Source organism: Ziziphus jujuba, chromosome 6 (assembly GCF_031755915.1).
Source record: "Ziziphus jujuba cultivar Dongzao chromosome 6, ASM3175591v1".
Taxonomy (NCBI): Eukaryota; Viridiplantae; Streptophyta; class Magnoliopsida; order Rosales; family Rhamnaceae; genus Ziziphus; species Ziziphus jujuba.
This window is the reverse complement of record NC_083384.1, coordinates 30291016-30348183: the sequence shown is the minus strand read 5'-3', so window position 1 is coordinate 30348183 and position 57168 is coordinate 30291016. Positions and strand designations below refer to the sequence as shown.

The 57168-nt window shown below is 35.0% G+C and overlaps 3 protein-coding genes across 3 annotated transcripts; 2 read left to right on the top strand and 1 right to left on the bottom strand.

Annotated features, from left to right (window-relative positions):
- The first annotated feature begins 6172 nt into the window (after positions 1-6172).
- LOC132804072 (disease resistance protein Roq1-like) lies at positions 6173-12893 on the top strand. The gene is made up of 7 exons (XM_060817976.1): positions 6173-6723; positions 7322-7811; positions 9097-9104; positions 10887-11490; positions 11659-11755; positions 11860-11969; positions 12096-12893. The coding sequence occupies exons 1-7, from the start codon at positions 6230-6232 to the stop codon at positions 12891-12893; spliced, it is 2601 nt and encodes an 866-aa protein (XP_060673959.1). The 5' UTR covers positions 6173-6229.
- Positions 12894-13536: 643 nt separating this feature from the next.
- LOC132804071 (secreted RxLR effector protein 161-like) lies at positions 13537-14292 on the bottom strand. Its single transcript, XM_060817975.1, has one exon. The coding sequence runs from the start codon at positions 14290-14292 to the stop codon at positions 13537-13539; it is 756 nt and encodes a 251-aa protein (XP_060673958.1).
- A 4511-nt stretch (positions 14293-18803) lies between these two features.
- LOC132804070 (disease resistance protein RPV1-like) lies at positions 18804-42542 on the top strand. Its single transcript, XM_060817974.1, has 9 exons — positions 18804-19327; positions 32573-33662; positions 33829-33983; positions 36983-37019; positions 37110-37232; positions 37381-38106; positions 38189-38464; positions 38658-38794; positions 42404-42542. The coding sequence occupies exons 1-9, from the start codon at positions 18804-18806 to the stop codon at positions 42540-42542; spliced, it is 3207 nt and encodes a 1068-aa protein (XP_060673957.1).
- Positions 42543-57168: the final 14626 nt, after the last annotated feature.

Sequence of the window (57168 nt, the reverse complement as noted above, 5' to 3'; positions counted from 1 at the left end):
AAATATCTTTAACTGGATGCTCGAGCAGCGAGGCAAATGCGAAGTTCATGAATGGGACAAGCATTTGGAATAAGTGACTGGTGCTCAGAAAGGAATTCATGCGTTGTTAAATGAGAGCACAAGCCGTAAGTAGTGCAGTTCTCTTGAATAATTGAGGGCTTGTTAGCCATGTGTTTCTTTTGGGGTATTGGTCTTAAGAATTACAGAAAATACCAAAAATAGATCCATTTTGACGAAGAGTCTTGACAGCCACAAAGAGTGGGGAAGAAAGAGCAAGCCAGTGCGGCTGTGTGGCAGAGGCCACGTTTGTCCAAGAGAAAAGACAACCTTGTCGAAGTGAATGAGAAGTCAAGACGAGTGGATGCGTGGAGCACTGTAAATTTGCCAGAGGGCAAAACTGGCTCAGAGAAGGAGCCGAGATACAAAAGTGAGCAAGATCGAGGCAAAGAACTAAGGAAAGGACTTAGTTCAAGGTGACACTAGGTGTCAACAGCCGAAATAAGGAGGTCGCAGAAGAGAGGACCTCCATTCAAGATGTGGTAACTCGTCGGGAAGAGGATGCCACTTGCGCAAGGGTTGGCGTTGGAAGCCACAAGAATAAATGCACACTCGAGGGATGTTGTGCATAAATTTGCCTTTGGAGAAGGCAAAGCTAGCTTGAGAATTGCTAGCACATCACCATCGTGGAGATGGAAATTTGAGATGCACGCTCGAGGGATGTTGTGCATAAATTTGCCTTTGGAGAAGGCAAAGCTAGCTTGAGAATTGCTAGCACATCACCATCGTGGAGATGGAAATTTGAGCGCGGGAACAAGAGCTAAGAAGGGAAACTTAGCTCGTCACGGCAACAGAGTGCCGAAAAAGCATGAAGTGGAGTTCAAGAGAGAGGAGAACTACCACATGAAGAACTCTCGAGTTTGGGTACCGTTGGGATAGTTGACGTAGGGGCACCACCTGAGAGGAGACGGTGTGCTCGATGAGAGGGTCAATGTTACCATCGGATTACTTGGTAGAGTTCGGTCCACGGGAGGACCTTGAAGGCAAGAGAGTGCCTTACTTTGGAGCTCGGGAAGCTATTCGTCCAAGAGGGACAATAAGCGTTGGCTTGGGTGCCAACAAGTGAAGAGAACATTTGTCCAAGGGGGACACGAGTCTGGCTTGGGTGCCAGCGAGATATACAAAAGGCAGAATTCGTCCGAGGGGGACACCATCTGCATATGGAGCTGAAAGTGCGGGGCGAAGCACTAATTTATGCACAAGGAGGTGCATGTTTTGAGGAAAGCTTGAGTTTGGGTGAACGCATGCAATAGGTCCTTGGCCAAGTCCAAGAGTGGGCGCGCGAAGGTCATCACAGAGGGTGATTCTACAGAGGTAGAGGGACGACGTATGCAGGATCTTGAGTTTGAGCCTAAAGAGCTTATGTGGATGAAAGGTGTTGCGCGGAGTGCAGGAGTCTTGAAGATAGCAAGCGGGCACGTCGATGAGGGCATCGACGTAATGAAGTGGGGGAGGATGTAACGGTCCGCACCTTTAGAATGGCTTAGTGGCATTTTCGTAAATATTTGAAGGTCGGGATCTTCGATCCCGGGCCGTGGGAAGTTCTTAAGAATGTCACTAGGATGGTGCATATCGAATGGCAAGCCAAGATGTGAAGGTTTGCTAGAGAAAACCCCATTATGATTCCTCGCACAAAGTGATATCTATGGGTGCCAGAAAGGAAATGGCTCAATAAGCTCTTTAGGGGGGTGGTCCGTGTTGGCTCTCCACGGCCCCCGGCTCCGGCTTCGAGCTTGGGCTAAGCGAGCCTCCCATGGGCGACGGCAAGCCATGGGGCGGACATAAAGTGCCACGGAGGTGGTCTTATGTTTCCGAGGGACAGGGAGTCCCGAGGACAGTACCGGTAGGCGCTATGAGCTGGTATTGCGCGTCACTCCTGTGTCAGAGGCTAAGTGTAGCATTCGCTATGCCGTTTTCTATCGGCTATGCCAAGAACACACGTAGGCCTTTGTTACAAGGTTGTGGCAAATGTGCCAATGAGCGGGGGCTCGGGTTCTGCCTCGCTCAAGAGGGTCGGAAGCTAAATAGGCACGGACGGGGCGACACCGTGCCATCGGGTGACATTCATATGTGGGCTTCCAACCTTGTGTTGCTACCCTGAGGGCATGTTGGCATGATGCTGGTGTGCATGCTCTAGGGTCGGATGCTATTCGAGATGTGCATGGACCAAGGCCCGAGTGAAGAGATGGGTTGCTGGCTAGATCTTGGCACAAGATTGAGTAACAAGCTACCGAGTGGGCGCAAGGCCATCGGGCTAGCTTGCTGAGCGACATGAGCCATGACGACTATGGGAACCTCATGAGCATACAATTGGTATCAGATGGGTCGATATATGAACTCGGATAGTGAAAAGGCTGGCCATGACTGGAGAGTCTTGGCGCCGCACGGTCTATTCCGCTGCATAAACTGTAGGACCGTGACAGTAGGCAGTGGTGCTCGTAGCCTACCACACTCGACTGATTAAGACTGTACCTGAAGATGTTTAATTAGTTTTGTCTGTACCAGTACTTTTTGTCACTATTTGCACTCAAAAGCAACAGTGCTGGATCAATTGCTAGCTGCAGAATCATTTTCAATTCTTGTTTCTATATGTATAACCTGTTTTAGTTCTAGTTTTCTTTGTTGCTTTTTTAGTAGTACTGGACTCTGTCAAACTTTCTTGATTTGTCGTTACTTTATAATTATTCTGTCAGTATTGTGTGTCAAATATGTGAACTAGACAGTCTTGACAAGTCTTGGAGGTAAATTACAATATTGGCAATTTGGCATGCCCACTTTAAACAGTATTTATTCCCAAGCAGTTTTGAACTACGTACTGCTTGTGCTTGGCAGTGAAATTCAATTCTTTAAACTTCCATTGGTCCTTCAGATTGTGGGGTTTCTTTATCTCATGTATTCTTTCTTATGTCTTTCATATTTTTTAAGTACTCAAGCCAAAGATAAAACAGGCCCTTGAACTTTTATTTTTTTTTTAAAAAAAATGGAAACAAAAAATGGAAAAAAAGAAAAGACCAAGTTCATTACTGCGAGATCTGTAAAAAGGCCTTAGGGTATTCTTCAAAATATGTACGTCAAACAGAAATCATATGTATGACTCATTCATCATCAATAGGATCATAACTAGGAATTATTAATTCAATGCGCAAATTTTTTGTAGCTACTTCAATATTATATTGGGACTCATATGTACCCAAATAAATTGATTCTGTACCGCTTCTTTTGTTGCTTTTAGTTACTTTTTTGGTAAAAAAACAACTACATATTATTAACATAAAATATATACAAGAAAGTTATAGTAAACACATCCATAATGTACATATCTAATCATTTACATATATATATATATATATCTTTTAAAAAATAAATAGGAATCCTTCAAAAAATATGCAGATAAAAAGATTTAAACACATATCATTTAAAACATAGGCTCTTTTTATAGCAAAATTCATTATATATATATATACACACACATATATACAGTCTGTTTATAATATGTACGGTTCTCATACGGATCATAGTATTGTTGATGGTTTTTTATAGTATTGGTGACGATTTTTTAAAAAACCATCGTTAATACTATAAAAAATCGTCACTAATACTGCAGTTATCATACGAACCATCCTCACCATAGAATTTTTGCACATATATATATATATATATAGTTATGTTACAAAGCACATACACACCTGCAATATCAAAAATGCTTTTAACTCACGCCATTAAAGATGCTTTTGAAAACGACATTATGAGATATTCTTGCTGCGGTGGGCTCCACTTTTCAGTTTATTTTAATCACAATCGTGTGACCCAGTCAACGTGTAGTATATAGTTTTTTTTCTTTTTTTTTTTTTTTTAATGTTAAAAAAAAAAAAAAGGTAAAAAAGGGCTCCTGGAAATCATCTGCCAGGAGCTATTTGGGTGAGTGTATTATTGGTGTATAATGGGAGTTCAAATCCAACAATACACAATTTTTGTCCGACTATTTACAGCTTTTGTAGCCCCCAAACACTATATGACTTGGCATAATATTGTGCACACAAATCGCTCGTGAAGCTTATCAAGTGTTAAAATAGCAACTTTGGACCTGCAAAGTGATTAATTGTCCGGTTTCTTTCCATTACAACATCTCCTCTTGTGCAACGTTTGGTGTATAGTTGATCTATTTTATAGTGCAATTATATATATATATATATTGAGAATCTTTCTTTACGGGGGCGGCTCTACCAATTTGGTGGCGTAAGGCAGCAATGAAATGGCAAATAATAATAATAATAAAATAATTTAAGTACTCAAAATTTGTCTTGTTTGGTTTGGTTTTTATTTTTAAAAAATTTTTACAGGAAAATTTACTAGCTAAATGATCGAGTAACAGTTACTATCGTATTCCTAATTCATACAAAGATAACAGCTAGTGGTGGGCATGGATTGGATTGGTTTGGTTTTAGATCGAAATACAATCTAATCCATACATATCGGTTTTTCTAATTTACAATCCAAATCAAACCATTGAACCATTAAATCTAAACCAAGCCAAACTATTTATGATCGGTTTGGTTTGGATTGGTTGATTGGTTTGAAACTTACTAATTTATAAATATATAATACAAATAAAAAATTTTCCAAATATAAAATATAAATAATAAATTATAATTATCCAAACATAAAATACAATTAGAATAATACAACATAGTCTACAATGGAAGATAAAGAAGAAAATGTAGCAAATGATACACATCATGCACTTATTAAATAGTAAACATTAATGTTATCATCTCACTCCTATAAAATCAAATTAAAATCGTTAGAACAAATAATGTAAAATAATACATTCGTCAAAATTCATTCACCTAATAATCAATGCATAATTTTTTTTTTAACCTTAAAACTTTGGTAAATCATAAGTCAATCAACGTTGACAGGTTCACTAATTTTAGTTGATTCTGTAACCTTTACAAATATCAAAACAATAAAATTAGCAATAAATTATATTTAAACATATATATATATATATAAGTAACAATTGGATATAATATATGTAGATATATATATATATATATGATGGGGATGTAAAAAATATATATATATTATGGTGATGGTGATGGACTGGTGGTGGGCGGCAACAAAGGTAAATGTTTAGTTTAGGGTTACAACTTACAATTTGAGTTGGGATTTGTGATATGGGGATGTAAAAGAAATATATATATATATATATATATATTAAAAATCAATATATAAAAATGAAAAAAAAAATTAAAAATTAATATATAAAAGTGGAAAAAAATTCTAAAATTAATATATAAAAATAAAAAAAATAAAAAATATATAATTTTTTAGTCATATAATATATTATTTGGATTTGATTTATATTTTCAATCCATAACCAATCCAATCCATACAATTTATAATATTTTGAACCCAATCCAATCAAATTGATATAAAAATTCAATCCAAACCGTTAAAAATGGATTGGATTAGACGGGTTGAACGGGTTAGATTAGATTTTGCCTACCCCTAATAACAGTTATTGTTACATCTCTTAAGCCATATAAAAATTGTAAGATAATAAAAGATGGGAGAATATTTACAAGAAAGAACAATTTATGTGGAATGAAATTAGTTTATATTTACAATATTTAGAATATGAGAGAAATTAAATTAAAAAAATTAAAAGTTAAATTTTTTTTTTAAAGGAATTCATTAGAAATAATTATTTGTTTAAATAGTTGATTGATTTTAACGTAGAAGTTAAAAAAATATAAATATGTCTCTATAGTTCCAAAAAGATAAAAACAAAACTACTATATTTAACATAACAAATAATTTTTTTATGTAAAACATACATATAATTAATAAGAAAATTTTTTTTGGGGGGCCCTTTTCATCGTTGGCCCTAGGCAGAAGCCTCATTTGTCTTACCCTTAAGTCGGCACTGTTCTTTACTTTAACATAAAAAATAATAATAATAATAATAATAATAATAATAATAATAATAATGTTTCTTTACTTTACCTTTCTTTGCACAGAGAGAGAGAGAGAGAGAGAGAGAGAGAGAGAGAGAGTTTGGATCTGTCATCTCTAAAATTGTTATACATTCAAAAGCTAGCAAAGAAAACTTTAGTTTTCATCCATCAATTACGCTTTTACTCGTTGTTTTGGAGGTAATATTGTAAACATGGCTTCTTCTTCTCTTTCTTTGGTAATCCCCCTCAAAGAAAAGCATGAGTTTCAAGAAAAATACGATGTGTTCCTGAGTTTCAGAGGTGAGGACACTCGCAATATATTTGCTAGTTATCTTTATGAAGCTTTATGTGCAAACCAAATTTTGACTTTCATGGATGATCATGAACTTGATAGAGGTGATGAAATTTCACCAACACTTCGCAAAGCAATTCAGGATTCCAAGATTTCAATAATTATTTTTTTGAAAATTTATGCTTCATCCACATGGTGTTTGGATGAACTTGTGCACATACTTGAATGCAAGAAAAAATTTGGACAGACTGTTGTGCCAATCTTTTACAGCATAGATCCATCGGTTGTACGAAAACAGAATGGGAGTTATGAAGTTGCATTTGCTCAACTTGAACAACGTTTCAAGTCCAAGGATGGAATGGAGAAGGTGAAACAATGGAGGGCTGCTTTAACAGAAGCATCCAATCTATGTGGGTTGGATTAAAAGGATTTTAGGTAAGTTAATTAAGTTATAGCTAGCCTAATTATTAATCAACGCTTACGAATATAATTACATATGTGTGTGTGTATATATATATATGTATTTAATTACAAGAGACAACCGTACTGTTTATTTAAAGCCTTGCAAAAAATTTTTAAAAATTTGTGTATCATCATTTCAATAAATTATTGTCCCAAGTTATAAAATACCAATCCTATCTGTATGCTGTCCACGTTTTCTTTGCTTGCAGATTTCTGTATATCTTTAAGTTTTGAGAACAAAACTTCTGCATTAATTTTTTATTACTAAAATCCATGTTTTTGTTTTTCTTCAAGTATCCATATTCAGATGACTAATAAATCTCTAAGCTATAAATGAACTTTTTTTTTCCTTTGCTGAGCCGCACTTCTCTTAGTTATGGATCTAGGGACATCTAAATTAGATATGGAGTTCAAATAGACAAAGTGAACGCCAACTGAAATCAATAAAATAATGACATACCAACAACTTTTATTTATTTATTTATCATCACTTTATATAGATATGTTAGTTCTATTTACCTTACAACTATTTTTTCTTCCATTTATGTAGGCCTGAGGCCAAGTTAGTTCAAAGAATTGTTGAAGATATTTCATTGACACTGCCGAAACATGATCTGTCTTCAAATGATCATTTCAAGAGGCATCTTGTTGGAATAGAAAAAAATATCGAGAAAATCGAACCACTATTATGCATTGACCCAACACATGCTCGCATTATAGGTATTTGGAGCATGGGAGGCATTGGGAAAACCACCCTTGCTAGTGCTGTATTTCAAAGGTTATCAAATTCTCAGTTTGAAGGTTGCTCTTTTCTTTCCAATGTGAGGGAAGAGTACGCAAGACATGGACCAGATCATTTGAGAAAGAAGCTCCTTTCTGAATTATTAAATATTGATCATGATATTTTAAAGATGGACACTCCATTTGTAGCATCACCTTATATTCTTAGCAAACTTCGTCGGAAGAAGGTACTAATGGTTCTGGATGATGTGGATAGTTCGATCCAATTGGAAGCTTTAGTTGAAGGATACGATCAGGTTGCTCCTTGAAGTAGAATCATTGTTACTACTAGAAATGTAACACCCCATCCCGAACCATGTCGGAAATTTTTGCACGTTGACCGAGGTTGACTGTTGACCTTTGACCAAAGGGGTCAAAAGTTGACTTTTTGTTCTGGTTGGAATTCTAGGTTGACTGAGGTACCGTTATGGAGTACACGTTGGCACGAGTTCGTAGACTGGTAGCACGTTGAAAACGGAGCTACGGTTTAAAAGTTATGAGCAAAACAAGTTGAGGTCCAAACTGTCCAAGGGGTGCCGGAGTTGACTTTTTATTCATGCAAGGTTGAGCGTTGACTCATGCATGGTTGTGAAGTGTTCGTCGATACGAGTCCGTAGACTAGCGGCACGTCCGATTTGGACATGTGGTTTGAAAGTTATGGACCTGTAAAGTTTTTCAAATACTGTATTATTTTAATATTATTTTTTACACACATAACGATGTGCCACGTGTGACTTAATGAAGGTGGCCATGTGTCACCATGTTGAGAAGCCACATGTCAACCATGTGTAAAATCAAATTATTTTTATTATTATTTTAAATAATAATATTTTTTATTTAATTAATTTGAATTTATTTGTTTTATTTTCCCTTTTCTTTTTCTTTTTCTTTTTCTTTTTCTTTTCTTTTCCCCACGTGGGAAAACACCATTTCTTTCTTTTTTTCTTTTTCTTTTCTTTTTTTCCTTTTTTTCCTTCTTCTTCCCCGAGCACCAAAACATAAAACACATAGTTTTTTTCTCCCACCGGCCGTCCCTCTCTCTCTCCTTGCTGCACTTTTTCTGGCCACCTATACAGTACACGCGCCGACCACCAAGGAAGCCCAGCCCGCCGCGACCTCAGCCACCAAATTTCCCGGCCAGCCGCCGCCGGACGCGCCCAGATCGGGCCGGCGAAGTCGCGGCGGCGAGGTGAAATATTTCCGGCGATTCTCGCCGTTTCCGACCAACCCAGCCCGTCCCATACCTCTATCCCACTATTTTCGACCCCTCTGAGTCCATTTCCGGGGTTAGTTTGCCCAAAATCCCCACCGTTTGAAAGATCCCTCAAGATCAAAACCGGCCGAAGCTTCCCGACCAAATTCCGGCCACCTCCGGCGGAATTGGGGTCGATGGAGACCGGATTTGTGATCCTCGTTCCACGAGCTTCGATTCGGTATATTATTCGCCTATTTTGGTTAAAATTTGTGTTTGACCCCCCGGGTACCTGGTATTATTTACCCGAATAAAATATTAATTTATTTGACTGTCTGTGAATTTTGTTCTAGGAGCACCGGTGAGTCGTAAAATTGATCCTGTAGTGGATCGTGGTTTAATTGCGTGCTCCAGGTGAGTGACCCACCTTTAAAAATATTTTTGGGGTAATTAATTGTATTTATGTGGTATTAATTTGATATCTGTAATTTGTGCTCATGTGGTGTATTTTAAGTACAATCGGGAAAAATATTATTTTATATATATATATATATATTTACCCATTGGTGCTGAATGAAATTTTGGGGTCATTAAGAAATTCCCGATTATTATTTTATTGTGATTAAACGATATTTATTACACGTGAGTAAGTATTTTCAGTAATTAATTGCGTCTGGATTTTATATCATTTTTGGGCAATTAATTATATTTAATTGGTATTTAAATTATGCTCATGTGGTGTGATTTAATTATGGTTTTATTGTGGTTTAATTAATTTATTATGCATGAGCAAAGTGTATTTCGGTGGTATTTGTACGTGGTTTTCAGTATTGATTTTTCGGACATAATTGGGTTAAATATTTTACGAAAATATTTGTTTAAATTTTATAAATTATGCCCGCGGTATTTTTATGGTTGCATCTCGTACTTCGAGAAAATTGTGGGTTGTTGGTTATCAATGTTTCGTACCGGGTTATTAAATAAAAATATGTGGGATGGTGTTTTGTGAAAATTTGGTATACTTCCCACGGTAATTTTGGAAAACGGTACGGTTGGTTATTTATGTTTATTTTTAGATGCACTCATACAGTATTGGTGTTCTGGTGTATGGTGTATGGACACGTGGTAGTGCGCGGTTATTATGTGGTTTAGCGCACGGTTATTACTTCACCCGTGAGTTGCCATTGGACTGTGGGCAGGCAAGGTTATTGTTGTGCACAGCCGCCCCCCTCCTTGGCCGGGTGATGGTTTCAGCAGCGGTACTGTTGGGACGCCGAAGTGACCGTTGCAGGTTTCTCTCTTTAACCCCTCCGCCAGTCGGTGCTCAGGACGCTGGGTATCGGAGGGCATCATCGGTATATGGTGTGGTGCGTCGGTGTAAATTGCAAATAATGTTTTAAACCCCAAAGGTGTTCTAAAATTATTTATTATAATTTATTGCAGTTTATTTATATTTGGGGTATTTATTTATTTAATTTGTTGTTTATTAATTTGTTTGGTTCCTTGGTTTTTGGGAAGTACGTACAAGGGTTTTGTGAAAATGTTTTAAAAGGGGAACTTTTCCAACTGAGAGAATTGTAAGGGTTTTGAGAGAAATTATTATTTTCCAATTAATTATTATCTATCTACTGTATTACCATGGTATTATTTTGTATAGTAGATAGGGTCACTCACTGAGATGATTAGCATCTCACACTCTTAAATTCCGTTCCCCTAGGTCCAGGTTGGAGACGTTGATTGTCCGGGGCGAGCCCAACGTCTCAGTTCGTTGCCGAAGGTTCAAGAAGTTTTTCTTCCCTTTTTCCTCTTCACTTGTATTGTTTCCGTATTTGTCATTTATAAATTCCACATTTGTTGTATAATGCTCTGTATACTGTATTGGACGTGTAGTTGTTTTATTTATGCACTGGGTTGCTGCTGTTGTTTTATTTTGAAGTGCTGCAATTTGTGGAACAATTTGTAGTTTGAGGGAGGAATAAGGGGATGAGTATAGAAGTGTGTTTTCAGTGCAGGTAATTTGTGGTAAGTAAATCCCTTAGGGGAGGCTCTGTCGGATTTTCTGTTGGAGGGTCCGGTAGGGTTTCCCTGGGATCAGGGCTTGTCTAGGGTTCCGGGGAAGGAATTCTGGACGGGTCCTGACAAGAAATGTGCAAGTGCTCAATAAAGTTGCTGATAATATTTACAAGGTTGAGGGATTGAGGCATATTGAATCTCTTGAGCTCTTCCATTTGCATGCTTTTGGAAGAAATTCTCCTTCAATAGATGACGAAATACTATTACGAAAGGTGGTAAGTTATGCAGATGGAAATCCATTGGCTCTTAAGGTCTGGGGTTCTTTCCTTAATTCCAAAAGCAAAGAAGAGTGGGAAAGTGCATTAAATAAACTGCAAATGTTTCCAAACAAGGACATTACAAATGCTCTAAGGATCAGTTATGAGGGATTAGAAGATAAAGTGATCCAAAGTATATTTCTTGACATTGCATGTCTATTTAATCAGTCTTTCTCTAGAGATCATGCAGAAAGCATGTTAGATGTTGGTGATTCCTTTGTGAAAATACGAATAAGTGTTCTCATTGATAAGTGTTTAATTGAAAATAATGAAACTCGAAGAGACAATGAGCTGCGGATGCATGATTTATTGCGCCAAATGGGTCAGACCATTGTTCGTGATGAACATAAAGACCTTGGTAACCGTAGTAGGTTGTGGGATGCTAAAGATATTTGTGATATACTGGAAAGAAATATGGTAAGTGATATTGCACTCAATATTTCTTCTAAAAACCATGTAAATCTTGTAACAAACCAAAAACTTTACATACAAAATCATTTCCAACAAGAAAAATTAGATATGTATACACCATTTTTTTTTTAAATTGAATTTCCTTATATATATCAATTTTTATGTGATTGTTAGGGAACTGAAACAGTTGAAGGGATATCATTCAATATGTCTAAAATCATCAGAGATGTAAATGTTTGTCGTGCAGCCTTCTCAAATATGTGCAATCTACGTATCCTCAAAATTTATTGTGATAATATTCATGACAGCAAGTTCAAACTATACCTTCCACAAGGTCTTGATTCTTATCTTTGGGAGAGGTTAACATATTTTCAGTGGGATTTGTACCTTTGAAAACGTTGCCATCAAATTTTAATCTCAGAAATCTTGTTGAACTGATACTATGTGACAGCAATATTCAAAAACTTTGGAATCGTGAAGCTCAGGTATGCTTGGATTTTTAACTTTCTGGTAATAAGCTTAAAGTTTCACTTAGTTTTTATTGTATCAAATGTCAAAGTACATGAATATATACTAAATAATTGTAGCCATTTTTCTACATCCCGTCACAGGGTCTTCCGGTGTTAAGAAGGATGGATCTTAGTTATTCCAAGCTCCTCACAAAAATACCAGATCTGTCTCAGCTGGCTCCGAATCTGGAAAGTATAAATCTTGAATGCTGTTCAAGTTTGGTTCAGGTTCTTCCATTCGTTCAAAGTTTTCACAAGCTTACTAATCTAAATTTGAACGGTTGCTCCAAACTTAGAGAATTTAAAGAGATATCAAGGAGCAGATGGTATTTGGATCTTGTAAATTGTGGAGGCATTAAGAATTTTCTGAGCAACAATTGTCAGCAGAAGTTGACATTTCTCAAAAGTTTTACAAACAATATTTCGTCTCTCTCCTCATGTGGATCCTACAGTTGCCAAAAGTTTCCAGTGAATTTAATAGTTTTACATTTGCGAAGTTTACCAATAGAAGCAGTGCCCTTATCAATTGTGAGTCTCTCTGGTCTTGTTGAATTAGATTTCGGTGAATGCAAAAGACTTAAAAGTCTTCCAACCAGCATTTGCAAGCTGGAATCTCTTGAATCACTAGATCTACGTTATTGTAGCAAACTTGAAAAGTTTCCTGAAATCTTAGAGCCTATGGAACACTTAACAAATCTTACCATATCCAGAGCAGGAATTAAAGAGTTGTCGAAGTCCATTGATAATCTAATTTCCCTTAAAGCATTGACTGCACAATCTTGCAAGGAAATTGAGTTTCTCCCAAACAAGTTGTGTGATTTAAGGAAACTTACATCTTTGTACCTCGAAGGTTGTTCAAAACTTCAAAAATTGCCTCCCCTTCTATTGGATATTATATGAAAATGAAAGCTTAAATTTGAGGAGATTGAAAAAATACTTGTTTGGTAAAAGAAAAGAGGGTGACTGAGACTAATTAAAATTGAAGAGAAGACAAGAGCTAAAAAATACAGAAGGAATGCTCATTATTATTTCTTTATTTTTTAAAATTAATACAAAACAAGAGTACAAGCCTATATATAAGCTAAAAGAGGCGGTTCCAAAGTAACTACCGCCATATGCATGCTTTGTTGTTTTCTTCTCTATACAAGTAAAAATACAACTCATGAGGACACATGTCAATCTATCAATTATCTAATCAATACATATAAAGCTAGCTTACATGTGGCAACTTGCTATGGCTTTAGTAAACAATTTTGACTCCCTTTCATTAATTGCTATCATCAATTGCAACTTTAATTGCAACATAAGTGTAATTTCTTGAATCTTCACCACTCAACCAACTTTGCCAAATTACAAATTATTATTATTATTATTATTATTATTTTAACACCCCCTCTTAATTTGTACTTTTGGCAAAGCTTTTAAAGTCTTCTAGCTTCTCTGTTGTTGGCTGCTTTGTAAAAATGTTTGCAAGTTGCTCAGATGTGTCGACAAATTCAAGTTTAATTTCTTTTTCTTCGATCAAATATCTGATGAAGTGATGTCAAATTTCTATGTGCTTTGTCTTGCTGTGGAACACTGGATTTTTTGTCATTGCTATTGCTGACATATTATCGCATCTGATAATTGTTGGAGCAGTTTCTTTATGTTGCATATCTGATAAAAGTCTTCTAAGCCATACTGCTTCACTTGATCCATCTGTAGCGGATATATATTCTGCTTCTGCCGAAGATAATGCCACGGTCCTTTGCTTCTTTGATGACCAAGAAATTAGTTTTGTACTTAAGCAAAATAAATATCCTGAGGTGCTTTTGCAGTCATCTATGGAGCCTGCCCAATCATTGTCTGTATATCCAATGAGCTTGTTATCTGCTTCTTTGGCATACTTAATTCCAAGCTTTCTGGTACCCTGTAGATAGCAAAGGATTCTCTTTACCGCAGTGTGGTGATTTTTACTTGGCTCATGCATGAATCTGGAAACATAACTAACAGCAAAGACAATATCTAGCCTGGTATTTGTTAGATAAATGAGGCATCCAACTAAGCTTCTGTAATTTGTTGCATCAGCTTTTTCTGCACCATCATCCTTACGCAACTTCTCATTTAATGCCATTGGTGTAGACATGGGTTTACAGTTGTCCATGTGAAACCATTTGAGAAGATCATTTAAGTATTTTTCTTGAGAAATAAATATTTCTCCTTTTGCTTGTTGAACTTGGATGCCAAGAAAATATTTCATTAGGCCAAGATCTGTCATTTCATATTCTTTCATCATTGCTCTTTTGAATTCTTCTACCATTTTTAGGTTAGTACCAGTATAAATCAAATCATCAAACATGTAAGCAGGCAATGAGAATATCTTGCATAGCTTCTTTTTTGACATATAAAAAGGGCTCACTTGGACTCTATCGAAATCCATTTTGTTTGAAGTATGAATCAATTTTGCTATTCCAAGCTCGTGGTGCTTGCTTTAATCCATATAATGCCTTCTTTAATCGTAAGACTTTGTTTTCTTTTCCTTTGATGGTGTAACCCAAAGGTTGTTCCACATATACTTGCTCTTTAAGTTCCCCATTAAAGAATGTTGATTTGATGTCCAGTTGATAAACAGGTACCTTCATTTGAGAAGCTAATGCAAGAACTGTTCTAACAGTTTCCATTTGAGCAACTGGTGAGAATGCCTCATTGAAGTCGATTCTTGGTTGTTGTGAATAGCCTTTGGCGACTAGCCGTGCTTTATACTTTTGAAATGTTCCATCTTCTTTGTACTTGGTTTTGTAGACCCATTTAAGTCCAATAACATCTTTACCTTCAGGTAGATCCACAAGTTCCCATGTATTATTGTGCTTTCTTCTCCATAAAAAATTACAGAATAATTTTTTCAAAGTAACTGGCCAACACTTAAGAGATTTGATGTTAAGCTAGGAACATAAAGCACATCATGGATGTGTTTAGAGTTATCTCCTTTAGAGTTTACTGCTATTACTTCTTTTCCTTTGACTTCATGGGACTTTCCATCTCCAAGCTTTACTTCAGATAAAAAGTTTTTATCCATCTTCATAAAGAGTTGTGGATCACCTGTCATATGACTATTGCATCCACTATCCAAAAACCATGTATGTTTTGATTCTTGTTTAACAGACATACATGAATAAAATACTTGACTATCTTCAACCTTTTCAGAATAATTAACTTCATTCCTTTCTTGCATGTCTTTATACCAACAATCTCTTTGTGAATGATTAGAAATTTTACACTTTGTGCATTTAACACGACAATCTTTTGACTAATGCCCAGGTTTTTGAAAAATAATGCAATAAGGTTTAGAATTACCCAGGAAATTTCTTTGCTCATAATTGTTTCTTCCTCCTTTGCCTCGGCCTTGATTACCATGTCTTCTTCTGAAGGAACCTCCTCTTCTTGTTGAGTTGCTTGTTGAGGTTACTGAATTCCTTTCTGTGATGTTGCAATTTGATTTGAATGCTTGCTCCACAGGTTGGTTAGAAAACTTGCTCAATCTTTTTTCATGTGCTTCAAGAGAGCCAAATAGTTTATCCAAAGAGTATGTTTTCAAAGTTTTGGATCTGCAACAATATGCTCAAATTTTGCTGGCAAACATCTTAATATTTTTTCTACAATTTTTTGATCGGCAATAGTATCTCCATAACTTCTAATTTGGTTAATAATTCCATAAACTCTAGAAGAAAATTCTTAGATATTTTCGTTTTCTTTCATTGCTAAATTATCGAATTCTCTCCAAAGAGTTTGAAGTTTAATGGAGATTACCTTTTCATAACCTCCAAATTGTTGTTTCAGAATTTCCCATGCAGCTCTAGATTTTGTTGCATTTGATATTCAAGGGAAGATACTTTTGCTTACCCCTTGTTGAATGAAAGGAAGTGCTCTTGCATCTCTTTGGATGTTTTGCTTGTACTCCTTCTTTGCTACTTCTGTCCACGACTGCAGCTGCTTTGGACTTGCAGGCTCATCATAGCCTTTTTCAATTATATCCCACAAATCTTGTGAGATAAAAAGAGTTTTCATTTGAATGCACCAAAAATCATAATTCTCACCAGTAAAGATGGGAATTAATTTTTGGGCATAACTAAAGGTTGATTGGTTATTGGCTTCCATGAGTATTTTATAAAGGGGGCAAGAACAAGGCTCTGATACCAAATTTGTTGGATATTATACGAAAATGAATGCTTAAATTTGAGGAGATTGAAAAAATACTTGTTTGGTAAAAGAAAAGAGGATGGCCGAGACTAATTAAAATTGAAGGAAGAGAACAGGAGAGCTAAAAAATACAAAAGAAATGCTCGTTATAATTTCTCTATTTTTTAAAATTAATACAAAACAAGAGTGCAAGCCTATATATAAGCTGAAAGAGGCAGTTCCAAAATACTACCGCCATATGCATGCTTTGCTGTTTTCTTCTCTATACAAGTAAAAATACAACTCATGAGGACACATGTCAATCTATCAATTATCTAATCAATACATATTAAGGTAGCTTACATGTGGCAACTTGCTATGGCTTCAGTAAACAATTTTGACTCCCTTTCATCAATTGCTATCATCAATTGTAACATTAATTGCAACATAAGTGTAATTTCTTGAATCTTCACCACTTAACCGAATTTGCCAAATTACAAATTATTAGTATTATTATGATTATTATTTTTTTTAACACCTTCCACATGCTTTGTCAGTTTTGGAGGTCAAACAATGTGAGAGCTTGAAATTACTACCAGATCTTCCATTATTTTGTATAGTCGTGGATGCAAGACATTGTACATCACTGGAGAGAATATCAGATTGGAGGACTGCAATCCAAAACATCACTAGAAAATATACTTCATTACTTGACTTTTTTGGTTGTGGAATGTTGGATCAGAATACATGCAATACCATCATCCCTCACGATGGAATTTATAAAATACTTCAATCTGTATGTTGATGTCTCTCCTTAACTAGTTTCTATTTAACAGGTTTTGTTATCAAGGTTCTTAGTTTCCAATTCATATATGGTACAGGTCAATTTAACTTCAGAAGTCGAACTTGGTTATCCTAGTGACCAAATTCCAAAGTGGTTCAAGAATCAAAATTCGGGGACTTCGCTGAAAATTACACTTCCTCCATTTTTGAATAATGATAACTTCTTGGGTTTGGCTTTTTGCATTGTTCTAGCAGTGAATAAAGAGATACCTTGTGCAGGTGTTAGTATTAATTTTAAACTTGATTTCAAAACCATTGATGATGACTGTCCTAGTGAATTTCAGTCAAGTATGTTCGTTTCGGCAAACAAATTTTTAGATCACATGTTCATTATGTATGTCTCAAAATGGTCATTGACGTTGTCGTTGCGACTTAATAGTTGTTGCAGCGTCTTTGCATGTTTGGCATTCGTTCTATGACTATAGCGTTAAGGAAAATTTCAACTTGGGGAGTGAATATTGCGAGATAAAGAAGTGCGGGGTTTGGTTCGTAGACAAGGAAGATGTAGAGAGGTTTAATGCAGGAACTATTCAAAGTAAGAAAAAGAGTCAACGCTTTGATCATGAATATTGTTCTGAACCAAGTGGAAGCGGAAGTGATCAATTTGGTCCCTCTGGCTTTCATGATGAATCACATCCTACCATTTATTCATAGAAATTCAGGGTTATGTGATGTCCCTACTCCAGTGGATTACGATTGCAAACAAACATGTGGAGTTTAGTTGGTGTGAATGGTGAAGATGCATAGCAACTGGATGCTAAAGACACTAACATAATATCCTAAAGATTACTTTGCAGAAAATCAATCATATTCTATGACTGCTAAGGTAAATCAATTTAAAATCAAAAATTTATTTTTACAAGTTAGTATTCTTCATTTTTGAGGTATTATAATTTTATGAATTTGTATGCTAAGTTTGCAAATTATAGGATAATTTCAAAATAAAAGCTCATTTTATTTCATTTGAAATGATACTGGAAAAAGATAATGTTTATTTGTATTTTCTTTTGGCCTGAATGAATGGTGTGGTATTCTCTCTTTCTCTTGTCTTTTTCCTGATCCTGGCATTGGAATACCTATTTGGGCGATATCACAGATTCGCTGTGCTTATTAATATCATTATCATCAACAAGCACCCAAGAATGACATGTGGGTCAGCTTGGAGCTATTTTCTTTCTAATTTTGTTCCTTCAACAGGGTTGTGCAACTAATCTCCTATTTGGAACCTTATGGGAAGTTAATTAGCCAAAGTTAAAATATTATGAAAAATAATTAGATGAGAGGAAATTTAAGTCTCAGTTTTTTTTTTTTTTTTTTGGTTTTTCTTTTTCCCCCCTCTCTGCCAGCTTGTGGAGCCCTTCATAGCTGGACAATGTTAGCCAATATAATAAAAGCCCAAATAAGAATACCAATAAGTAGATGAGAGGCAAAGCCCAATAGAAGAGCACATGCGCCTCAACCTAATACTAACTCCAGGAATTATCCAGAAGAACCCATGTGATAATTACTTATGTGTAATTCTTATCTATATCTCCCTATGCAACTTCCAGGAAGCTTCTTTTTATATGTTTTATGGTAAGATTGCTAGGGCTGTAATATAAATATAATAAATAGTGAGGATAGGAATTCTCTTTTTCAAGGTTTAGACAAGTACTTTGATATTCACATACACACGCAAATGGGCATTGACTGTTGACTTATTGTTATAAGTTAGTCCTGGTCAATATTTTTTGGATCTACTTTATAAAATTTTCACCATATTTAGCTCTGTATCTACACTATTCTTCACTAAGTAAACTTTAATTTGTAAACATGGCTTCTTCTTCTTCTTCTTCTCCTCTTTTTCTGCCAATTTCTCCTCAACAAAAGCATGAGGTTCAAAAAAAATATAATGTGTTTCTCAGTTTCAGAGGTGAAGACACCCGCAATAAATTTTTCAGCCATCTTGATTCTGCTTTATCTGCAAAGTACATCTCAACTTTCATGGATGATCATGAACTTCAGGTCGGTGATGAAATTTCACCCACACTTGGCCAAGCTATCCAGAATTCCAAAATCTTGGTTATCATTTTCTCTGAAAATTATGCTTCATCGACATGGTGTTTGAATGAGCTGGTGGAAATTCTTGAATGCAAGAAAAGAAATGAGCAGAGTGTTGTCATTCCAATCTTTTATGAGATAGACCCATCGGACGTGCGAAAACAGAAGGGGAGTTATAAACTTGCAATTGTTGAACTTGAAGAACGTTTTAAAGATGGAATGGAGAAGGTGCATCAATGGAGGGTTGCACTGACAGAAGCGTCTAATCTAAGTGGATTGAATTCGACGACTTTCAGGTAATTAATTTATTATTATCAATAAGTAGTGCAAAATGGGATCCGCCTGATAATAAGGCACAACATATATATATATATATACAGTCCATCTATGGTGCGGACGGTCCTCATGCGGATCACAGTATTGGTGACGGTTTTTCATAGTATTGGTGACGATTTTCTAAAAAACTGTCATTAATACTATGAAAAACCGTTACTAATACTGCGATTCTCATGCGGACTGTCCTCACCGTAGAATTTCCATATATATATATGTCCTTTGTCTATACTATACATGGGGAGCGTCGATGAGTTTTGGTCTTTTTCACCATTCAACGTGGTTAAAAACGACTGCACCTTGTGCGTTTTGCATTTTGTTTTGTTTTGGATTTTTTTTAAATTTATTCACTTTGAGAATGTTGTCGTTTATAATTGAAATACCTAAATCTATCCTTTTTTGTCATTTTCCTTTTAAGATAGTTTGCCAAGGATATAATGATAATTTGCTAAATCAGATACAGATTCCTAATATGGTTTTGATTGTCATTGGTACTTTAACTGTGCGATAACTTCCTTTTTTACCGTTGACTTGTGATGCTAGATATGACCTCTCAGTAGCATCTATTACACGAACAACAACTAAAAAGTTTTTTTTTTTTTAAATAGGAACTAATAAGTTATAATTTTTTTTAATCTAAATTTTGATATTATAATATATTTTCATTACTTTCTAATAAAATTAATATTTCAATATCATTATTCCTAATTTTGATTTTATTCCTCTATAGTATTAGCAATTGATTTTAAAAATTAATTGGAATGCAATGTGGGTCAATAAATAAATATTTTAAAATCAAAATTTTGATTAATAACTCAATATAAAATTTTTAAAGTAATTATTTTTATTAGATGTATATGTGTTAATGGAAGTTTTAAAAGAATTATGATATATTATTTTATATTATTTGTTGAAAATTATATTGATTAATTAACACTAATAAATAAAATGTATGTGGCTTTAATTTTTTTTTTTTAAGATTACAAATAATATCAAACCCTTTTAACTTGTGGATCAAATGTTTTAATATCTATATAAAGTAACTGTTTTTGGAGATGTATAGATAGACACATATATACAAGACTAACACTATTACACATCAACACACGTGCAAAGTGTCACGGTCTTACATTTTAAACAGCGGAAATAGACCATCTGAGTTCATCTGCGGTGTTAAGACTCTCTAGTCAAGGCTAGCTTTTTTACTATCTGAGTTCATATATCGACCCATCTGATACCAATCGCACACCCCTGAGGTTCACTAACGAGAACTACTCTCACGAATCACGCACATAGGCGACTATGATCGCTTCCCGGCATCAAAGCTATTAGCCAAGATGCTCGTCCCATCTATAGGTTCTTATAGTCATCAAGGCTCATGTCGTTTAACAAGCTAGCCCGATGGCCTCACGCCCACTCGGTAGCCTATAGCTCCATCTTGTGCCAAGATCTAGCCAGTAATCCAGCTTTCCATTCGGCCCTTGGTCCATGCACATCCCCAATAACATATAACCCTGAGGCATGCACGCCAGCATCGTGCCAACATACCACCTAAGATCGCAATACAAGATCAAAAGCCCACATACAAATACCACCCGACGGCACAGTGTTGCCCCGTCCGTGACTACTTAGTTTCTGACCCTCTTGAGCGAGGCAGAACCTGAGCCTCTGCTCAATGGCACATTTGCCACAACCTTGTAACAAAGGCCTATTTGTGTCTTTGGCATAGCTGATAGTAAACAACATAGCGAATGCTACACTCAGCCTTTGGCACAGGTGGCACTTAATGCCCGCCCCATAGTTTGCCATCGCCCATGGGAGGCTCGCTTAGCCTAAGCTCGAAGCTGGAGCCAGGGGCCGTGGAGAGCCAGACATGGACCACCTCCCCCCCCCTAAAGAGCTTATTTAGCCATTTCCTTTCTGGCAGTTGTAAATATCACTTTGTGCGATGAATCATAATGGGGTTTTCTCTAGTAAACCTTCATATCTTGGCCCGCCATTTGACATGCACTATCCTAGTTCTTAAAAGATTTCTACGGTCCGGGATTGAAGATCCTAACTTTCAAATATTTACGAAATACCACTAAGCCATTCCAAAGGTGCGGACTGTCACACAAAGCAAATGGGCCAAAACCAAGTATATATATATATATATTGAAAAATAAAATGAGAAAATTTTATTAAATTAAAGGTAAATTTTTATTTACATGTCTTCAGATTTATCATAATGTCACCTAGATATATGCTTTTGAAAAATTATGATTTTTAAAATGACTCAGTTTAAAAATATCAGAAGTGGCTCAATTTTTATTAGTTAATTTTAACAATTAAATGTAATAATTGAATTTTTAAAATGTTATTTTATCATAAAATATTAATTTTTAATTTTTTAATTTTTAGTTGTTAAAATTAACTAGTAAAACTGATGAAAAAGATAAATTAGTCACTTTTGATATTTTTAAAAAAAAAAAAGCATAAATGAAGATTTTTTAAAAAAATTTGAAGTGTAAAGAATATTAGGTATAAATCAACACCAGCATAACACATATATTATCACGAATAATGTCAGAGAGCTATGGATGTCCTTAAACCAGACTTAAAAATTATTATATATGCAACCTAGAATTTTTTTTATTTTTTATTTTTATTTTTTATAGACTTGGACTATTAGTAAAACTACCAATAATATTTAAAATATATTGTAATTCTTGTTTTTAAAAAATCACTTTTTTAAAGGCAACTTTCATTTAGATCCATTAGGTTTCTTTTCTTAATTATACTTAGATTCTATACTTTTAAAACATTATTACTAATCTCTATTTAATTTTTTATATTTATCAAAACAAACCTAACTTCTTAATGAGAAGATAGTTCTTTTGTGTTTTTGTGTGTGCGTGTGTTTTTGTTTGTTAACAAAAATCAATATTGTATGATTAAATAACATTGTAAAAATATTATTTTGGCGTTTAACTATTAAAATTAACTAGTAAAAAATAATTAATAAACAGGTTTTGATAAAAATAGAAATTAGGTATTGGAGGTTAGCGACAATTTTTCAAAAAATATCAATTCTAACGTAATTAAAACTAAACCAAAAAAGTCTAAATGGAATTTGATACTCTTTTAAATGTTTAAAAGAGCTCCTAATATTCTTATGTTTTAACTTTTCCATTTCTTGCAAAACAATGGAATGTGCCATCATGAACTATATTTTTGACATAATTATTCCTTTGGTATAGTTTATTTAAGTAGAATTTTTATCTGTAGAGCCTTTCATGACTATATCTTTTTATTATACATCAACTATTTTTTAATATAAGTAATGTTGGTTATTACTTATATGTGTACAATATTTATTTTTATTAAACATCAAATATTTTTTTATATAAGTAATGTTATTTAATAACCATAAAACGTTTACAAAGATTAATGTGGCAAATATTATTGCTTATAAATTATATTATTTTAATTTTATTACTTAGATTTTAGCTTATGTATAGTTCTTTAAATATATATATATATATATAAAATGTTTAGGATTTAAAGGAAAATATGGTGAGGAGTGCTTTTATTGAAAAACAAAAAAATCTTTTTTTGTTAATTATGGTAAGTGAGAAAGTTTTTGCAAAAGATAAGAGCAAAGCTTTTTTAAGAAGCTTAAAATTTGGTGCAGTATCTGATCTGAGAAAATATTTGAAATTTGAATTTTTGATCAAGTTTGATCAAAGTTGATCAAATGGGTTCTACAGTTAATTTTTTAATATGAGAGTAATTTTGTATTGACCAAGTTACTGTGGCGAGATACCTATCGATACGAGTTCGTAGACTAGCAATAATTAAAATCTGAGCTAAGATTGGAAAATTATGATTAAAACAAAATGCAATTCGGACTACTCGGTAAGTCCAAGTTGATTTTTTATCTATATGGATGTTGATGTTGATTTATATACCATATGATAATGTTTGTCGATATGAGTCTGTAAATTGGTGGCATGTTTAATTTGAATTTATGGTTGAAAAGTTATGGGTCTGTAAAATTGTATCTATTTTTTCAGGGATTAATTTTACTAGATAATAAAACATTTGAAAAAGTCTTTCATTTGTACTACATGTCACCACTTGGAAGATGCTATTTGTCATGTTTGAATAGATGCCATGTGTCACGATGAAAGAGGGTCACAAATTATTTTTGAATAAAAAACTTATTTTTTCTTTTGTATTTCTTTTTCTGTCTTTTTCCTCCCCTTTCTCTCCTCCCATAAGGGTAGAAAATAGCTCCTCTCTCTCTCTCTCTCTCTCTCTCTCTCTTCTCCGTTGAATGGCTGTTGGCCATACTTTGGCTGTCGGATGGCAACATACATTGGGAAGTGTGGTCACCCACGACTGAGGGACCTCCACTATCCAATTTTGACCATTTGGTCAGCGAATGCATCCAGATCGATGGTCTAGCACCGACGACCAGTGTTTCTCTTGTTGGTTGATTTTTTGGAGGCCTCTGGTGTAACACCCAGTCCCAAACCACATCGGAATTCATGCATGTTGACCGAGATTGACCGTTGACCGAGCGGGTCAAAAGTTGACTTTTTGTTCCAGTTGAAATTTCGAGTTGACCAGGGTATCGTGGCGAAGGGCATGATGCCCCGAGTTCGTAGACTAGTAGCAGGTCAAAAACGGAGCTACGGTTTGAAAGTTATGGGCAAAACAAGCAGAGGTGCAAACTGTCCAGAAGGTGCCGGGAGTTGACTTTTTGTCATTGTATAATTTTGCTTTGACTTTTGTATGGATGTAAAGTACTCGTCGATACGAGTTCATAGACTAGCGGCACGCTTTAATCGGACATCTGGTTAAAAAGTTATGGACGTTTGAAGTTTGCCGGATACCATAATATTTTATTATATCTGGCTTAAGTGCACAGTAACGCCATGTGTCGGCACCTGATTGGTCCACATGGGTGAATAGTATCACCCACGGTGGCTTTTATTTGACAAAAATCTTGGGGACGAGAGAGAAAGAAAGAGAGGGGAGAGAGAGAGAGAGATAGAGAGACGATCGGCCGCCAAAATTGACAAGTTTTCCGGCCGATTCTTGCTACATGCACCGGCCAGACGGAAGCCTCTCCCCATTTCCGGCCAAACCCCAAAATTTCATGACCGTCGGCCGCCGGACGTGCCCAGATCGAGCCGGCGAAGCTCAACGGTGATTTTCCCCTCCACCGCCGGCCACCGCCGTTTGACCCCGCCAGCCACCCCTCACCACCTCCTCATTTTCGGCCAGCCCACCAAATTTCACGGCCACCGGACCTCCGACGCACCATGATCGGAGCGTTTTCCGGCGAGGCACCGAAAACCTTCAAACCCTGATTTCTTCGCCGTCCGGCCTCCATTTGCCTCACCGCCGGTCCCGTTGGAACCCTCTCCCCTTGATCTACAAAACTGCCAAAAATCTTAGCCAACGGCCACCGCACGCACTTCCACCGGCGACGGTTGCCGGTGACCGCGGCGGCTCGCCGGAAGTCACTGTTCCGGCGAGTACCCAGTTGCACCGCCGGTCCCTCTTCACTGATTCTGACCCCCTGAATCCAAATCCGGGGTCCTTTTCTGCCAATTCGCAACGGATTGAGAGGATCGAAGAGTTGAATCCCGAAAGCTTTCCGGTGAGATTCCGGCCACCACGGGCCCGATCTCCGGGCAGTGAGACCGGATTTGTAATCCTCGTCGCTCAAGCTTCGATTCGGTATATTGCTCATCAACTTTAGTTGTTGTTTGGTGTTCGCTCTTCGGGTACCCATTTGGGAGTTACCCGATTAAAATATTAATATTTGTAGTTTGGTGTATTGTGGATGTTTTAGGTGCATGTGCGAGTAGTGGAGTCGATCCTGCGGAGGATCTTGATTGAGATACGTGCTTAAGGTGAGTGACCCACCTTCAAATTAATTTCGGGAATTAAATTTGTGAATATTTGGTGTGAATTGAATATTTGAAATTTATATTCTATGTGTCAAATATTTAATTAATTATTGTGGAAATTATTGGTGGATTTATTTTGATTAAAGAAAATATGCACTATGTAAATTTATGCCATGTGAAAATTATTTTATGGTATTGAGAATTTTGGAATTCAATTATATATGAAATTCTTGTGGTTTTAACATTATTTGGGGCATGATTTGATTTTCAAATATCTTAAGGAAAATATTTGTTTATGTTGGTGACTTCAATTTTTATAAGTATGCCCATGGAATATTATGTGATTCAATTTATTATATTTCAAAAAAATATTTATGCTATTGGAGGAATTTGAATATTTAAATTGGTGGATTTGGGAGTTGGTGGATTTGAAAATCATGGAATTTATAATGTTGATTATAAAGAAATTGTGGAGAATTTACGGGTTTAATTGGATGGAATAAACCCGGTATATTTATGGAAAATTTGAAATTTTGAGATGTATTGATTTATGATTTTTAGATGCACCATACACGTAGTGGTGTTCTGTTTATATGTGATATAGTTAGTGTGCACACGGATGTGATTAGCCCGCAGGTGGGTGTGAGTAGCGCGCAGGTGATTTTATGGGGTTGTCCTGTGTTTGCCATCGGATGAGGGTAGGCCGCCCCTCTATGGCCGGGACACCTGTTTGCAGTGGCGCAGTGGGACGCCACGCGACCGTATGCTGGTTTCTCTCTATAAGCTCCTGTCTGGCGGTACCTTGGGATGCTGGGTACTGTTGGCGCCACTGGTATATAGTGGGTGCATCAAGTGATTTTCAGAACTGGGATTTTAAAATAAATATTTTGAAATTGTATTGGAATTAAGAATATAATTAATACTGTTTTTGGTATTTATTTGAATAGGGACTTTAAATTGGTTTAATTTTTCCCTTTACTTAATTATTCATAAATTAATTTCTTTTAATTATAAATTTTGGATGCTTGACTTATTATATTTTATTGGATATTTAGTTGAATAAATTGATGCATTGGTTTTCGGGGATTACGAGTAAAGGGTTTTGTGAAAATGTTTTAAAAGGGGAACTTTTCCAACCGAGAGAATTGTAAGGGTTTTGAGAGAAATTATTACTTTCAATTAATTATTATTTATCTACTTAATTATCGTGGTATTATAATTGTATAGTAGATAGGGTCACTCACTGAGATGATTAGCATCTCATATTTTTAAATTCCGTTCCTTTAGGTACCAGGTTTGTCGGTATTCATCCGGAGCGGACTTGATCTTCATCACTGTCTTAGTTCGAGAAGTACCCTATTCTTCATTTATTGAAATTGTAATATTTCTTTCATCCATGTTGTATTCTATACTTAGTAGTACTTCATAATGCTCTGTATACTGCATTGGACACTTGTGTATTAATTATGCACTGGATTACTGTTGTTAATTTGAAGTGCTGTAAATTTGTGGAATCAACTTGTAGTAATGTGGGAGGAATAAGGGGATGAATATAGAAGTGTGTTTTCAGTGCAGAAAATTTTTGGTTAGTCCTACCCTTAGGGGAGGTGCTGCCGGATTTTCCATTGGAAGGTTCGGTGGTATTTCCTTGGGATCAGGGCTTGTCTAGGGTTCCGGGGAGGAATTCTGGACGGGTCCTGACATCTGGCCATAAGATTGGTTCCTTACTCAGTTGATATTTCTCTTGTTGGCTAGTTTTCTGGTGGTCTCCAACCATAAGATCAGTCTTTCCCCCTAGTTTTTGAACCTGTATTATTAAAAATGGCCTCCATTCATTCAAATTCCAAATTGTTTGTAAGATACATTGGAAGGAAGTTTGGTTGAAACAGTTCGATTATTTTCTGGCCAACATTAGCAGTGTTGAGCTCAGCAGAGGTCAGTGGCGTGTTCTTCATCTCATTAGTTTTCTATTGGTACTTTGTCTGTGAATTATGGTGGTATATTTGAAAAGTTGCTATTTTTGAATAAATTTTGTATTTAATGTGATAATTATATCAAATTGTATATGTATGTATATGTTTATGTATAGATATGTGCATGTATATTTGCAAATGCATATTTTTGTATATATATATATATACATGCATAAATATATATGTGCACTCCTTTGATATGTGAATAGATGCATATATATATATATATATATAAAGGGGGTTATAATTCGGATATCCAGATGGGTAGAAAAAGGGATTAAAACATGCCTTTTTTTTGTTTTTTGGCCATTGGATGGGTATGGGACAGTCAAGATTAGAAAAAAAATTTTTACCTACCATTTCCATCCTCTTCCACCCCATTTGACCCCATCTGCCACCTTCTTCTCTTCCATTTTTGGAAGCCATCAGCCATTATGAGCCCAATCGGCCATACCCATATATCTATGTTTACTAATTTTGAAAATTTTTTGATACCCACTTTGCTAAAATGCGTAATGTACTCTAAACCGAACCACTAAGCAACAAATAAGTTTCAAATTTAAAATAAGCAAAAGAAACCCATCGAAGGTAGATACCTGTTTGTGAAGAACATTCCAGCACAGTACTTGCCTACGCATAGCAAAAGAGTCCACTTCCTTGTTATAATATTCATCGTGGCTATCTCTCCTACCCCCATCCTCTGCTCTTCACAGACATTTTTTGCTCTTTCTATTCTTCCACTAAGCTAATTCCCATAAAAATAATTGGTAAAAAAGAAAAAGGAAAAAGGAAAATCCAAGAAGAAAAACTAAATGAGAGCCTAAATCTAAGAAACCCAGAAACAGATTTGAAATCTAGATACAAAGGTCTAATTTTTTGGCTATGTGTGCAATAGTCTCTTTTCCCTCTTGGAGAGGCAAGAGAGAGGTAGCATAGAAGATGACCACCTAACCACTCTTTTACAATAATTCCTAGTTAAGGAACTGCTCCTTCTGTAAAACATTTCTCACAATGTCCCACACTCACTCAATAGCACCAACTAACAGTTTCATTTCTTCTCTCATGATCATGGTGTCAGTTATGGGTTTTGGTTCGCTTTCAATTGGTCATTTTAGCCAACACCCATTTCGCTTCACAACCATTATTAAAGTTCATAACTATTACTCATCCAAAATAAAATTGAGAATTTATATACTTATGATAAATATAAAATATTATAAGCTATTAGAAAAATATCATAATTATAAGTTGTAAATATAAATTTTCAGAATTTGCAACCTTTTTCTTTTTTTTTTTTTTAATACAATTGAATCTATAGCCTGATTGGATATGTGGGTATGTCTAGTTGGGCTCACAGTAGCCGATGACTGTCGAAATGGGAGAGAAGATGGTGGCAGGTGGTGTCGAATGGGGTGGCAGAGGAAGGAAATGGGAGGGAAAAAAATTTTCTAATCTTGACCGAAAAAGAGGTGGTGTCGAATGTGGTGGAAGAGGGGTGGGTGAAGAGGAAATGGAAGGTAAAAAAATTTTCTAATCTTGGCCGTCCATACCCATCCAACGGCCACTAAAAAAAAAGCATGTTTTTAATCCTTTTTCTACTCATCTAGACATCTGGATTATAGCCTTTATATATATATAAATATTTAAGAGGAAATTTTACAGTGTAGATGGTCTGCATGTTAATCTCAATATTGACAATGGTTTTTGAAAAACACCATCCTCAATATTCTTCTTTATGTGATAGTATTGATGATGGTTTCTTAAAAAATCATCGTTAATATTGAGGTCCACATGATAAAAAAGTAAAGATGTCTGCACCATAAACGAACTCTATATTTGAGTATATAAATATTTATATGTATAAATATGGAGTTCTTCTATGGTACGGATGTCTACACATTTTTATTATCCAAACTTCAGTATTAACGATAGCTTTTGAAGAAATCGTTGTTAATATTATCATACAAAGATGAGTATAGATGATGGTTTTTTAAAAATCGTTGTCAATACTTAGGTTTGCATCATAACACGGTGTGAACTATCTGCACCATAGAATTTCCTTATATACATGAACACCTATGTATGTGTGTGAATATATGTGATTACGTCTCTGTATATATGAGTGTATATGAACATACATTATTTATACATATATATATATATTTGTATAAATATGTATATGAGCATGTATATTCTTATTAAAAAGATTACGTTTATATGTATATAACTATATAGATATGTGTACAAATATATATAAATGTATGTAGATGGATACATATGCTTGTATAGATATAGTTGTGTATATATATATATTTGTGTTATTGGAAATTTTGAAAAAATATTATGTATGTTTTAAAATTGAAGAAAATTGTTATTTAATTTGATTGTGTAGAATTTATGTGATTTAAATATATTTGTTGCATAGAATTATGTTTATGGTTATAAAGAAATTATTATGCCAAATTATGGTGAGATTTATTGGTATATCCTCTTATTAAATTTATTATACAAAATAAAATATATTTGTGTGTGTTTATTTTTGTGTGAAATTTCATGTGATTTAATATGATTTTTCATAAATTAATTTTAAAAATTTAAAAAAGATATTCATTTTTAATATATAAAAATATATTTGTGTATTTGAATAATGGTGAAATTGAAATTGTTGTAGAAGTAATTAATTTTATAAAATTGTTGCATTTATGCAGTTGTTTAAAAGGAAATATGGAAATGTATAGATTTAGTGAAATGTATAAATTTGGTCGTATTTTATCAAATTTTGATATTTATGATATTATACAATTTTATAATTTTTAGATGTACTGGTATTCTGTATTGTATTTATGGTTTAGCGCATAGTATGTGTGATCACCTTGTGCGAGCCATGGATATGAGGGTTGGTAAATATATTTGCACAGCTAGCATCAGCGGCCCTCCTCTTTAATTGCAGGATGATTGGTTGTTATATTATGGTTATCTTATGAGAGCTATGGACCCGAGGGCTGGTAAATATTTCGCACAGTAAGGATCAGTTGCCTTCTTCTTAACAAGTATATCACACAGCCTCCTTCGTTGACAAGTATTTCACACATCAAGTAGCAGTCGCCCCTTCCTTGACCGCAAGATGATTAGTTATTATATATAACTAGTTATTATATTATGGTCATCCTGTAGGAGTCATGGACTTGGGAATTGACAAGTACTTCGTATAATGAGCATCAATCATCTCCTTTCTTGACCGCAAGATAATTTGTTATTATATTACGGTCATCCTATAGGAGCCATGGACCAAAAGATTGGTAACTACTTTGCAAAATGAGTATCAGCTGCCATTTTCTTTAGCCGAGAGATAACTGGTTATTATATGGATTAGCGCACAAGTTATATATATAGTCATCCTTTGTGAGCTATGGTAAGAGAGAATATGCAAATATATTTGCGTAGCGAGCATCAATCATCTTCCTCTTCGATCGTAGGATGATTGATTATTATGGATTATCGTGCATGCATATATGGCTATCATTTGGGAATTATGAGCTTGAGAATTGACAAGTATATTTGCCTAGTGAGCATCAACCATTTTCTCCTTAGTCGAAGGACGACTGGTTTAGCCATAGTAAATTATTAGCAATCAGCACCATGGGATGCTAAGGTGACTAATCGCAGGCTTTTCTGTTTAACCTCCCTGTCAGAATAGTCATTGGGATGTCCAGTACTATTTGACACCATTGCTATATTTTATGGTACATCACGTGTATTTTCATGTATACATATATGTCCTTATGTATCACATCGTATGGGATAATGACTCGATTCAGCCCATGAATAACTTCGTCTTGTGACTCTATTGCCTACGAGATCAGTAGATTGGATGACCATTATAGACAACCATCCCAGACTGTATTAGTAGTGGTATAATTGCGATAGATGATATCAAGAGACTGTATATTAGCATGTTATATGGTATATCGAGCATATCTCTGTTGCAAATCTAAATGTACGAATCACGTAAAATATTTATAAATTTTAAAATTTTATTCTATTATAATTTATTTTATTTTAACTATTTATGATTATAATTCTCTATTAATATCATTATTTGTTGTTAAAATTATTATTATTACTACTTGTTATCATTTTTTTTTATTATCATTTGCTATTATTATTATTTGTCATTGCTTAAATGTTAATTATTACCGTAGTTATAATTATTATTTATTATTATTATTGTTATTATTGTTTAGTTATAAATTTGTTACTGTTATTATTATCATAACTCATATCAATTGCATACTTATCGTATACATCTCATCAAGCAAATATGATAGCCTTTGAATACATATGATAGCCTTTGGACAAGTATGATAGTCCTCAGATAAGTTCTACTAATATTATTACCATTATTATTATTATTATTATTATTATTATTATTATTATTATTATTATTACTGTTATTGTAGTTGTTGTTTTATTACCATTCTATCTACATTTATGCACTTGGTGTATTTATAAAATAGTATAGAAGTATAGGATTGTATTAAGTAGGTGATGTGAGTGGACATGAATCCTAAAGGTATTTGTTTTTATTAATTTTATTTGCAGCAATTGTATTCTTATGCTTTATTACTGAAGTACTATACTTTATGGAAATATTTTGTAGTAAGGTGGTAAGAATAAGGTAGTGTGATAGCGGAGTGTTTTTTGTGCAGGAAATTTTTGGGGCACGCTTAATCCTTAGGGATAATGTTATTGAATTTTCTGTAGGACGGTTTAGTAGAGTTTCCTAGTCGCAGTTAATTTAGGTTCTGATAAGGAATTTTGGATGAGTTCTGACAGTTGGCTTTTCTAAAATTGTTTAAAAATTCTACTTTTTGTGTCAATAAGTAATTGATAACTGTAGTCAAATGCTTATCTTTTTTTTTTTTTTTTTTTGGGGGAAAAATTACTTTTGACTCTCAAGTAGAACTTTTTGAATAACAAAGCTATACCAAACATAAAGCTGAATTCATAGCATTCTTGTGTTTAAGTTCCCTTTACCAAAAAAAATATGAAAAGCACTATCATTAGGTATATTTTGCCACATGATTGATTCAAAAGATTAATTTATAAATTCCATATTAAAACAATAAGACAGTGAACTAATATAATAATAATAAAAAATCGTCAATAAATAATATTATTTTTATTTTTAATTGGTAACAACCTCAATAAATATAGGATTTAAAAATTGAATATGGTGAACAGCGTAGTAAAATTTAAACATTTTGCTTTTATATTAAGACTTGGTGAGTACTATTTTTCTTACAACTGTAATGCTTCATTTTTCTAGGGGTGAGAGTGAGTTAGTTCAAGAAATCGTCAAAAATATTTTGGAAAGATTGTTGCAATATCAATCATCAGATGAGCATTATTTCAAAGGGCTCATTGGAATCAAAGAAAATATAAAGAAAATTGAAAGGATATTATCCATTGACTCAAAAGATGTTCGAATTATAGGTATCTGGGGCATGGCAGGTATTGGAAAGACTACCCTTGCCAAAGTTGTATTTCAAAAATTATCAAATTCTCAATTATTTGAAGGTTGCTATTTCCTTGAAGATGTTAGAGAAAAAATTAAAGTACCTGGAGGATTAGATCATCTGAGAAAGAATCTTATATGTTGTTTATTGAATGACAAAACTATTCAAAAGATGGATACCCCACTTGAAGCTTTACCTTCTATTATTTTTCAGAGACTTCGACGTAAAAAGGTACTTATTGTTTTGGATGATGTGGATAGCTCAATCCAATTAAATGTTTTAGTTGAAGGATGTTGTGAACTTGCTCCTGGATGTAGAATCATTGTTACAACTAGAGATAAGCAAGTGCTTAGGATAGCAGCCGATAGTATTTACCAGGTTAAGAGCTTAAATGTCATTGAATCTCTTGAGCTCTTCCGATTGCATGCATTTCGTGAAAACTCTCCAACCATTGATGATGAAATGGTTTTAGAGGTAATAAGATATGCTGATGGGAACCCACTAGCTTTTAAGGTCTTGGGCTCTTTCCTTTGCTGTAGAAGTCAAATAGATTGGGAAAGTGCACTGAAGAAGCTAAAAAGGGTTCAAGATTCGGAAATTGAAAAAGTGTTGAAAGTTAGTTACAACGGGTTAGATAAAGGGACCAAGGAAATATTTCTTGACACTGCTTGCTTATTTAATTCCTTTTTTACAAGAGGCCATGTAGAAAGAATATTAGGTGGCGGTAATTCCACTGTGGAAATAGAACTATGGATGCATGATTTGCTATGGATGCTATGGATGCATGATTTGCTACGCCAAATGGGTCCGGCAATTGTATGTGATGAAGATAAAGAACCTGGTAATCACAGTAGGTTGTGCAATGCTGTGGAAGTTTGTGATGTATTGGAAAATTGTACAGTAAGTATAAATGAATTATTGATTTCTTATAAAAGTGATAGAATTTCTTCTTCCAAAACCATTTCAAACAAACAAAATTAGGTCCATATAAACCAACAAGTTCTTAACAAATTTCCCTTAATTTTATCCTATTTATTATAACATTGATGTGCATCTTAAATGCCAGGGAACCGCAGCAGTTGAAGTCATATCATTGGACATGTCTGAAATTAAAAAAAATGTTATAATGGGTCATGGAGCCTTCTCAAATATGCGCAACCTACGAATTCTCAAAGTTTCTTATGGTCATGATGATACTACCAAAAATGAGTGGATCCACAAGTTAAAACTGTCCATTCCTCAATGTAACACCCCGTCCCAAACCACATCGGAATTCGTATACGTTGACCGAGGTCGACCATTGACCGAGTGGGTCAAAAGTTTACTTTTTGTTCCAGTTGAAATTTCTAGTTGACCATGGTACCGTGGCGAAGTGCATGATGCCCCGAGTTCGTAGACTAGTAGCACGTCCAAAACGAAGCTACGGTTTGAGAGTTATGGGCAAAACAAATCGAGGTGCAAATTGTCCAAGAGGTGTTGGGAGTTGACTTTTTATCGTTGTATAATTTTTTTTTGATTTTTGTATGGTTGTAAAGTACTCTTCGATACGAGTTCATAGACTAGCGGCATGCTTAAATTGGACATCTGGTTAAAAAGTTATGGACGTGTGAAGTTCGCCGGATACCATAATATTTTATTATATCTAGCTTAAGTGCACAGTAATGCCACGTGTTGGCACCTGATTGGTCCACGTGGGTGAACAGTCTCACCCACGGTGGCTTTTATTTGGCAAAAACGATGGGGAGGAGAGAGAAAGAGAGAGAGGAGAGAGAGAGAGGAGAGAGAGAAACGACCGGCCGCCGGAGTTGTCAAATTTTCTGACTGATTCTTGCTACAGGCGCTGGCCAAAAGGGAGTGCCTCCTCATTCCCGGTCGAACCCCAAAATTTCACGGCCAACCGACCGACAACGAGCCCGGATCAAGGCTTTTTCCGGCAGTGGCGCTGAATCCTTCTACCGCCGAGATCTCCACATTCCCGCCTCTGTTCTTGTCATCGCTGGTACCGTTGGAACCCTCTCCCTTCAAGCTACAAAACCTCCAAAAATCACGGCCATCGATCGCCGCATGCGCCGCCAGCTGCTACGGTTGCCGGTGACCGTGACGGCTTGCCGGAGAACTCCCTGTTCCGGTGAGTACCCAGTCCCGTCTCCTGTCCCTCTCCACTAATTCCGACCTCCTAAATCCAAATCTGGCGTCCTTTTCCTCCAACTGGCGATGGTTTGGAAGAATTGAAGAGTTGAATCCCAAAAGTTTTCCGGCAAGATTCCGGCCACCTCGGGTCCGATCTCCGGGAAGTAAGACCGGATCCGTGATCCTCGTCACTCAAGCTTCGATTCGGTATATTACTCGTCAATTTTAGATGTCGTTTGCATTCGCTCCCCGGGTACCCATTTGGGAGTTACCCGATTAAAATATTAATATATTTGGTTGGTGTACTGTGGATGTTTTAGGTGCACGTGTGTGGGTAGTGGAGTTGATCATATGAAGGATCTTGGCTGATATACGTGCTTAAGGTGAGTGACCCACCTTTAAAAATATTTTGGGGTAATTAATTATATTTAATTGGTATTTAATTGATATCTGGAATTATGCTCATGTGGTGGAATTTAAATATAATTTTGAAAAAAATATTATTTTATATATAAATATTTACCCATTGATGCTAAACGGAATTTTGGGTTATTAAGAAATTCTCGATTATTATTTTATTGTGATTTAATTATATTTATTACACATGAGCAAGATATTTTCATTAATGAATTGTGTTTGGATTTTTATATTATTTTTGGGCATAATTGGTTTAAATATTTTAAGGACAATATTTGTTTAATTGGTGGTTTAAATTTTATAATTATGCCCGTGGAATATTATTTGTTGGACCTCGTGTTATGAGAAAAATTATTTTTATATTGTTATCGATGGTTTCGTACCGGGTATGTTAAAGAAAAATATGTGGGATGGTAAATTTGAAAACTGGTATATTTTCCACGGTAGTTTTTGGAAAATCGGTACGGTAATAATTAATTTAATAATTATTTTAGACGCACTCATAGAGTATTGGTGTTCCGGTGTATATGTGGTTAGCGCGCAAGTTATTATGTCTCCCGTGAGTTGCCATTGGACCGAGGGCAGGCAAATTTGATATTGGCCACAACCGCCCCCCTCCTTGGCCGGGATGACGGTTTCAGCAGCGGTACTATCAGGACGCTGAAGTGCCGTATGCAAGTTTCTCTCTTAATCTCCCGCCAGTCGGTGCTCGGGACGTTGGGTGTCGGAGGGCATAACTGGTATATGGTGTGGTGTGTCAAGTATAAATTTTTGGATGGAAATTTCAAACCCCAAAGTGTTCAAAATTATTTATCATATTTTATTACATTTTATTTATATTTGGGGTATTTATTTATTGTTTATTAAATTATCTGATCCCTTGGTTTTCGGAAAATACGAATATCGGGTTTTGTGAAAATGTTTTAAAAAGGGAACATTTCCAACGGAGTGAATAGTGAGGGTTTTGAGAGAAATTATTACTTTCAATTGTTTATTATTTATTTATCTATTTAATTGTCGGTATTAAATTAAATTCTCTTATTTGTTATATTATTAATATTCAAAGTGTTCAGTAGATAGGGTCACTCACTGAGATGATTAGCATCTCACGTTTTTAAGTTCCGTTCCCTTAGGTGCAAGGGGTGGTGACGTTCTTTCGGAGCGAACTAAATCTTCATTGTTGTCTTAGTTCGAGAAGTACCTTTGTATTCGTTCATTTCAATTGTAATATTTCTTTTATCCTTGTTGTATTCTCTGCTTAATAGTACTTCACGAAGCTCTGTATACTTTTCTGGACACTTATGTATTATTTATGCACTAGATTACTGTTATTCCTGTGAAGTGCTGTAAAATTGTGGAATCAATTTGTAGTATTGTGGGAGGAATAAGGGGATGAATATAGAAGTGTATTTTCAGTGCAGGAAATTTGTGGTAAGTCCAACCCTTAGGGAAGGTTCTGCCAGACTTTCCATTGGAGGGTCCGGTAGGGTTTCCCTAGGATCAGGGCTTGTCTAGGGTTCCGGTGAGGAGTTTTGGACGGGTCCTGACACTCAAGCTTTTCACTCTTATCTTTCTTCTAAGTTACGGTTTTTACAATGGGACTCATACCCATCAAAATCGTTGCCGTCAAAATTTATTCCTGAGAATCTTGTTGAACTTGTACTTCATGGCAGCCATGTTGAAAAGCTTTGGAATAGTCGCAAAGTTATGGTATGCTTAATTTAGTTATATTGATTAAGATGTTAAAGTGCATGCATATATGAAGTAATAATTAACCCCCTTTTCTCCTTTGTTTTACAGTCTCTTCCGGTGTTAAAAAGGATGGATCTTAGTTATTCTGAGTTCCTTACTCAACTACTAGATTTGACACAGGCTCCTAATCTGGAAAGGATAAATCTTGAAGGCTGTACAAGCTTGGTTCAAGTTTGTTCATGTCTTCAAAATCTTGACAAGCTTACTTATCTAAATTTGAATGGCTGCTTCAAACTCAGAGATGTTCAAGAGAACAGAAGGATTATCTAAAAGTTGGATCCAAAATTTTACGAGCAATTTATGTCTCTACTCATCTCAGGCTCACATTTCTCAAAAGTTTGCACCCAATTTAAGATATTTAGGTTTGAATGAGACGGCAATAGAAACTGTGCCCCCATCAATTGGGTCGGGTCTTGTTAAATTAGATTTGAAGTTTTGTAAAAGACTTAAAAGTCTTCCAACAAGCATTTGTCATTTGAAATCTGTTGAATCATTACGTCTATGTGGTTGTAAGAAACTGAAAGGGTTTCCAGAAATCTTGGAGCCTATGGTACGGTTAATAACACTTTATCTAAGTCTGAGTGGGATTAGAGAGTTGCCAGAGTCGATTGAAAATCTAGTTTCCCTTGAAGTTGTACTTATGGATGAATGCAAGGACCTTGAGTTTCTTTCCAATGGTCTATGTAAATTAAGGAACCTTAGGCTGATATCGCTCTTCGACTGTTCAAAAATTGAAAAATTGCCTCCCATTCCACCATCTTTGAACACCTTGTGCGTGGATTATTGTCAGAGATTGAAATCTTTGCCAGAGGTTCCATCTCAATATTTAAGTGTGTCTGCATGTCACTGCACATCACTGGAGAACATTTCTAATATTAGGAGTGTTTCACCATTCCTGGAAGCGGATCCCCTTGCAAAAAAACCACGTTCATGTCCTGATTACTTTGAATTTTACGGTTGTGGAAAATTGAATCAGAACACACGCAACATGCTTGCTGATGAGGCATTAATTCATATTCTTCATCGTTTGCACTTTGGATCAACTGTATGTATGTCTATTTCTCTTCCTTTGGTGACATGGTTTATAATTTTTGAGAAAGTTGATTAATTTCCCGTTCATGAAACAGGCCCTAGTTGCTAGATCAGTGTATTTTTTCTATCCGGGAGATGAAATTCCAGAGTTGTTCAACCATCAAACTTGTGGGACTTCAATCGATAATATTGTTCTTCCTCCAAATCGGAATTATGACAACTTCTTGGCTTTCGCTTGCTGCATTGTTCTTCATCAGAATATAAATTGCAAATGTATATCACTTGAATTTCATTGGAAATCCAATTCCAAAACCTTCTGTTGTTTTAGTGAGTATGGTTTTTTTAGGTTCCAACATCTTGAGCATAGGAAGGTCAGTTCAGATCACGTGCTCATGTGGTATGAAACAAAACCGAGGCTAGAAGAAATGTTTGGAATAACTTGGCCACCTAGTTGTTGGACTGAGGTCTCTCTCCGTATCCGGTTTAAATACCTTGGTTATAGAGGACACGAACCTGCCAAGATTAAGAAGTTTGGGGTTCGGTTTCTATACATTTGAGACTTAGAGACGTTATATGCAAAAACTTAGACGCCTCATTGAAGGTTGTGAATCAAGTGGAAGTGAAGCTATTGATTCTCTTGAGGAAGAAGACGATGATGAACCACATTTTAAGAAACTCAACGTTATGGGACTGTTTATAAGGTGAATCGCACGTACATTTTTCTTTTTTTTTTGGCAAGTTAATTTGTATTTGTAGGAGTTAATATACTCTCTTTTGCAACTTGCATTTTGCAGAATTTTGGTTGTATTTATATATAAAGTAACAAGTTTACAAATTGCAAGGTAATCGCTAGAGGAAAATTTTTTCTTTTGTTCAAAATGAATTAATTGAGGATTTTTCATGTACGGGAAGAGAGAGGGGGGGGGGGTTGTTGGTGGAGACAGAAGAGAGAGAGAGGGAAAGAGAGAGTTTTAGGTACTTTTCGGGGTGGTTTCTACGAAAACTCATGGTCTATGTGGGTTTGTTCTGTGAAGAAGAAGACAGAGAGGGATTGTGTTTGTAATCTGGAACTGATCTTGTAATAGCTTGTTTTCATAGTGGAATTTTGCCACATTATCAGAACTGGATGTGAGTTCTCATCTTGAGAGCTGAACCAGTATAAAAATCTGTGCCTTTATTTTAGCTTATGTTCTGACATTTTGTTTGTTGAGATCTGCTGGTATATTAGTTTCTCATCTAGTTTTGCAGTATCTATACATACGAAACAAGGTAGATTTTCGTATTTGCTGCCGCAGTATATATTGATGAATATTGTTTATCACCATTTGGCATGTTCTTTATTTTCAGACCTTGAAGATTATGTATGTGAGCTCTGCAGACACTACGGCACGTAGCTTCAAATGAATGGTTCTGGCATTAGTCTATAAAATACATGAAGTGGGAAGTCTTGACATGTTCTTGATTTTAATTACAATATTGCATGCTTGCTTTAACTTTAAGCAGTGTATCTGTCCGTAGTCACTAATATGTACGAACACTCTCAAGTATTTTCTCTATAAAGTTTGTACTGATTTAAACTAATATGCTTTGACCGTGAATTGAATCTAAGAAACGACATTTTTGTATATATAGTGTGAAATTGGATAGGTGGGCTTGAGAATTGTCCTAGGCTTTTAAACTTCCATTGATTTTCTTTTTGTTCTTACATATACTTGAATTACTCAGTTAATCTGAAGATTATGAAACCAGTTAACTTTTATTGAGAAGCTGTTTGCTCTGACCTATGAGGAAGAAGAAAATCCTTGGACTAATTCGAAGACTATCAAGCATATTTTTTATAGCTTAGGTAAATCAATTTAAACAGTTTCTTTTCTTTGCAAATTAATTTGATTAATTTATATCGTTCTATCATTATCTGCAAAAGTCCATGAGCTGAGCAGTGCATCTGTCATTAGTCAGAAATAGTTTTAATTTATTTTTTATTCTTTTTTATTTTACTTTATGTATTTCTGGTCCTTTTTTTAAAATTTTTTTTATAGCATCTATCCTTTTCAATTATAAAGTTTTTACAATTTTTTATTTTTATTTTTGATAAGAAAGTTTTTGCATTTTGATGGCTGATTATTCTTTTCGGAACTTTTGGTTTTTAAATTTCAATCTTTTGTACACTTAGGAATATTCTGTTTCTTAAAGAGCGTTGAGTGACGCGTCAATACTTATATATGCACGAGTTTTTTGTTCTTTCTTTTTTTTTTTTTGAATATCTATATATATATATATGCTTGAGTTAAAAATGTATTATCTGATCTTCTTATAGATAATCTAGTGATCCTGCTTAATGAGACAAGTTATATAAAGTTAAAATCTTTGGTTTTTGCATGAAAATGACGTGTTAAAATGTGTTTCTGCAAAGGTTTCTAACTCTTAATTAATTGATAGTTCTTCAGCTAGATGTGTCTGATTTTTAAATTGATTAATTTAAACTCTAGCCTTCAATCGTCATCATTTTAAAAAGCAATGTAAATTAAAAAGAAACAGCCTAGTAATTTCATTTCATGGTTTACCAATGTCAGATCACGCATCATATGACTCAAAAAAAAAAATAATAAATAAAAAAATGAAAAAAAGCAACGAGAAAGGACGTTATAACCCTCCAACTACCAAATTTATAATTGAGGTAGATAAACACAAGCTATATTAAATAAAAATACAAAAATAAAAACACCCACAACCTACAACAAAATTATTAACTGAAAAAAAAAAAATATATATATATATATATATCTTGCTAACGACCCACAACCTACAACAAAATTATTAACTGAAAAAAAAAAAAATATATATATATATATATATCTTGCTAACGACCCACAATCTACAACAAAATTATTAGTTGAAAATATATATATATATATATATATATATCTTGCTAACATTATAAACATTAGGCTAAAGGCCATCTGGTGGGATGCTATTATGTGGTGGGACCATCCATGATTTCCATGTGGTGGGAACATCCAATAATAACGGAAAACTCGAATCACAATTTTCAAGTTTCACCATATTCTACCACCCTCAATGGTATATAACAAAACTAATGCATATATAATTACTGAAAACGAATATATATATATATATATATATTTATTTTTACCGAAGAATTGACATGAATATGACAGATGACTTAGGGAAGGGCAACTTGTACATAAAGAAAAAAAAAAAAATGTCTGTCTTGTGTGTTAATACATTTTCTTTATATATATATATATATATATTTCTTTTTTTTCTTTTTCCAAATCAAAACAAGGTAACTAAAGTCATCTTAATGATAGCTAGGTATTGTTAATTGTCTTTTTTGTTAGCTAGCTTACATAGTTTGATTCTTTTTTTTTTTTTTTCCAGAGTTTTTATACTTTTTGAGATTAGTGATCATTTCGTTTGGTAAATCAAAAACTTGTTGCGTAACTAATTAATCTTGTCTTTGAAACCTTATGAAGACTTAAAATTAACCAAATTAAGAAGCTTATGAAAATGATGAGGTGAAAGGAAAAATTAAGTTTGAGGAGCCTTTAGTAGACTTTTCATCCCAAAAAAAAAAAGGAGCCGATAGACGGAGGGCATTGACCACTGACTCATTGTTATATGTTTTTGTTCAACAAGTTTTATATAGTCATGTTATCAATATTGATCATTCCTTATCTACCATTCTTCACTAAGGAAGCTTTAATTTGCAGATATCTTTTGTTTTATCACTCTCTGAACTTGGTTTTCTTCGTTGTGATCCTTTGATCATGAAAAACGCACAAAACCAATACAGAAAAATAAAGAGAGGTAAAAGCACAAAAATTGATAAGAAAAATTGTATTATTTACTATGAAATTTATACATAAAAAAACTTCTCTAAAACTCTCTCTTAAGGTCTCCAAAAACTGCGTTGTCTGTAACGTGTGTTATGTGATACAAGACTGAATTTAAACATCTATTTATAATGCTTTCTAGGGTTGAAAACCCTAATCGGCCAGCCTTTTTAAGCATTTCAAAAAACTTGATGGTCACCCCCCATCTAAACCAAATTTGTCTATACACAGCTTCAACTTTTTTGGCATGACGACTTTCGTAAACATATCTGCTGGATTCTCCTTTGTATGAATCTTCACAAATCTAAATAATTTATGCTCAGTCACATCGTGTATCCAATGATAGCGGATATCAATATGCTTTGTTCGAAAATGATACATTGAATTCTTGCTCAAATCCATAGCACTCTAGTTGTCACAATGTATCTTATAGTCATTCTACTTGATGCCCAGTTTATGGAGTAAACGCTTTAACTACATCATGTCCTTACGGGCTTCCGCTGTAGCAGTGTACTCTGCTTCTGTCATGGATAAAGCTACAGACTTTTGCAATATTGACTGCCGTGACATAGCTCCTCCAGTAAAAGTGTAAATATAACATGAAGTAGATTTTCTAGGATTACCTCTCCCACAACATAAGCATACTTTGGATACCCTTAAGATACCTGAGAATTCACTTGACTGCTTCCTAGTGTTCCTTTCTAGGATTTGAAAGAAATCGGCTCACGGTACCAATTGCATGAGCAATGTCTACTCTGGTAGACACCATTGCATACATCAGACTTCTCACCTTTGAAGAATAAGGCTATGAAGCCATCTCCTTTATCTTTACTTTAGATAAAGGGTATGATCTCTTACTCAACTTAAAATGGTTTGCTAATGGAATGCTAACTGATTTGGCCTTATTCACGCCGAATCTCTTTATTACTCTTTCGATGTACTTCTCCTGAGATAGCCATAACGTGTGATTCTTCCTATCTCAGACTATTTGCATTCCTAAAATCTGTTGAGCTGGTCCCAAGTCCTTCATATCAAATGACTTGGAAAGTTCCTTCTTTAGTTGACTAATTTTCATTTCATCTTATCCAACGATCAACATGTCATCAACATATAGCAAAAGTGCAATTAAGTTTCCATTTGGAAATCTCTGAATATGAACACACTGATCTGCATCGGTCTTCTTATATAAAAGGGTCAAACTTTTTGTAACACTGTCGAGATGCTTACTTTAGGCAACACAAGCTTTTATTTTGCTTGCAAATGATGTTCTCTTTGCCTGAAACCTCAAAACCTTCTTGTTGTTCCATAAAAATCTCCTTATGTAGATCACCATGAAGGAATGCTATTTTTAAATCCATCTACTCAAACTCTAGATCTAGATAGGTTATTAAACCAACAATAACTCGTATCGAAGTCATTTTCTCCACTAGTGAGAAAATCTCATCAAATCAATTCCTTTCTTCTGAAGGAAACCTTTGACGACCAATCGGGCTTTGTGCTTCACCACACATCCATTGCCATCTTTCTTGAGCTTGAACACCCATTTATTCCTTAGTGCCTTCTTTTCCTTTGAAAGCTCAACCAATTTATAAGTATGGTTCTTCTGCCAAGATTCCATCTCATCTTGCATTGCATGCACCCATTTTTCTCTGTCTTGATGGGGATTAGCTTCCTGAAAACTCTCTGGTTCTCCCTCTTTAGTAAGCAGAATATATTCAGATTCTAGATATCTCTTTGATAGAATACAGTCTCGTTCAGATATTTGAAGGGGTGTATCATCATTTGACTATTGTGATGGTCTTATAGCTTCTAGTGAGCATATCTCTACTTAATATCCTCTTCTCTCTCTTGTTCTCCTTCTAGTAATTCTCTATGCACCTCATTGTCATCTATGGTGGGTTGTGCTGGTGCTGGATCAGGAACAAAATCATAGGCACTAGTACTAGAAAACTTCATTGGCTTCTCAATGTCTTTTATAGTCTGGTTTTCATAAAATACTACATCCCTACTTCTGATAACCTTCGTTGCCTTTGGATCGTATAATCTTATCCAAATTCTTCATCTCCATATCTAATAAAGATGCATGTAGTAGTCCTTGCTTCGAGCTTCTGTCTAAGCTCCTTGGATACATGTGCAAAAGTTAAATATCCAAATACTCTTAAATGATAGTATGAGATTTTTTATCAGACCACACTTTATCTAGAGTTTCAAAATTTAATGGTACTAATGGCGATCTGTTAATCAAATAGCAGGTGGCAAGAACAGCTTCTCCTCATAATGACTTTAGTAGCTTAGCCATATTGATCATACTTCTGACATTTTCCATAATCGTTTGATTCATTCTCGTGACTACACCATTATGTTGTAGGGTGCGAGGAACTATCTTCTTATGCTGAATGCCCTATCCTCTACAGTAGGCATCAAACTCTCAGGAAGTATACTCAGCTTCTTTCGTGTCTCATGCTTTACCATGGCATGGAACTCTTTAAAGTGATCGAAAATTTGATCCTTCATCTTCAGGAAATAACCCACACCTTTTGAGAAGCATCATCTATAAAAGTCAAAAAATATCTATTGCTACCTAAAGATTCCTCTTCCAAAGGTCCATAAACATCAAAATGCACAGACTAAGCAATTCGAATCTTCTCATCGAAAAGGATTTAAATGAGACTCTGTGTTGCTTACCATACAAACAATGATTACAAAGATCCAATATAGCATCCTTGGAAATAGTGATAAGCTTCTTATTCGTCAAGGTAGACAATCCTTTCTCACTTATGTAACCGAGTATTTGGTACCATAGATTTTGAGATACCTCTTCTATAATGTTGAGGTTATCTGCACAAATTTTCACATGAGTCTTGTAAAGTGTTCCATAAATATGTCCTTGAGCGACAACCATAGCACCTTTTATCATTTTCCATGTGTAACAGCCCGTCCTGAAGTACATAGGAATTTTTGCACGTTGACCGAGGTTGATCGTTGACCAAGTGGGTCAAAAATTTGACTTTTTATTCTGGATGGAATTTGGCATTGGCTGAGGCACTGTTACAGAGTACACATTGACCCGAGTCCATAGACTAGTAGTACATCCACATTGACCCGAGTCCATAGACTAGTAGCACATAGAAAACAGAGTTACAGTTTGAAAGTTATGACTAAAACAAGTTGAGGTCCAAATTGTCCAAGGATGGCCGAGTTGACTTTTTATTTTTGTAAAATTGAGCTTTGACTCATGCATGGTTGTGAAGTACTCATCGATACGAGTTCATAGACTAGCAGCATGCCTAATTTGGACATTTCTTTGAAAAGTTATGGACCTGTAAAGTTTTCCAAATACCGTAATATTTTAATATATTTTTTAATTTAGTGAACAATGTATGCTATGTGTCATGTTCTCATCCAATTCCATGAGTGAACAGTGTCACCCATGGGTGACTTTTATTTTGGCCAAAACACATGTGGGCCAGGGGGAGGAGAGAGAGGAGAGACCACCACCACCGGCCACCACTGATTTGCCATTTTCCAGCCACCCTTTCCATACACGCTCCATCCCACCTTGAAGCCCACCTGAAAATTGGCTGGCCAGCCAAAAACCACGGCCAGTGGCCACCGGTCGCGCCGCCGGCAGTGACGGTTTCCGGTGACCACTGTGGCTCATCGGAAACTTGATTTCGGCGAGTTTCTGATCACATCGCCCACCTTTTCCCACTAATCCAGACCCCCTGAACCCAAATCAGAGGTCAGTTTCCTCCAATTCATGGCGGTTTGTGAGATCCGAGGACCTAAATATCGAAACATTCCCGACGAGATTCCGGCCACCTCGAGTCCTATCTCCGGAAGGTAAGGGTCAATTCTTAATCCTTGTGTTGTAAGCTTCGTTTCGGTATATTATTTACGAATTTTCGTTAACGTTTGTGTTAAATCCTCAGGGTAACCATGTATAATTTACCTGATTAAAATATTAATTTAATCGGTTTGTGTATTGTTAATGTTCTAGGAGCACGTGTGAATTGTAGAATTGATCCTATGGAGGATCTTGGTTTAATTGTGTACTCGAGATGAGTAATCCACCTTTAAAACTATTTTTGGGTGATTAGTTATATTTATTTTGTGTTAATTTAATATTTAGAAAATATTTTTATGTGGTGGAATTTATTTATAATTGTAGTATTCTTAATTTTGGTGATTTCTTTTATATATATATATGCCTATTGATGCTAAATTAAGGTTTGGTTTATTAAAGAAATTCTTGATTATTATTATTGTGATTTAATTGAATTTATTACGCTTGATCAAGGTGTTTCATTAAACTAATTGTACTTGAATTCTAGATAAATTTAATATTATTTTTGGCATGATTTGATTTCAAAGATTTCAAAAAAAATATTGGTTTAAATTATGGTGCCTTCAAAATATATATTTATGCACTTGAAATATTATTTGATTGATTTTATGATTTGAAAAAAATTACATATATATTATTGTTGGATTTATGCTGGTGATATTAAAAAAAATGTGGGATTGTGAATTTGAAAAGTGGTATAATTCCCACGGTGAGTTTTGGAAAAACTTGTTATTTTAAAAATAATTTGGTTATTTGTTTTAGACGCACTCATATAGTACTGGTGTTCTGTACTGTATATGTGGATCAGCGCGCAAGTTGTAATGTCTCCTGTGAGTTGCCATTGGACTGAGGGCAGGCAAGTTTGATAGTGTATATAAGCCGTCCCCCCTCCATGGCCGGGATGATGGTTTAAACAGTGGCGTTGTGGGGACGCTGAAGCGACCGTATTCAAGTTTCTCTCTTTAACCTCCCACCAGATTGTGCTCGAGATGCTGGATATCGTAGGGCATCACTGGTATATAATGTGGTGCATCAAGCATTTTTCAGATATAAATTTCAAATCCCAAAGTTTTAAAGTCGTATTTAAAGTAAATGTATTTAATTTGTTTTATCACCTATTTCCAATTAGTTTTTTTCTAAAATGTGTTTATTCATATTATTATTTTAAATCAATGTTTTTAAAATGCATCTTGCTATTTGTTTTTTTATATAGATTGGTTGAATATTCCAAAATGAATTTTATAATATTTTTACTACTTATTTTACATGGTTGTTTGCAATTATGTTAATTATGGTTTGACACTGTTTATATTGAATTATTAAATCATATCTTAGAAATTATATATTGAATTTCATTTTTATGTTACATTTCTCTAATGTAAGTATTTTAAATTTATTTTATTGTATTTTATTCGTATTTCGATTATTTAATTTTTTATTTAATAAATTTCTTGATTTTGGGGTTACAATAATGGGTTCCGTGAAAATGTTTTAAAAATGGAAACTTTTCCTTGTATTTTATTCGTATTTCGATTATTTAATTATTTATTTAATAAATTTCTTGATTTTGGGGTTACAATAATGGGTTCCGTGGAAATGTTTTAAAAATGGAAACTTTTCCAACGAAGTGAAGTGTGAAGGTTTTGAGAGAAAATTATTTTTTAAATTATTACTATTAATTATATTGTACTTAATATAAAATAAACAACTTGGTTATATTTTATTATTATTATTAATTCATCATATAGTAGATGGGGTCACTCACTGAGATGATTAGTATTTCATGTTTTTTAAATTTGTTCCCCTAGGTACAAAAATTGGTAGACGTTCGTTCGGAGCGAGCTTGACCTTCATTGCTGTCGTATTCGAGGAGTTCTCTTTCTTTTCACTTATTTCTATTTGTAATATTTCTTTTCATCCTTTGTTGTATAACTTTCATACTTAATTGTACCCTATGATGCTTTGTATACTATATTGGATATATTTTATTAAATACTACATTAATCCCCTATTTAATTTCTTGAAGTGCTGCAACTTGCGTAAATAAATTATAGTGAGATGGGAGGAATAAGGTGGTGTATATAGAAGTGTGTTTTTTTTTGTGCAGGGAATTTATGGTAAGTTCAACCTTTAGGGGGGGTTTTGTCGGATTTTCCATTGGAGTGTTCGGTAGAGTTTTCCTGAGATCAGGGCTTGTCTAGGGTTCCGGCAAGAGATCTTGGATGGGTCCTGGCATCATGTACTATTATAAAAGTAGTTGCCGTAACCGTCCTTGTCAAAGGCTATTCTTGAAAGCATATTGAGCCAAAGATTTTGAACATGTCAGACGATAAGTGAGATTTTTACTCACTTATTTAGCCTATAATGCTTGATTAATGGCTTAAAAACTCAAGCTTTATTTTGTTTCTAATGCTTTTTGTTGAAAATCTTGAAAGAAAGCTTTAGATTGGAGATAATGGCATAGTATTGAGGAAAATGGCAACTTTAGAGCAATTTTGGCAAAAAATGGAAAGGCTCCACTCCAAAATAGCGTGTACCCCTGCTCAACGCCATGGTCCACACAAAAACCAGCCCACTCCATGCCAAGACCATCCTCCATGCCAAACTAGCCTCCATGCCATAGTTCACGCTTGAGTCCACGCTAACAGTAACCTTTCTTCATACAGACAGTAGCGTGAAGCCACACCAAAATGGCGTATGCCCTTAAGCTCCATGCCACATTATTTTTTTACAATTTTAGCATTTTTTGGTGAATAAAAATTGGATGATGAGGTGTTAAATGGTGAGGGTTTTTGATCAAAAAAGAAGGGTGGATCTTCAATCTTGGCTAGTGTTTAATGAAAGGAGCAGTCATCATTTGGAGGAGGTGAAAAGGGAGGCACATTTACCAAGGAAGATTTTAGAGAGCAAAGAAGAAGAACTAGTGAGAGAAAGCTTGGATTGAAGGAGATTGAAGTTATTCAAGACATTGAAACATCAAGATTCTTCAACTACTTAGTTTTTCCTCTCCATCTTTTTTTCTCTAATTTGTATTGGATTTATTTGAATATTTTGGTGAATATTATGTCTTCCGTTATGGATTTTTCTTTGATTTTTGTTATGGTATTTACAAAGAACATGTGTAGCTAAATTTCTATCTAGGATTTTGATGGAACCTCTACTTGGATGATATTTAATTAATGGGTTGAATTTTAATTTTCATTTTATCCAATTTGCTTGTGTGGATCTTGTATTTATTATTCAATATACTCTTGCATTTGGGAATTTGCTTGGGTATTGGGTAGATTCACTATTTTATACTTGGGAATGTTTAATTTGGTGAATTGGTCACTAGATTGACACAACCTAGGCCCTAGTTAATATTGGAAAATTTAATTAGGGATTCGATAGCCACAAAAGAGGGGGTTTATGTAACACCCCGTCCCGAAGTATATCGGAAATTTCTCAAGTGGGTTGTCGTTGACCGAGAAGGATCAAATTTTGACTTTTTGACTCGGTAAGAATTCTAGATTGACCGAGGCACCATTTCGAAGTATGCATAGATCCAAGTCCGTAGACTAGTAGCAAGTAAAAAATGGAGCTACGGTTTAAAAGTTATGAGTACAACAAGTTGATGTCTGAACTGTTTGAGGGTGCCCGAGTTGACTTTTTATTTTTGTGAAATTGAGTTTTGACTCATACATGGTTGTGAAGTACTCGTTGATACGAGTTTGTAGACTAGCGGTACGCCTGATTTAGACATGTGGTTTTAAAGTTATGGACCTATAAACTTTTTAGAATACCGTATTATTTTAATATTATTTGTTTATTTATTTATATTTTTTTTAATTTTCTTTTTCTTTTTCTATATATTTTCTTTCTTTCCTCACGTGGGAAAAATACCCCCCATGGGGCCCCCTCTTCTTCTTCTTCTTTTCTTCTTCTTCTTTCTTCTTCCTTCTTCTTCCTCTCATCTGTCTCTCCTTGCTGCATCCCTTTCGGCTGCTGAACGGACACATGCATTGGACAGGTAGAAAGCTGGTGGAAACTCTGGCCGGTAACTGGAAGGGCAAGGCCAAACGTTGCCGGATGCACCAGGATCAGGCCTCCATCGTTTGTGATGGCAAGTTGGTTTTCCGGTGATCCGACCATCACCCGGCCAAATTGATACTCCTTTCTACTATTTTCGGACCCTCTGAGCTCAATTTTGAGATCCATTCAGCTCAATTCCTTGTTGTTTGAGAGATATGAGAAGTTGAAATTTGACCAAATCTTTTCGTCCATTTTCCGGTAACCGTCGGTCGATTTGAGCCCATCGGAAGTCGGTAATGTATTTCTCGTCTCTTTAGCTTCTTATAGGTACCTCGTTTATGAATTATGATGGAGTATTTTGAAAGATGCCATTTATGCATCAAATATTATTATTTAGTGTGGTAGTCTGAAAAATATATATGTGTAGTATTTAAATAATGATTTATATTGGAGATGCCAGATCCATGCTGAATTGAATAAGTATGGCTTTGAAATAATATTTTCGAAAGTTTAGGAAGTTGTAGTTTTAAGCCACGATTAAATTATTATTAAATTATTGTTAATTTTATTGTGAGATTATGGTATCTGTTAGAATATATTTTTGTATACTTATTTATACGTGAAGTTGTAAAATTATATGTGGATTAAATGATATTTGTTGTGAATTGATCTGAAAGTTGAGGAATTAATTGTGTTAAATTACCGTAATAACAAAAATATATTATGTGATTTAAATTATGTAAGAATTTTTATATTGTTTTGGTGAAAATTGATTTCATGGATTTGAAGAAAAATATTTATTTAAAATTTAGTATTTCCAAAAAATATATTTATGCATTAATTAATTAATTAATTAAATTAAATTATTATTCATAAATTTGATTTTATCTTATTTTATTGAAACTTATTATTTTAATAATACTATAAAAAAAATTTATAGTTTTTAGATGCACCATACACGTACTAGTGTTCTGTAGTTGTGGATGTGGATGTGATTAGCGCGCAGGTTGTAATGTCTCCCGTGAGTTGCCATCGGACCGAGGGCAAGCAAGTTTGATATTGGCCATAGCCACCCCCCTCCATGGCCTGGATGACGGTTTAAGTAGCAACGTTGTGGGATGCCACACGACCTTATGCTGATTTTTCTCTTTAACCTCCCCGTCAGATGGTGCTTTGGGACGTTGGGCACCGTAGGACACCACTGGTATATAGTGTGTGCATCAAGTATCTTTTGTATATATATATATATGTTATATTTGTATGTATCACACCATACGAGGACAGCGATCCGATGTGGTCCACGAAGAGCTAGCCTCATCAGTATGTTGCCTATGAGTCCAGGGGATTGGACGGCCAATCTAGGCAACCACCTCGGACTGTATTAATAACAGGATGCTGGCGATAACTGGAATCATGGATTGCGCAACATGTTGGAGGGTATCGTTTGTACCCCTAATACGAGTGTATATTTGATAATATTTTTTTGAATTTTAAATTATTATTTGATCTCGTATTATTCTATCTATTCATAACCTGATTTTCTAGCATTATACTTAATTGCTTTTATTGTCATTACTATTATTAATATTATTCTCGTTATTAATATTAAAATTATTATTTATCAGAATTATATTTACAATTATTTTCATTATTACTAATATTATCATCATCATTATGATTATTATTTTTATTTTTATTATTATTACCATTATTTATTTTTATTATTTTTATTATTTCTATTATTATTATTAGCATATGATATATCCGGACAAGTATCACAGCCTACAGGCAAGAAAGATAGCCATTGGGCAAGTATAATAATCTTTGGACAAGTGGTAGCCTTTGGACATGTGAGATAGTCTTTGGGATAACTATGATTATGTGATAGTTCTTGGACAAGTGATTACCTTCTAGTAAATATGACAAATGATATTAGTACTATTTTTATCATGAAAACGATTGCTATTATTATTATTATTGTTGTTGATGTGATGATTATTTTACTTTTCTTCTTATATTACATATCGGTATATTTTGTAACATAATATTTGAAATATATTTTGAAATGTACGACAATCAGTGGGTGGTATGGGCGGACGTGAATGATTAAAGGTATAATTGGTTGTTTATTTAGTTGATTATTCCTATTGCATGTATATACGTACGTATTTTACATAAATTATTATCAAAGTGCTACAGCTATGGAAATTATTGTAGTAAAGGGGGAGGGATAAGGTGGTACCATATGGGAGTGTAACTTTGTGCAGATAAATTTTGTGGTAAGTCCTTCCCTTAGGGAAATGCTGTTGGATTTTCCATTGGAAGGTTCGGTGGCATTTTTCTGGGATCAAGACTTGTCCAGGGTTCCGATGAGGGATCTTGGATGAATCCTGACAGTTTAAGGCATGAGGACTTAGGAATTTTAGGAAGGAATTTCTAATTTTCATTAAGGACTCATAGATTCTAATTTTACTTTGGAAAAAGGGATCAAATTAAATTGGAATTTCTCTAGGTTAGAAATTGGGTAAAATTTGGTATTTTGTCAACCTAATGAGTTAAATATAGGAAAGGTAGAGGGTACATCAAAATCCTAGGCTTTTAGTTCATTGTGACTTAATTTGTTTTCTTTTGTCATTTACTTGACTTTAATTTACAATTGCATTGTTTAATTTCTTTCTTTGCTTTTAATTTCGATTCTCTCATTTTAATTAAGTGCCTAGATAAAAACAATTAGTCAAAATTTGTTAATTTGTTAATATTAAAATCAATCCTCGTGGGAGCAATACTTATTCATCACTCTATTACTTGATACGACCTGTATACTTGCGGAATCATCTTACATACATCATCAGACATCCTTCAAAGTAATTATATGTCCGACATGAGTCTTTATTTGAACATCTTCAATTCCAACAATCTTGGCAAAATTGTTATTTCCCATTTTCACTGTGCCAAAGTCCCCTGCTTTATATGTTTTGAAAAACTCTACGTGTGGAGTAACGTGGTAGGATGCTGCAGTATCAACTATCCACTTGACTTCTTGGCTTGAAGTGTGAAGGCATGATTCTTCATATGTGGAACAATATGCTGCTTCTCCTCTAACAGTAGCTAAAGTTTCACCATCCTATTTCGACTAATTACTTTTCTGCTCCTACTCTCGTAACATCTTCCTGCAATATTTCTTCAAGTGTCATTCTTGGCCACAATAATGACACTTATATGTTGACCTCCTTCCATTTGTGGATCTACCTCTGCTCCGGCTTCTGCCTCTCCACCTTTCATGAGTACCTTCTTGCTGTCTCCCCCGTTTCTCTATGATAAGGGCATGTGATTGATCATTGTCAATGTCCTGTCTCCTGGCCTCCTCATTAAATAGGGCAGACATTACCATAGCCATGGTAGGTTTGCCATTCGGAGCCGAATTGCTAAGAAAGACAACTAGTGTCTCCTAGCTATCTAGAAGAGAGCTAAGAAGTAAAAGTGCCTATTCCTCATCCCCTAGTTGTAACTCCACCATAGACAATTGATTTATCAAGTTCTGAAATATACTGTTGTGCTCGGCTACTGAAGTTCCATTCTTCAACTTCAAGTTCACCAAGCGTCTCATCAACAAGGCTTTGTTCCGAGCAGTATTAGCTTGGTACATATCCTTCAATTTTTTCCAAAAGACACTATGGTCGATCCATTATCGAATTTGACCAATTTTTTTCCTGTTCATCTTCTTCTATTCTGCTTCTTTAGTGGGATTAGGATTCCTTCCTTTCTCATCCAAGGGGTCAAATTAATCTTTGCAATTTAGAAGACCTTTCATTCGAGGTCTCCAAATTGGATAGTTGGTGGCAGTAAGCTTGATCATAGCTTTTGAATATGATTTGTCCATTGACATCTTGTCCTACAAAAAATTGAAGCTGAATTTGGCAAAATAGAGTCCACCAATGCATCCGGAACAGCCAAAAATGTTGGATTTGACTCTTCTCGGGTCAAAATCTAAATCTCCAAAATTTGAGGCCAAAGTGCAATTTCCAAAAGTTCTAGGCCAAACTGCAACTATCAAAACTTTTAAGAAAACCTGCAAACACCAAAAAAAATATAGGGGTATTTTTGTAATTTCAAAAAAGTTCGAGATTGGTGCTGATGTGGTGGATGATGTGGCAGATCAGATGATGTGTCACCACGTGGTCGTGTGAGCTGGCGGATGATGTGACAGGTCTATGTGTCATGGCTCGGCTCAGAACTCAAACATGGCTCGACTCGGCGTGAAGTTGTGCCTTGTGGCACGGCTCATCTTAGGGGCGCGTGTATGGCATGTGGCATGTGGGAGGCACATGAAACCTGTAAGAAAGACTTTGACATATGCTTGAAAATCTATAGATAGGTTTGACTGGAGCATGTGGGCTCGTGCGGCTTCAGATGAAGGTCCGGATGGGCTCATTCTCTTCATCTTGGCTCTGATACCCTATTTCTAGATCTTGGCTCTGATACCACTTGTTATGATCCTTTGATCACGAAAAGCACACAAAACCAACATAGAAAAATAAATAGAGGTAAAAGCACGAAAATTGAGAATAAAAATATGTATTATTTACTATGAAATTTATGTATAAAAAAAAAAAAAAACTTCTTTAAAACTCTCTCTTGAGGTCACCAAAAACTGTGTTATCTTTGATGTGTGTTATGTGATACAAGACTGAAATTAAGTATCTATTTATAATGTTTTCTAGGGTTGAAAACCCTAATAGGCTGGGCTTTAGAAGAAGAAGGCTGGACCACCACATTCTCTTCTCGTTCTTCTTCATTAAGTTCATAGATATTCTTCGATTTAAAAATTATCAATTTTTGATATATATCATTTAAAACTTATCAATTTCTGTTATATATCTTCACCCTTTACCATTGTGGATTTGTGGGTTATATATAGTAAGCATATATGGCTTCTTCTTCTCTTTCTTCAGCAATCTCTTTCTGAAGAAAAGTATGAGATTTAGGAAAAGTTCGATGTATTTCTAAATTTTAGAGTTGAAGACACTTGCAATCCATTTGCTACCTATCTCTTTACTGCTTTACCTGCAAAGCATATCTCAACTTTCACGGAGATCATCAACTTGAGAAAGGCGATGAAATTTCATCCACATTCCAAAAAAACAATCAAGGAATCTAAGATTTGGGTAATAATTTTCTCAGAAAACTTTGCTTCATCTATGGCGGTTAAAGTCACGTTTGGCTTTTGCTTCTTAATAAAGCATTGGACCGGTCAAATGAGGTGGAAGAATGTAGAGTCCTTGACAACTTGCACATGTAGTGGCAAAGAATTAATGCAAAGCATCAAGGTGCTGACAGCTTGCAAACAAAGAGTTCAATTTCAATTTTAACAGCTTCACAGCCTCCTTTCAAGCCGCCACTTTCACTGCCACTATTAGCCTATATATACATACTTTTATTCTTCAATTTACCATCCCATTTTAAGGCAAGCGGATTCCATTTGGGTGTGAGAAAAATATAGAAAACAAAGAGAAAGAGGAGAGTATTAGAGAGAGAATTATAAAGGAGATTTTCTCCTAAACATTTGTGTCTTTACTTTGTGTGCGTATTTTTCTCCTATCATAAGAGAGAAGGTATTGTCAATTATGCTCTTCTTATTTTAGAAAGAAATTATTATATTCTTTTACTATAATAAAATCCTTCTACAATTGCCAATCATTTGTGTGTATTTTATATAGTTTACACATAAATTTCTTATTTTTCTATTTTTTACTTCATCTGCAATTGTGAGTTTTATACCTCAATTTCCTAATAGTGGTATCAGAGCCGGGTTCATAGGTATCTTCAACAATGGCAGCAAAGTATGATATAAAAAAATTCAATGGGAATAATTTCTCATTGTGGAAACTAAGAATAAAAGCAGTTTTGAGAAAAGATAACTGCTTGGCGACAATTAGAGAAAGGCCTGTGGAGTTCCTCGACTATGACAAGTGGAACGAGATGGATGGCAATGCTATTGCTAATCTGTACCTAGCACTAGTTGACGAAGTATTGTCAAGCGTGGTAGAGAAAAAGACGGCAAAAGAAATTTAGGACACTCGCACAAAATTATACAAGGCCAAATCACTACACAACAAAATTTTCTTCAAGAGAAGGCTTTACACGTTTCGGATAATGGAGTCAAATACTGTGACAAACCACATCAACACCCTCAATACTTTATTTTCACAGCTCACAACAATGGGGCATAACACCGATATGGGTGAACATGCTGAAATTCTGCTTCAAAGTCTACCTAATTCATATTATCAACTCATTGTCAATATAACCAATAACTTAGAAATTTAAGTCTTCGATGATATTTTTTAGCTACGGTCCTTGAAGAAGAAAGTCGGCGCAAGACCAAAGAAGATAGATTGGGAAGCTCACAACAAGTTGAAGCTTTGACAGTGACAAAAAATAGATCAACGGAACATGGCCCTAGTGGGAGTCAAAATCATAGTAGATCAAAATCCAGAAGTAGGAAGAATGTCAAGTGTCATCACTGTGGCAAGAAAGGGCACTACAAAAGAGAGTGCTGCATCTTAAGGAAAATGAAGAAGCCAAAAGAAAAGGTGCTAAATCCTTAAAAGTTCAAGATTGTGTGGCAAGTACCTCGGATGATGGTGAAATTTTATACAGCAAAGCAACAATAGTTATTGAAGGCAGATGCAAATTCACTGATGTTTGGCTTATAGACTAAGGAGCAACATGGCATATGACCCCTCAAAGAGAATGGTTCCATCAATATGAACTTATATCAAGAGGATCTGTGTTCATGGGAGATGATCATGCCTTGGAGATCGCTGGTATTGGTACTGTCAAATTGAAGATGTATGATGGCACGGCTCGCACCATCCAGAAGGTACAACATCTAAAAGGCTTGAAGAAAAATCTATTTTCTTTGGGACAGTTAGATAATAGTGGGTGCCAAAATCCATATTCAAGATAGGATCATGAAAATAGTTAAAGGGGCGCTTGTGGTGATGAAAGTGGAAAAGATAGCTACAAACGTGTACATGCTTAAAGGAGAAACACATCAAAAAGGAGAAGCATCTGTAGCATCGGCAAGTTCTACAGAAGAATCAGCAATGATGTGGCACTATAAGCTTGGCCACATGTCGAAATGAGGTTTGAAGATTCTTGCTAGACAAAAGCTTCTTCCAGGGTTCATAAAGGTTCAATTATCCTTTTGTGAACATTGTGTTACTAGTAAGCAGCACAGGTTAAAGTTAAGCATTTCTAATGCTAGAAGCAAAGCTACCTTAAAGCTTATCCACTCTAATGTTTGGAAAACACTAGTTCTGTCATTACGAGTGCAAGGTGCTTTGCATCTTTTATT

Bases quoted from the DNA above. Each gene is read 5' to 3' on its own strand.
- LOC132804072 (XM_060817976.1), top strand. From the start codon at position 6,230: ATGGCTTCTTCTTCTCTTTCTTTGGTAATCCCCCTCAAAGAAAAGCAT. The intron at 11,491-11,658 runs GTAAGTGATATT...TGTGATTGTTAG, and splicing joins ATATACTGGAAAGAAATATG to GGAACTGAAACAGTTGAAGG. The intron at 11,970-12,095 runs GTATGCTTGGAT...ATCCCGTCACAG, and splicing joins TTTGGAATCGTGAAGCTCAG to GGTCTTCCGGTGTTAAGAAG.
- LOC132804071 (XM_060817975.1), bottom strand. From the start codon at position 14,292: ATGGTAGAAGAATTCAAAAGAGCAATGATGAAAGAATATGAAATGACA.
- LOC132804070 (XM_060817974.1), top strand. From the start codon at position 18,804: ATGGCTTCTTCTTCTTCTTCTTCTCCTCTTTTTCTGCCAATTTCTCCT. The intron at 37,020-37,109 runs GTATGCTTAATT...TTTGTTTTACAG, and splicing joins GGAATAGTCGCAAAGTTATG to TCTCTTCCGGTGTTAAAAAG. The intron at 38,465-38,657 runs GTCAGTTCAGAT...TTTGAGACTTAG, and splicing joins AACATCTTGAGCATAGGAAG to AGACGTTATATGCAAAAACT.